The following is a 72089-nucleotide window of genomic DNA, read 5'->3' as shown; positions in this document are numbered from 1 at the left end:
CTTCCAATGGATTTTTTAGTGAAACCCAATAGATAGCTTTATTTTCTCTTTGTTTACTCAAATATTTAATGCTTATGTCTTATAATTGTAGTAGGAAAGAATTCTAATGATTTGCTTATGACACCCCATAGAATATATTATGTTTAGTACCTTGGACACTGTAGCTTATTCACTTAAATCTCTGATAAATTGTGTGTCTGGTATGCACAGTATGGTTAGCACAGTTAGTAAGGTGTTGGGTTTGCACTATCAAATTTAGACTGTCATTGGTTCGAATCACATGTTATCATGTTTTTATTTTACTAGTGTGGTTTGTGGCTCTATAATATGAATGCCTATGTCTTTTAACAACAATAGTCAAGTCTTCCAATGGACTTTTTAGTGAAACCCAATAGATAGCTTTATTTTCTCTTTGTTTACTCAAATATTGAATGCTTATGTCTTATAAATTTAGTAGGAAAGTATTCTAATGACTTGCTTATGACACCCCATAGAATATATTATGTTTAGTACCTTGGACACTGTAGCTTATTCACTTAAATCTCTGATAAATAGTTTGTCTGGTATGCACAGTATGGTTAGCACAGTTAGTAAGGTGTTGGGTTTACACTATCAAATTAAGACTGTCATTGGTTCGAATCCCATGATCTCATGTTTTTATTTTACTAGTGTGGTTTGTGGCTCTATAATATGAATGCCTATGTCTTTTAACAACAATAGTCAAGTCTTCCAATGGATTTTTTAGTGAAACCCAATAGATAGCTTTATTTTCTCTTTGTTTACTCAAATATTGAATGCTTATGTCTTATAATTGTAGTAGGAAAGAATTCTAATGATTTGCTTATGACACCCCATAGAATATATTATGTTTAGTACCTTGGACACTGTAGCTTATTCACTTAAATCTCTGATAAATTGTGTGTCTGGCATGCACAGTCTGGTTAGCACAGTTAGTAAGGTGTTGTGTTTGCACTATCAAGTTAAGACTGTCATTGGTTCGAATCCCGTGTTATCATGTTTTTATTTTACTAGTGTGGTTTGTTGCTCTATAATATGAATGCCTATGTCTTTTAACAACAATAGTCAAGTCTTCCAATGGACTTTTTTAGTGAAACCCAATAGATAGCTTAATTTTCTCTTTGTTTACTAAAATATTGAATGCTTATTTCTTATAAATTTAGTAGGAAAGTATTCTAATGACTTGCTTATGACACCCCATAGAATATATTATGTTTAGTACCTTGGACACTGTAGCTTATTCACTTAAATCTCTGATAAATTGTGTGTCTGGCATGCACAGTCTGGTTAGCACAGTTAGTAAGGTGTTGTGTTTGCACTATCAAGTTAAGACTGTCATTGGTTCGAATCCCATGTTATCATGTTTTTATTTTACTAGTGTGGTTTGTGGCTCTATAATATGAATGCCTATGTCTTTTAACAACAATAGTCAAGTCTTCCAATGGACTTTTTAGTGAAACCCAATAGATAGCTTTATTTTCTTTTTGTTTACTCAAATATTAAATGCTTATGTCTTATAATTGTAGTAGGAAAGTATTCTAATTACTTGCTTATGACACCCCATAGAATATATTATGTTTAGTATCTTGGACACTGTAGCTTATTCACTTAAATCTCTGATAAATTGTGTTTTCAGTATGCACAGTCTGGTTAGCACAGTTAGTAAGGTGTCGGGTTTGCACTATCAAATTAAGACTGTCATTGGTTCGAATCCCATGTTATCATGTTTTTATTTTACTAGTGTGGTTTGTGGCTCTATAATATGAATGCCTATGTCTTTTAACAACAATAGTAAAGTCTTCCAATGGACTTTTTTAGTAAAACCCAATAGATAGCTTTATTTTCTCTTTGTTTACTAAAATATTGAATGCTTATGTCTTATAAATTTAGTAGGAAAGTATTCTAATGACTTGCTTATGACACCCCATAGAATATATTATGTTTAGTACCTTGGACACTGTAGCTTATTCACTTAAATCTCTGATAAATTGTGTGGCTGCTATGCACAGTCTGGTTAGCACAGTTAGTAAGGTGTTGGGTTTGCACTATCAAATTAAGACTGTCATTGGTTCGAATCCCATGTTATCATGTTTTTATTTTACTAGTGTGGTTTGTGGCTCTATAATATGAATGCCTATGTCTTTTAACAACAATAGTAAAGTCTTCCAATGGACTTTTTTAGTAAAACCCAATAGATAGCTTTATTTTCTCTTTGTTTACTAAAATATTGAATGCTTATGTCTTATAAATTTAGTAGGAAAGTATTCTAATGACTTGCTTATGACACCCCATAGAATATATTATGTTTAGTACCTTGGACACTGTAGCTTATTCATTTAAATCTCTGATAAATTGTGTGTCTGGTATGCACAGTATGGTTAGAACAGTTAGTAAGGTGTTGGGTTTACACTATCAAATTAAGACTGTCATTGGTTCGAATCCCATGATCTCATGTTTTTATTTTACTAGTGTGGTTTGTGGCTCTATAATATGAATGCCTATGTCTTTTAACAACAATAGTCAAGTCTTCCAAAGGACTTTTTAGTGAAACCCAATAGATAGCTTTATTTTCTCTTTGTTTACTCAAATATTGAATGCTTATGTCTTATAATTGTAGTAGGAAAGAATTCTAATGATTTGCTTATGACACCCCATAGAATATATTATGTTTAGTACCTTGGACACTGTAGCTTATTCACTTAAATCTCTGATAAATTGTTTGTCTGGTATGCACAGTATGGTTAGCACAGTTAGTAAGGTGTTGGGTTTACACTATCAAATTAAGACTGTCATTGGTTCGAATCCCATGATCTCATGTTTTTATTTTACTAGTGTGGTTTGTGGCTCTATAATATGAATGCCTATGTCTTTTAACAACAATAGTCAAGTCTTCCAATGGATTTTTTAGTGAAACCCAATAGATAGCTTTATTTTCTCTTTGTTTACTCAAATATTGAATGCTTATGTCTTATAATTGTAGTAGGAAAGAATTCTAATGATTTGCTTATGACACCCCATAGAATATATTATGTTTAGTACCTTGGACACTGTAGCTTATTCACTTAAATCTCTGATAAATTGTTTGTCTGGTATGCACAGTATGGTTAGCACAGTTAGTAAGGTGTTCGGTTTGCACTATCAAATTTAGACTGTCATTGGTTCGAATCACATGTTATCATGTTTTTATTTTACTAGTGTGGTTTGTGGCTCTATAATATGAATGCCTATGTCTTTTAACAACAATAGTCAAGTCTTCCAATGGACTTTTTAGTGAAACCCAATAGATAGCTTTATTTTCTCTTTGTTTACTCAAATATTGAATGCTTATGTCTTATAAATTTAGTAGGAAAGTATTCTAATGACTTGCTTATGACACCCCATAGAATATATTATGTTTAGTACCTTGGACACTGTAGCTTATTCACTTAAATCTCTGATAAATTGTGTGTCTGGCATGCACAGTCTGGTTAGCACAGTTAGTAAGGTGTTGTGTTTGCACTATCAAGTTAAGACTGTCATTGGTTCGAATCCCATGTTATCATGTTTTTATTTTACTAGTGTGGTTTGTGGCTCTATAATATGAATGCCTATGTCTTTTAACAACAATAGTCAAGTCTTCCAATGGACTTTTTTAGTGAAACCCAATAGATAGCTTAATTTTCTCTTTGTTTACTAAAATATTGAATGCTTATGTCTTATAAATTTAGTAGGAAAGTATTCTAATGACTTGCTTATGACACCCCATAGAATATATTATGTTTAGTACCTTGGACACTGTAGCTTATTCACTTAAATCTCTGATAAATTGTGTGTCTGGCATGCACAGTCTGGTTAGCACAGTTAGTAAGGTGTTGTGTTTGCACTATCAAGTTAAGACTGTCATTGGTTCGAATCCCATGTTATCATTTTTTTTTTTACTAGTGTGGTTTGTGGCTCTATAATATGAATGCCTATGTCTTTTAACAACAATAGTCAAGTCTTCCAATGGACTTTTTAGTGAAACCCAATAGATAGCTTTATTTTCTTTTTGTTTACTCAAATATTAAATGCTTATGTCTTATAATTGTAGTAGGAAAGTATTCTAATTACTTGCTTATGACACCCCATAGAATATATTATGTTTAGTATCTTGGACACTGTAGCTTATTCACTTAAATCTCTGATAAATTGTGTTTTCAGTATGCACAGTCTGGTTAGCACAGTTAGTAAGGTGTCGGGTTTGCACTATCAAATTAAGACTGTCAATGGTTCGAATTCCATGTTATCATGTTTTTATTTAACTAGTGTGGTTTGTGGCTCTATAATATGAATGCCTATGTCTTTTAACAACAATAGTAAAGTCTTCCAATGGACTTTTAAGTGAAACTCAATAGATAGCTTTATTTTCTCTTTGTTTACTCAAATATTGAATGATTATGTCTTATAAATTTAGTAGGAAAGTATTCTAATGACTTGCTTATGACACCCCATAGAATATATTATGTTTAGTACCTTGGACACTGTAGCTTATTCACTTAAATCTCTGATAAATTGTGTGGCTGCTATGCACAGTCTGGTTAGCACAGTTAGTAAGGTGTTGGGTTTGCATTATCAAATTAAGACTGTCATTGGTTCGAATCCCATGTTATCATGTTTTTATTTTACTAGTGTGGTTTGTGGCTCTATAATATGAATGCCTATGTCTTTTAACAACAATAGTAAAGTCTTCCAATGGACTTTTTTAGTAAAACCCAATAGATAGCTTTATTTTCTCTTTGTTTACTAAAATATTGAATGCTTATGTCTTATAAATTTAGTAGGAAAGTATTCTAATGACTTGCTTATGACACCCCATAGAATATATTATGTTTAGTACCTTGGACACTGTAGCTTATTCATTTAAATCTCTGATAAATTGTGTGTCTGGTATGCACAGTATGGTTAGAACAGTTAGTAAGGTGTTGGGTTTACACTATCAAATTAAGACTGTCATTGGTTCGAATCCCATGATCTCATGTTTTTATTTTACTAGTGTAGTTTGTGGCTCTATAATATGAATGCCTATGTCTTTTAACAACAATAGTCAAGTCTTCCAATGGACTTTTTAGTGAAACCCAATAGATAGCTTTATTTTCTTTTTGTTTACTCAAATATTAAATGCTTATGTCTTATAATTGTAGTAGGAAAGTATTCTAATTACTTGCTTATGACACCCCATAGAATATATTATGTTTAGTATCTTGGACACTGTAGCTTATTCACTTAAATCTCTGATAAATTGTGTTTTCAGTATGCACAGTCTGGTTAGCACAGTTAGTAAGGTGTTGGGTTTGCACTATCAAATTAAGACTGTCAATGGTTCGAATCCCATGTTATCATGTTTTTATTTAACTAGTGTGGTTTGTGGCTCTATAATATGAATGCCTATGTCTTTTAACAACAATAGTCAAGTCTTCCAATGGATTTTTTAGTGAAACCCAATAGATAGCTTTATTTTCTCTTTGTTTACTCAAATATTGAATGCTTATGTCTTATAATTGTAGTAGGAAAGAATTCTAATGATTTGCTTATGACACCCCATAGAATATATTATGTTTAGTACCTTGGACACTGTAGCTTATTCACTTAAATCTCTGATAAATTGTTTGTCTGGTATGCACAGTATGGTTAGCACAGTTAGTAAGGTGTTGGGTTTACACTATCAAATTAAGACTGTCATTGGTTCGAATCCCATGATCTCATGTTTTTATTTTACTAGTGTGGTTTGTGGCTCTATAATATGAATGCCTATGTCTTTTAACAACAATAGTCAAGTCTTCCAATGGATTTTTTAGTGAAACCCAATAGATAGCTTTATTTTCTCTTTGTTTACTCAAATATTGAATGCTTATGTCTTATAATTGTAGTAGGAAAGAATTCTAATGATTTGCTTATGACACCCCATAGAATATATTATGTTTAGTACCTTGGACACTGTAGCTTATTCACTTAAATCTCTGATAAATTGTGTGTCTGGTATGCACAGTATGGTTAGCACAGTTAGTAAGGTGTTGGGTTTGCACTATCAAATTTAGACTGTCATTGGTTCGAATCACATGTTATCATGTTTTTATTTTACTAGTGTGGTTTGTGGCTCTATAATATGAATGCCTATGTCTTTTAACAACAATAGTCAAGTCTTCCAATGGACTTTTTAGTGAAACCCAATAGATAGCTTTATTTTCTCTTTGTTTACTCAAATATTGAATGCTTATGTCTTATAAATTTAGTAGGAAAGTATTCTAATGACTTGCTTATGACACCCCATAGAATATATTATGTTTAGTACCTTGGACACTGTAGCTTATTCACTTAAATCTCTGATAAATTGTGTGTCTGGCATGCACAGTCTGGTTAGCACAGTTAGTAAGGTGTTGTGTTTGCACTATCAAGTTAAGACTGTCATTGGTTCGAATCCCGTGTTATCATGTTTTTATTTTACTAGTGTGGTTTGTGGCTCTATAATATGAATGCCTATGTCTTTTAACAACAATAGTCAAGTCTTCCAATGGACTTTTTTAGTGAAACCCAATAGATAGCTTAATTTTCTCTTTGTTTACTAAAATATTGAATGCTTATGTCTTATAAATTTAGTAGGAAAGTATTCTAATGACTTGCTTATGACACCCCATAGAATATATTATGTTTAGTACCTTGGACACTGTAGCTTATTCACTTAAATCTCTGATAAATTGTGTGTCTGGCATGCACAGTCTGGTTAGCACAGTTAGTAAGGTGTTGTGTTTGCACTATCAAGTTAAGACTGTCATTGGTTCGAATCCCATGTTATCATGTTTTTATTTTACTAGTGTGGTTTGTGGCTCTATAATATGAATGCCTATGTCTTTTAACAACAATAGTCAAGTCTTCCAATGGACTTTTTAGTGAAACCCAATAGATAGCTTTATTTTCTTTTTGTTTACTCAAATATTAAATGCTTATGTCTTATAATTGTAGTAGGAAAGTATTCTAATTACTTGCTTATGACACCCCATAGAATATAATATGTTTAGTATCTTGGACACTGTAGCTTATTCACTTAAATCTCTGATAAATTGTGTTTTCAGTATGCACAGTCTGGTTAGCACAGTTAGTAAGGTGTTGGGTTTGCACTATCAAATTAAGACTGTCAATGGTTCGAATCCCATGTTATCATGTTTTTATTTAACTAGTGTGGTTTGTGGCTCTATAATATGAATGCCTATGTCTTTTAACAACAATAGTCAAGTCTTCCAATGGATTTTTTAGTGAAACCCAATAGATAGCTTTATTTTCTCTTTGTTTACTCAAATATTGAATGCTTATGTCTTATAATTGTAGTAGGAAAGAATTCTAATGATTTGCTTATGACACCCCATAGAGTATATTATGTTTAGTACCTTGGACACTGTAGCTTATTCACTTAAATCTCTGATAAATTGTTTGTCTGGTATGCACAGTATGGTTAGCACAGTTAGTAAGGTGTTGGGTTTACACTATCAAATTAAGACTGTCATTGGTTCGAATCCCATGATCTCATGTTTTTATTTTACTAGTGTGGTTTGTGGCTCTATAATATGAATGCCTATGTCTTTTAACAACAATAGTCAAGTCTTCCAATGGATTTTTTAGTGAAACCCAATAGATAGCTTTATTTTCTCTTTGTTTACTCAAATATTGAATGCTTATGTCTTATAATTGTAGTAGGAAAGAATTCTAATGATTTGCTTATGACACCCCATAGAATATATTATGTTTAGTACCTTGGACACTGTAGCTTATTCACTTAAATCTCTGATAAATTGTGTGTCTGGTATGCACAGTATGGTTAGCACAGTTAGTAAGGTGTTGGGTTTGCACTATCAAATTTAGACTGTCATTGGTTCGAATCACATGTTATCATGTTTTTATTTTACTAGTGTGGTTTGTGGCTCTATAATATGAATGCCTATGTCTTTTAACAACAATAGTCAAGTCTTCCAATGGACTTTTTAGTGAAACCCAATAGATAGCTTTATTTTCTCTTTGTTTACTCAAATATTGAATGCTTATGTCTTATAAATTTAGTAGGAAAGTATTCTAATGACTTGCTTATGACACCCCATAGAATATATTATGTTTAGTACCTTGGACACTGTAGCTTATTCACTTAAATCTCTGATAAATTGTGTGTCTGGCATGCACAGTCTGGTTAGCACAGTTAGTAAGGTGTTGTGTTTGCACTATCAAGTTAAGACTGTCATTGGTTCGAATCCCGTGTTATCATGTTTTTATTTTACTAGTGTGGTTTGTGGCTCTATAATATGAATGCCTATGTCTTTTAACAACAATAGTCAAGTCTTCCAATGGACTTTTTTAGTGAAACCCAATAGATAGCTTAATTTTCTCTTTGTTTACTAAAATATTGAATGCTTATTTCTTATAAATTTAGTAGGAAAGTATTCTAATGACTTGCTTATGACACCCCATAGAATATATTATGTTTAGTACCTTGGACACTGTAGCTTATTCACTTAAATCTCTGATAAATTGTGTGTCTGGCATGCACAGTCTGGTTAGCACAGTTAGTAAGGTGTTGTGTTTGCACTATCAAGTTAAGACTGTCATTGGTTCGAATCCCATGTTATCATGTTTTTATTTTACTAGTGTGGTTTGTGGCTCTATAATATGAATGCCTATGTCTTTTAACAACAATAGTCAAGTCTTCCAATGGACTTTTTAGTGAAACCCAATAGCTTTATTTTCTTTTTGTTTACTCAAATATTAAATGCTTATGTCTTATAATTGTAGTAGGAAAGTATTCTAATTACTTGCTTATGACACCCCATAGAATATATTATGTTTAGTATCTTGGACACTGTAGCTTATTCACTTAAATCTCTGATAAATTGTGTTTTCAGTATGCACAGTCTGGTTAGCACAGTTAGTAAGGTGTCGGGTTTGCACTATCAAATTAAGACTGTCAATGGTTCGAATCCCATGTTATCATGTTTTTATTTAACTAGTGTGGTTTGTGGCTCTATAATATGAATGCCTATGTCTTTTAACAACAATAGTAAAGTCTTCCAATGGACTTTTAAGTGAAACTCAATAGATAGCTTTATTTTCTCTTTGTTTACTCAAATATTGAATGCTTATGTCTTATAAATTTAGTAGGAAAGTATTCTAATGACTTGCTTATGACACCCCATAGAATATATTATGTTTAGTACCTTGGACACTGTAGCTTATTCACTTAAATCTCTGATAAATTGTGTGGCTGCTATGCACAGTCTGGTTAGCACAGTTAGTAAGGTGTTGGGTTTGCACTATCAAATTAAGACTGTCATTGGTTCGAATCCCATGTTATCATGTTTTTATTTTACTAGTGTGGTTTGTGGCTCTATAATATGAATGCCTATGTCTTTTAACAACAATAGTAAAGTCTTCCAATGGACTTTTTTAGTAAAACCCAATAGATAGCTTTATTTTCTCTTTGTTTACTAAAATATTGAATGCTTATGTCTTATAAATTTAGTAGGAAAGTATTCTAATGACTTGCTTATGACACCCCATAGAATATATTATGTTTAGTACCTTGGACACTGTAGCTTATTCATTTAAATCTCTGATAAATTGTGTGTCTGGTATGCACAGTATGGTTAGAACAGTTAGTAAGGTGTTGGGTTTACACTATCAAATTAAGACTGTCATTGGTTCGAATCCCATGATCTCATGTTTTTATTTTACTAGTGTGGTTTGTGGCTCTATAATATGAATGCCTATGTCTTTTAACAACAATAGTCAAGTCTTCCAATGGACTTTTTAGTGAAACCCAATAGATAGCTTTATTTTCTCTTTGTTTACTCAAATATTGAATGCTTATGTCTTATAATTGTAGTAGGAAAGAATTCTAATGATTTGCTTATGACACCCCATAGAATATATTATGTTTAGTACCTTGGACACTGTAGCTTATTCACTTAAATCTCTGATAAATTGTTTGTCTGGTATGCACAGTATGGTTAGCACAGTTAGTAAGGTGTTGGGTTTACACTATCAAATTAAGACTGTCATTGGTTCGAATCCCATGATCTCATGTTTTTATTTTACTAGTGTGGTTTGTGGCTCTATAATATGAATGCCTATGTCTTTTAACAACAATAGTCAAGTCTTCCAATGGATTTTTTAGTGAAACCCAATAGATAGCTTTATTTTCTCTTTGTTTACTCAAATATTGAATGCTTATGTCTTATAATTGTAGTAGGAAAGAATTCTAATGATTTGCTTATGACACCCCATAGAATATATTATGTTTAGTACCTTGGACACTGTAGCTTATTCACTTAAATCTCTGATAAATTGTGTGTCTGGTATGCACAGTATGGTTAGCACAGTTAGTAAGGTGTTCGGTTTGCACTATCAAATTTAGACTGTCATTGGTTCGAATCACATGTTATCATGTTTTTATTTTACTAGTGTGGTTTGTGGCTCTATAATATGAATGCCTATGTCTTTTAACAACAATAGTCAAGTCTTCCAATGGACTTTTTAGTGAAACCCAATAGATAGCTTTATTTTCTCTTTGTTTACTCAAATATTGAATGCTTATGTCTTATAAATTTAGTAGGAAAGTATTCTAATGACTTGCTTATGACACCCCATAGAATATATTATGTTTAGTACCTTGGACACTGTAGCTTATTCACTTAAATCTCTGATAAATTGTGTGTCTGGCATGCACAGTCTGGTTAGCACAGTTAGTAAGGTGTTGTGTTTGCACTATCAAGTTAAGACTGTCATTGGTTCGAATCCCGTGTTATCATGTTTTTATTTTACTAGTGTGGTTTGTGGCTCTATAATATGAATGCCTATGTCTTTTAACAACAATAGTCAAGTCTTCCAATGGACTTTTTTAGTGAAACCCAATAGATAGCTTAATTTTCTCTTTGTTTACTAAAATATTGAATGCTTATGTCTTATAAATTTAGTAGGAAAGTATTCTAATGACTTGCTTATGACACCCCATAGAATATATTATGTTTAGTACCTTGGACACTGTAGCTTATTCACTTAAATCTCTGATAAATTGTGTGTCTGGCATGCACAGTCTGGTTAGCACAGTTAGTAAGGTGTTGTGTTTGCACTATCAAGTTAAGACTGTCATTGGTTCGAATCCCATGTTATCATGTTTTTATTTTACTAGTGTGGTTTGTGGCTCTATAATATGAATGCCTATGTCTTTTAACAACAATAGTCAAGTCTTCCAATGGACTTTTTAGTGAAACCCAATAGATAGCTTTATTTTCTTTTTGTTTACTCAAATATTAAATGCTTATGTCTTATAATTGTAGTAGGAAAGTATTCTAATTACTTGCTTATGACACCCCATAGAATATAATATGTTTAGTATCTTGGACACTGTAGCTTATTCACTTAAATCTCTGATAAATTGTGTTTTCAGTATGCACAGTCTGGTTAGCACAGTTAGTAAGGTGTTGGGTTTGCACTATCAAATTAAGACTGTCAATGGTTCGAATCCCATGTTATCATGTTTTTATTTAACTAGTGTGGTTTGTGGCTCTATAATATGAATGCCTATGTCTTTTAACAACAATAGTCAAGTCTTCCAATGGATTTTTTAGTGAAACCCAATAGATAGCTTTATTTTCTCTTTGTTTACTCAAATATTGAATGCTTATGTCTTATAATTGTAGTAGGAAAGAATTCTAATGATTTGCTTATGACACCCCATAGAATATATTATGTTTAGTACCTTGGACACTGTAGCTTATTCACTTAAATCTCTGATAAATTGTTTGTCTGGTATGCACAGTATGGTTAGCACAGTTAGTAAGGTGTTGGGTTTACACTATCAAATTAAGACTGTCATTGGTTCGAATCCCATGATCTCATGTTTTTATTTTACTAGTGTGGTTTGTGGCTCTATAATATGAATGCCTATGTCTTTTAACAACAATAGTCAAGTCTTCCAATGGATTTTTTAGTGAAACCCAATAGATAGCTTTATTTTCTCTTTGTTTACTCAAATATTGAATGCTTATGTCTTATAATTGTAGTAGGAAAGAATTCTAATGATTTGCTTATGACACCCCATAGAATATATTATGTTTAGTACCTTGGACACTGTAGCTTATTCACTTAAATCTCTGATAAATTGTGTGGCTGCTATGCACAGTCTGGTTAGCACAGTTAGTAAGGTGTTGGGTTTGCACTATCAAATTAAGACTGTCATTGGTTCGAATCCCATGTTATCATGTTTTTATTTTACTAGTGTGGTTTGTGGCTCTATAATATGAATGCCTATGTCTTTTAACAACAATAGTAAAGTCTTCCAATGGACTTTTTTAGTAAAACCCAATAGATAGCTTTATTTTCTCTTTGTTTACTAAAATATTGAATGCTTATGTCTTATAAATTTAGTAGGAAAGTATTCTAATGACTTGCTTATGACACCCCATAGAATATATTATGTTTAGTACCTTGGACACTGTAGCTTATTCATTTAAATCTCTGATAAATTGTGTGTCTGGTATGCACAGTATGGTTAGAACAGTTAGTAAGGTGTTGGGTTTACACTATCAAATTAAGACTGTCATTGGTTCGAATCCCATGATCTCATGTTTTTATTTTACTAGTGTGGTTTGTGGCTCTATAATATGAATGCCTATGTCTTTTAACAACAATAGTCAAGTCTTCCAATGGACTTTTTAGTGAAACCCAATAGATAGCTTTATTTTCTCTTTGTTTACTCAAATATTGAATGCTTATGTCTTATAATTGTAGTAGGAAAGAATTCTAATGATTTGCTTATGACACCCCATAGAATATATTATGTTTAGTACCTTGGACACTGTAGCTTATTCACTTAAATCTCTGATAAATTGTTTGTCTGGTATGCACAGTATGGTTAGCACAGTTAGTAAGGTGTTGGGTTTACACTATCAAATTAAGACTGTCATTGGTTCGAATCCCATGATCTCATGTTTTTATTTTACTAGTGTGGTTTGTGGCTCTATAATATGAATGCCTATGTCTTTTAACAACAATAGTCAAGTCTTCCAATGGATTTTTTAGTGAAACCCAATAGATAGCTTTATTTTCTCTTTGTTTACTCAAATATTGAATGCTTATGTCTTATAATTGTAGTAGGAAAGAATTCTAATGATTTGCTTATGACACCCCATAGAATATATTATGTTTAGTACCTTGGACACTGTAGCTTATTCACTTAAATCTCTGATAAATTGTGTGTCTGGCATGCACAGTCTGGTTAGCACAGTTAGTAAGGTGTTGTGTTTGCACTATCAAATTTAGACTGTCATTGGTTCGAATCACATGTTATCATGTTTTTATTTTACTAGTGTGGTTTGTGGCTCTATAATATGAATGCCTATGTCTTTTAACAACAATAGTCAAGTCTTCCAATGGACTTTTTAGTGAAACCCAATAGATAGCTTTATTTTCTCTTTGTTTACTCAAATATTGAATGCTTATGTCTTATAAATTTAGTAGGAAAGTATTCTAATGACTTGCTTATGACACCCCATAGAATATATTATGTTTAGTACCTTGGACACTGTAGCTTATTCACTTAAATCTCTGATAAATTGTGTGTCTGGCATGCACAGTCTGGTTAGCACAGTTAGTAAGGTGTTGTGTTTGCACTATCAAGTTAAGACTATCATTGGTTCGAATCCCGTGTTATCATGTTTTTATTTTACTAGTGTGGTTTGTGGCTCTATAATATGAATGCCTATGTCTTTTAACAACAATAGTCAAGTCTTCCAATGGACTTTTTTAGTGAAACCCAATAGATAGCTTAATTTTCTCTTTGTTTACTAAAATATTGAATGCTTATGTCTTATAAATTTAGTAGGAAAGTATTCTAATGACTTGCTTATGACACCCCATAGAATATATTATGTTTAGTACCTTGGACACTGTAGCTTATTCACTTAAATCTCTGATAAATTGTGTGTCTGGCATGCACAGTCTGGTTAGCACAGTTAGTAAGGTGTTGTGTTTGCACTATCAAGTTAAGACTGTCATTGGTTCGAATCCCATGTTATCATGTTTTTATTTTACTAGTGTGGTTTGTGGCTCTATAATATGAATGCCTATGTCTTTTAACAACAATAGTCAAGTCTTCCAATGGACTTTTTAGTGAAACCCAATAGATAGCTTTATTTTCTTTTTGTTTACTCAAATATTAAATGCTTATGTCTTATAATTGTAGTAGGAAAGTATTCTAATTACTTGCTTATGACACCCCATAGAATATAATATGTTTAGTATCTTGGACACTGTAGCTTATTCACTTAAATCTCTGATAAATTGTGTTTTCAGTATGCACAGTCTGGTTAGCACAGTTAGTAAGGTGTTGGGTTTGCACTATCAAATTAAGACTGTCAATGGTTCGAATCCCATGTTATCATGTTTTTATTTAACTAGTGTGGTTTGTGGCTCTATAATATGAATGCCTATGTCTTTTAACAACAATAGTCAAGTCTTCCAATGGATTTTTTTAGTGAAACCCAATAGATAGCTTTATTTTCTCTTTGTTTACTCAAATATTGAATGCTTATGTCTTATAATTGTAGTAGGAAAGAATTCTAATGATTTGCTTATGACACCCCATAGAATATATTATGTTTAGTACCTTGGACACTGTAGCTTATTCACTTAAATCTCTGATAAATTGTTTGTCTGGTATGCACAGTATGGTTAGCACAGTTAGTAAGGTGTTGGGTTTACACTATCAAATTAAGACTGTCATTGGTTCGAATCCCATGATCTCATGTTTTTATTTTACTAGTGTGGTTTGTGGCTCTATAATATGAATGCCTATGTCTTTTAACAACAATAGTCAAGTCTTCCAATGGATTTTTTAGTGAAACCCAATAGATAGCTTTATTTTCTCTTTGTTTACTCAAATATTGAATGCTTATGTCTTATAATTGTAGTAGGAAAGAATTCTAATGATTTGCTTATGACACCCCATAGAATATATTATGTTTAGTACCTTGGACACTGTAGCTTATTCACTTAAATCTCTGATAAATTGTGTGTCTGGTATGCACAGTATGGTTAGCACAGTTAGTAAGGTGTTGGGTTTGCACTATCAAATTTAGACTGTCATTGGTTCGAATCACATGTTATCATGTTTTTATTTTACTAGTGTGGTTTGTGGCTCTATAATATGAATGCCTATGTCTTTTAACAACAATAGTCAAGTCTTCCAATGGACTTTTTAGTGAAACCCAATAGATAGCTTTATTTTCTCTTTGTTTACTCAAATATTGAATGCTTATGTCTTATAAATTTAGTAGGAAAGTATTCTAATGACTTGCTTATGACACCCCATAGAATATATTATGTTTAGTACCTTGGACACTGTAGCTTATTCACTTAAATCTCTGATAAATTGTGTGTCTGGCATGCACAGTCTGGTTAGCACAGTTAGTAAGGTGTTGTGTTTGCACTATCAAGTTAAGACTGTCATTGGTTCGAATCCCGTGTTATCATGTTTTTATTTTACTAGTGTGGTTTGTGGCTCTATAATATGAATGCCTATGTCTTTTAACAACAATAGTCAAGTCTTCCAATGGACTTTTTTAGTGAAACCCAATAGATAGCTTAATTTTCTCTTTGTTTACTAAAATATTGAATGCTTATTTCTTATAAATTTAGTAGGAAAGTATTCTAATGACTTGCTTATGACACCCCATAGAATATATTATGTTTAGTACCTTGGACACTGTAGCTTATTCACTTAAATCTCTGATAAATTGTGTGTCTGGCATGCACAGTCTGGTTAGCACAGTTAGTAAGGTGTTGTGTTTGCACTATCAAGTTAAGACTGTCATTGGTTCGAATCCCATGTTATCATGTTTTTATTTTACTAGTGTGGTTTGTGGCTCTATAATATGAATGCCTATGTCTTTTAACAACAATAGTCAAGTCTTCCAATGGACTTTTTAGTGAAACCCAATAGATAGCTTTATTTTCTTTTTGTTTACTCAAATATTAAATGCTTATGTCTTATAATTGTAGTAGGAAAGTATTCTAATTACTTGCTTATGACACCCCATAGAATATATTATGTTTAGTATCTTGGACACTGTAGCTTATTCACTTAAATCTCTGATAAATTGTGTTTTCAGTATGCACAGTCTGGTTAGCACAGTTAGTAAGGTGTCGGGTTTGCACTATCAAATTAAGACTGTCAATGGTTCGAATCCCATGTTATCATGTTTTTATTTAACTAGTGTGGTTTGTGGCTCTATAATATGAATGCCTATGTCTTTTAACAACAATAGTAAAGTCTTCCAATGGACTTTTAAGTGAAACTCAATAGATAGCTTTATTTTCTCTTTGTTTACTCAAATATTGAATGCTTATGTCTTATAAATTTAGTAGGAAAGTATTCTAATGACTTGCTTATGACACCCCATAGAATATATTATGTTTAGTACCTTGGACACTGTAGCTTATTCACTTAAATCTCTGATAAATTGTGTGGCTGCTATGCACAGTCTGGTTAGCACAGTTAGTAAGGTGTTGGGTTTGCACTATCAAATTAAGACTGTCATTGGTTCGAATCCCATGTTATCATGTTTTTATTTTACTAGTGTGGTTTGTGGCTCTATAATATGAATGCCTATGTCTTTTAACAACAATAGTCAAGTCTTCCAATGGACTTTTTAGTGAAACCCAATAGATAGCTTTATTTTCTCTTTGTTTACTCAAATATTGAATGCTTATGTCTTATAAATTTAGTAGGAAAGTATTCTAATGACTTGCTTATGACACCCCATAGAATATATTATGTTTAGTACCTTGGACACTGTAGCTTATTCACTTAAATCTCTGATAAATTGTGTGTCTGGCATGCACAGTCTGGTTAGCACAGTTAGTAAGGTGTTGTGTTTGCACTATCAAGTTAAGACTGTCATTGGTTCGAATCCCGTGTTATCATGTTTTTATTTTACTAGTGTGGTTTGTGGCTCTATAATATGAATGCCTATGTCTTTTAACAACAATAGTCAAGTCTTCCAATGGACTTTTTTAGTGAAACCCAATAGATAGCTTAATTTTCTCTTTGTTTACTAAAATATTGAATGCTTATGTCTTATAAATTTAGTAGGAAAGTATTCTAATGACTTGCTTATGACACCCCATAGAATATATTATGTTTAGTACCTTGGACACTGTAGCTTATTCACTTAAATCTCTGATAAATTGTGTGTCTGTCATGCACAGTCTGGTTAGCACAGTTAGTAAGGTGTTGTGTTTGCACTATCAAGTTAAGACTGTCATTGGTTCGAATCCCATGTTATCATGTTTTTATTTTACTAGTGTGGTTTGTGGCTCTATAATATGAATGCCTATGTCTTTTAACAACAATAGTCAAGTCTTCCAATGGACTTTTTAGTGAAACCCAATAGATAGCTTTATTTTCTTTTTGTTTACTCAAATATTAAATGCTTATGTCTTATAATTGTAGTAGGAAAGTATTCTAATTACTTGCTTATGACACCCCATAGAATATAATATGTTTAGTATCTTGGACACTGTAGCTTATTCACTTAAATCTCTGATAAATTGTGTTTTCAGTATGCACAGTCTGGTTAGCACAGTTAGTAAGGTGTTGGGTTTGCACTATCAAATTAAGACTGTCAATGGTTCGAATCCCATGTTATCATGTTTTTATTTAACTAGTGTGGTTTGTGGCTCTATAATATGAATGCCTATGTCTTTTAACAACAATAGTCAAGTCTTCCAATGGATTTTTTAGTGAAACCCAATAGATAGCTTTATTTTCTCTTTGTTTACTCAAATATTGAATGCTTATGTCTTATAATTGTAGTAGGAAAGAATTCTAATGATTTGCTTATGACACCCCATAGAATATATTATGTTTAGTACCTTGGACACTGTAGCTTATTCACTTAAATCTCTGATAAATTGTTTGTCTGGTATGCACAGTATGGTTAGCACAGTTAGTAAGGTGTTGGGTTTACACTATCAAATTAAGACTGTCATTGGTTCGAATCCCATGATCTCATGTTTTTATTTTACTAGTGTGGTTTGTGGCTCTATAATATGAATGCCTATGTCTTTTAACAACAATAGTCAAGTCTTCCAATGGATTTTTTAGTGAAACCCAATAGATAGCTTTATTTTCTCTTTGTTTACTCAAATATTGAATGCTTATGTCTTATAATTGTAGTAGGAAAGAATTCTAATGATTTGCTTATGACACCCCATAGAATATATTATGTTTAGTACCTTGGACACTGTAGCTTATTCACTTAAATCTCTGATAAATTGTGTGGCTGCTATGCACAGTCTGGTTAGCACAGTTAGTAAGGTGTTGGGTTTGCACTATCAAATTAAGACTGTCATTGGTTCGAATCCCATGTTATCATGTTTTTATTTTACTAGTGTGGTTTGTGGCTCTATAATATGAATGCCTATGTCTTTTAACAACAATAGTAAAGTCTTCCAATGGACTTTTTTAGTAAAACCCAATAGATAGCTTTATTTTCTCTTTGTTTACTAAAATATTGAATGCTTATGTCTTATAAATTTAGTAGGAAAGTATTCTAATGACTTGCTTATGACACCCCATAGAATATATTATGTTTAGTACCTTGGACACTGTAGCTTATTCATTTAAATCTCTGATAAATTGTGTGTCTGGTATGCACAGTATGGTTAGAACAGTTAGTAAGGTGTTGGGTTTACACTATCAAATTAAGACTGTCATTGGTTCGAATCCCATGATCTCATGTTTTTATTTTACTAGTGTGGTTTGTGGCTCTATAATATGAATGCCTATGTCTTTTAACAACAATAGTCAAGTCTTCCAATGGACTTTTTAGTGAAACCCAATAGATAGCTTTATTTTCTCTTTGTTTACTCAAATATTGAATGCTTATGTCTTATAATTGTAGTAGGAAAGAATTCTAATGATTTGCTTATGACACCCCATAGAATATATTATGTTTAGTACCTTGGACACTGTAGCTTATTCACTTAAATCTCTGATAAATTGTTTGTCTGGTATGCACAGTATGGTTAGCACAGTTAGTAAGGTGTTGGGTTTACACTATCAAATTAAGACTGTCATTGGTTCGAATCCCATGATCTCATGTTTTTATTTTACTAGTGTGGTTTGTGGCTCTATAATATGAATGCCTATGTCTTTTAACAACAATAGTCAAGTCTTCCAATGGATTTTTTAGTGAAACCCAATAGATAGCTTTATTTTCTCTTTGTTTACTCAAATATTGAATGCTTATGTCTTATAATTGTAGTAGGAAAGAATTCTAATGATTTGCTTATGACACCCCATAGAATATATTATGTTTAGTACCTTGGACACTGTAGCTTATTCACTTAAATCTCTGATAAATTGTGTGTCTGGCATGCACAGTCTGGTTAGCACAGTTAGTAAGGTGTTGTGTTTGCACTATCAAATTTAGACTGTCATTGGTTCGAATCACATGTTATCATGTTTTTATTTTACTAGTGTGGTTTGTGGCTCTATAATATGAATGCCTATGTCTTTTAACAACAATAGTCAAGTCTTCCAATGGACTTTTTAGTGAAACCCAATAGATAGCTTTATTTTCTCTTTGTTTACTCAAATATTGAATGCTTATGTCTTATAAATTTAGTAGGAAAGTATTCTAATGACTTGCTTATGACACCCCATAGAATATATTATGTTTAGTACCTTGGACACTGTAGCTTATTCACTTAAATCTCTGATAAATTGTGTGTCTGGCATGCACAGTCTGGTTAGCACAGTTAGTAAGGTGTTGTGTTTGCACTATCAAGTTAAGACTGTCATTGGTTCGAATCCCGTGTTATCATGTTTTTATTTTACTAGTGTGGTTTGTGGCTCTATAATATGAATGCCTATGTCTTTTAACAACAATAGTCAAGTCTTCCAATGGACTTTTTTAGTGAAACCCAATAGATAGCTTAATTTTCTCTTTGTTTACTAAAATATTGAATGCTTATGTCTTATAAATTTAGTAGGAAAGTATTCTAATGACTTGCTTATGACACCCCATAGAATATATTATGTTTAGTACCTTGGACACTGTAGCTTATTCACTTAAATCTCTGATAAATTGTGTTTTCAGTATGCACAGTCTGGTTAGCACAGTTAGTAAGGTGTCGGGTTTGCACTATCAAATTAAGACTGTCAATGGTTCGAATCCCATGTTATCATGTTTTTATTTAACTAGTGTGGTTTGTGGCTCTATAATATGAATGCCTATGTCTTTTAACAACAATAGTAAAGTCTTCCAATGGACTTTTTTAGTAAAACCCAATAGATAGCTTTATTTTCTCTTTGTTTACTAAAATATTGAATGCTTATGTCTTATAAATTTAGTAGGAAAGTATTCTAATGACTTGCTTATGACACCCCATAGAATATATTATGTTTAGTACCTTGGACACTGTAGCTTATTCATTTAAATCTCTGATAAATTGTGTGTCTGGTATGCACAGTATGGTTAGAACAGTTAGTAAGGTGTTGGGTTTACACTATCAAATTAAGACTGTCATTGGTTCGAATCCCATGATCTCATGTTTTTATTTTACTAGTGTGGTTTGTGGCTCTATAATATGAATGCCTATGTCTTTTAACAACAATAGTCAAGTCTTCCAATGGACTTTTTAGTGAAACCCAATAGATAGCTTTATTTTCTCTTTGTTTACTCAAATATTGAATGCTTATGTCTTATAATTGTAGTAGGAAAGAATTCTAATGATTTGCTTATGACACCCCATAGAATATATTATGTTTAGTACCTTGGACACTGTAGCTTATTCACTTAAATCTCTGATAAATTGTTTGTCTGGTATGCACAGTATGGTTAGCACAGTTAGTAAGGTGTTGGGTTTACACTATCAAATTAAGACTGTCATTGGTTCGAATCCCATGATCTCATGTTTTTATTTTACTAGTGTGGTTTGTGGCTCTATAATATGAATGCCTATGTCTTTTAACAACAATAGTCAAGTCTTCCAATGGATTTTTTAGTGAAACCCAATAGATAGCTTTATTTTCTCTTTGTTTACTCAAATATTGAATGCTTATGTCTTATAATTGTAGTAGGAAAGAATTCTAATGATTTGCTTATGACACCCCATAGAATATATTATGTTTAGTACCTTGGACACTGTAGCTTATTCACTTAAATCTCTGATAAATTGTGTGTCTGGTATGCACAGTATGGTTAGCACAGTTAGTAAGGTGTTCGGTTTGCACTATCAAATTTAGACTGTCATTGGTTCGAATCACATGTTATCATGTTTTTATTTTACTAGTGTGGTTTGTGGCTCTATAATATGAATGCCTATGTCTTTTAACAACAATAGTCAAGTCTTCCAATGGACTTTTTAGTGAAACCCAATAGATAGCTTTATTTTCTCTTTGTTTACTCAAATATTGAATGCTTATGTCTTATAAATTTAGTAGGAAAGTATTCTAATGACTTGCTTATGACACCCCATAGAATATATTATGTTTAGTACCTTGGACACTGTAGCTTATTCACTTAAATCTCTGATAAATTGTGTGTCTGGCATGCACAGTCTGGTTAGCACAGTTAGTAAGGTGTTGTGTTTGCACTATCAAGTTAAGACTGTCATTGGTTCGAATCCCGTGTTATCATGTTTTTATTTTACTAGTGTGGTTTGTGGCTCTATAATATGAATGCCTATGTCTTTTAACAACAATAGTCAAGTCTTCCAATGGACTTTTTTAGTGAAACCCAATAGATAGCTTAATTTTCTCTTTGTTTACTAAAATATTGAATGCTTATGTCTTATAAATTTAGTAGGAAAGTATTCTAATGACTTGCTTATGACACCCCATAGAATATATTATGTTTAGTACCTTGGACACTGTAGCTTATTCACTTAAATCTCTGATAAATTGTGTGTCTGGCATGCACAGTCTGGTTAGCACAGTTAGTAAGGTGTTGTGTTTGCACTATCAAGTTAAGACTGTCATTGGTTCGAATCCCATGTTATCATGTTTTTATTTTACTAGTGTGGTTTGTGGCTCTATAATATGAATGCCTATGTCTTTTAACAACAATAGTCAAGTCTTCCAATGGACTTTTTAGTGAAACCCAATAGATAGCTTTATTTTCTTTTTGTTTACTCAAATATTAAATGCTTATGTCTTATAATTGTAGTAGGAAAGTATTCTAATTACTTGCTTATGACACCCCATAGAATATAATATGTTTAGTATCTTGGACACTGTAGCTTATTCACTTAAATCTCTGATAAATTGTGTTTTCAGTATGCACAGTCTGGTTAGCACAGTTAGTAAGGTGTTGGGTTTGCACTATCAAATTAAGACTGTCAATGGTTCGAATCCCATGTTATCATGTTTTTATTTAACTAGTGTGGTTTGTGGCTCTATAATATGAATGCCTATGTCTTTTAACAACAATAGTCAAGTCTTCCAATGGATTTTTTAGTGAAACCCAATAGATAGCTTTATTTTCTCTTTGTTTACTCAAATATTGAATGCTTATGTCTTATAATTGTAGTAGGAAAGAATTCTAATGATTTGCTTATGACACCCCATAGAATATATTATGTTTAGTACCTTGGACACTGTAGCTTATTCACTTAAATCTCTGATAAATTGTTTGTCTGGTATGCACAGTATGGTTAGCACAGTTAGTAAGGTGTTGGGTTTACACTATCAAATTAAGACTGTCATTGGTTCGAATCCCATGATCTCATGTTTTTATTTTACTAGTGTGGTTTGTGGCTCTATAATATGAATGCCTATGTCTTTTAACAACAATAGTCAAGTCTTCCAATGGATTTTTTAGTGAAACCCAATAGATAGCTTTATTTTCTCTTTGTTTACTCAAATATTGAATGCTTATGTCTTATAATTGTAGTAGGAAAGAATTCTAATGATTTGCTTATGACACCCCATAGAATATATTATGTTTAGTACCTTGGACACTGTAGCTTATTCACTTAAATCTCTGATAAATTGTGTGGCTGCTATGCACAGTCTGGTTAGCACAGTTAGTAAGGTGTTGGGTTTGCACTATCAAATTAAGACTGTCATTGGTTCGAATCCCATGTTATCATGTTTTTATTTTACTAGTGTGGTTTGTGGCTCTATAATATGAATGCCTATGTCTTTTAACAACAATAGTAAAGTCTTCCAATGGACTTTTTTAGTAAAACCCAATAGATAGCTTTATTTTCTCTTTGTTTACTAAAATATTGAATGCTTATGTCTTATAAATTTAGTAGGAAAGTATTCTAATGACTTGCTTATGACACCCCATAGAATATATTATGTTTAGTACCTTGGACACTGTAGCTTATTCATTTAAATCTCTGATAAATTGTGTGTCTGGTATGCACAGTATGGTTAGAACAGTTAGTAAGGTGTTGGGTTTACACTATCAAATTAAGACTGTCATTGGTTCGAATCCCATGATCTCATGTTTTTATTTTACTAGTGTGGTTTGTGGCTCTATAATATGAATGCCTATGTCTTTTAACAACAATAGTCAAGTCTTCCAATGGACTTTTTAGTGAAACCCAATAGATAGCTTTATTTTCTCTTTGTTTACTCAAATATTGAATGCTTATGTCTTATAATTGTAGTAGGAAAGAATTCTAATGATTTGCTTATGACACCCCATAGAATATATTATGTTTAGTACCTTGGACACTGTAGCTTATTCACTTAAATCTCTGATAAATTGTTTGTCTGGTATGCACAGTATGGTTAGCACAGTTAGTAAGGTGTTGGGTTTACACTATCAAATTAAGACTGTCATTGGTTCGAATCCCATGATCTCATGTTTTTATTTTACTAGTGTGGTTTGTGGCTCTATAATATGAATGCCTATGTCTTTTAACAACAATAGTCAAGTCTTCCAATGGATTTTTTAGTGAAACCCAATAGATAGCTTTATTTTCTCTTTGTTTACTCAAATATTGAATGCTTATGTCTTATAATTGTAGTAGGAAAGAATTCTAATGATTTGCTTATGACACCCCATAGAATATATTATGTTTAGTACCTTGGACACTGTAGCTTATTCACTTAAATCTCTGATAAATTGTGTGTCTGGCATGCACAGTCTGGTTAGCACAGTTAGTAAGGTGTTGTGTTTGCACTATCAAATTTAGACTGTCATTGGTTCGAATCACATGTTATCATGTTTTTATTTTACTAGTGTGGTTTGTGGCTCTATAATATGAATGCCTATGTCTTTTAACAACAATAGTCAAGTCTTCCAATGGACTTTTTAGTGAAACCCAATAGATAGCTTTATTTTCTCTTTGTTTACTCAAATATTGAATGCTTATGTCTTATAAATTTAGTAGGAAAGTATTCTAATGACTTGCTTATGACACCCCATAGAATATATTATGTTTAGTACCTTGGACACTGTAGCTTATTCACTTAAATCTCTGATAAATTGTGTGTCTGGCATGCACAGTCTGGTTAGCACAGTTAGTAAGGTGTTGTGTTTGCACTATCAAGTTAAGACTGTCATTGGTTCGAATCCCGTGTTATCATGTTTTTATTTTACTAGTGTGGTTTGTGGCTCTATAATATGAATGCCTATGTCTTTTAACAACAATAGTCAAGTCTTCCAATGGACTTTTTTAGTGAAACCCAATAGATAGCTTAATTTTCTCTTTGTTTACTAAAATATTGAATGCTTATGTCTTATAAATTTAGTAGGAAAGTATTCTAATGACTTGCTTATGACACCCCATAGAATATATTATGTTTAGTACCTTGGACACTGTAGCTTATTCACTTAAATCTCTGATAAATTGTGTGTCTGGCATGCACAGTCTGGTTAGCACAGTTAGTAAGGTGTTGTGTTTGCACTATCAAGTTAAGACTGTCATTGGTTCGAATCCCATGTTATCATGTTTTTATTTTACTAGTGTGGTTTGTGGCTCTATAATATGAATGCCTATGTCTTTTAACAACAATAGTCAAGTCTTCCAATGGACTTTTTAGTGAAACCCAATAGATAGCTTTATTTTCTTTTTGTTTACTCAAATATTAAATGCTTATGTCTTATAATTGTAGTAGGAAAGTATTCTAATTACTTGCTTATGACACCCCATAGAATATAATATGTTTAGTATCTTGGACACTGTAGCTTATTCACTTAAATCTCTGATAAATTGTGTTTTCAGTATGCACAGTCTGGTTAGCACAGTTAGTAAGGTGTTGGGTTTGCACTATCAAATTAAGACTGTCAATGGTTCGAATCCCATGTTATCATGTTTTTATTTAACTAGTGTGGTTTGTGGCTCTATAATATGAATGCCTATGTCTTTTAACAACAATAGTCAAGTCTTCCAATGGATTTTTTAGTGAAACCCAATAGATAGCTTTATTTTCTCTTTGTTTACTCAAATATTGAATGCTTATGTCTTATAATTGTAGTAGGAAAGAATTCTAATGATTTGCTTATGACACCCCATAGAATATATTATGTTTAGTACCTTGGACACTGTAGCTTATTCACTTAAATCTCTGATAAATTGTGTGTCTGGTATGCACAGTATGGTTAGCACAGTTAGTAAGGTGTTGGGTTTACACTATCAAATTAAGACTGTCATTGGTTCGAATCCCATGATCTCATGTTTTTATTTTACTAGTGTGGTTTGTGGCTCTATAATATGAATGCCTATGTCTTTTAACAACAATAGTCAAGTCTTCCAATGGATTTTTTAGTGAAACCCAATAGATAGCTTTATTTTCTCTTTGTTTACTCAAATATTGAATGCTTATGTCTTATAATTGTAGTAGGAAAGAATTCTAATGATTTGCTTATGACACCCCATAGAATATATTATGTTTAGTACCTTGGACACTGTAGCTTATTCACTTAAATCTCTGATAAATTGTGTGTCTGGTATGCACAGTATGGTTAGCACAGTTAGTAAGGTGTTGGGTTTGCACTATCAAATTTAGACTGTCATTGGTTCGAATCACATGTTATCATGTTTTTATTTTACTAGTGTGGTTTGTGGCTCTATAATATGAATGCCTATGTCTTTTAACAACAATAGTCAAGTCTTCCAATGGACTTTTTAGTGAAACCCAATAGATAGCTTTATTTTCTCTTTGTTTACTCAAATATTGAATGCTTATGTCTTATAAATTTAGTAGGAAAGTATTCTAATGACTTGCTTATGACACCCCATAGAATATATTATGTTTAGTACCTTGGACACTGTAGCTTATTCACTTAAATCTCTGATAAATTGTGTGTCTGGCATGCACAGTCTGGTTAGCACAGTTAGTAAGGTGTTGTGTTTGCACTATCAAGTTAAGACTGTCATTGGTTCGAATCCCGTGTTATCATGTTTTTATTTTACTAGTGTGGTTTGTGGCTCTATAATATGAATGCCTATGTCTTTTAACAACAATAGTCAAGTCTTCCAATGGACTTTTTAGTGAAACCCAATAGATAGCTTTATTTTATTTTTGTTTACTCAAATATTAAATGCTTATGTCTTATAATTGTAGTAGGAAAGTATTCTAATTACTTGCTTATGACACCCCATAGAATATATTATGTTTAGTATCTTGGACACTGTAGCTTATTCACTTAAATCTCTGATAAATTGTGTTTTCAGTATGCACAGTCTGGTTAGCACAGTTAGTAAGGTGTCGGGTTTGCACTATCAAATTAAGACTGTCAATGGTTCGAATCCCATGTTATCATGTTTTTATTTAACTAGTGTGGTTTGTGGCTCTATAATATGAATGCCTATGTCTTTTAACAACAATAGTAAAGTCTTCCAATGGACTTTTAAGTGAAACTCAATAGATAGCTTTATTTTCTCTTTGTTTACTCAAATATTGAATGCTTATGTCTTATAAATTTAGTAGGAAAGTATTCTAATGACTTGCTTATGACACCCCATAGAATATATTATGTTTAGTACCTTGGACACTGTAGCTTATTCACTTAAATCTCTGATAAATTGTGTGGCTGCTATGCACAGTCTGGTTAGCACAGTTAGTAAGGTGTTGGGTTTGCACTATCAAATTAAGACTGTCATTGGTTCGAATCCCATGTTATCATGTTTTTATTTTACTAGTGTGGTTTGTGGCTCTATAATATGAATGCCTATGTCTTTTAACAACAATAGTAAAGTCTTCCAATGGACTTTTTTAGTAAAACCCAATAGATAGCTTTATTTTCTCTTTGTTTACTAAAATATTGAATGCTTATGTCTTATAAATTTAGTAGGAAAGTATTCTAATGACTTGCTTATGACACCCCATAGAATATATTATGTTTAGTACCTTGGACACTGTAGCTTATTCATTTAAATCTCTGATAAATTGTGTGTCTGGTATGCACAGTATGGTTAGAACAGTTAGTAAGGTGTTGGGTTTACACTATCAAATTAAGACTGTCATTGGTTCGAATCCCATGATCTCATGTTTTTATTTTACTAGTGTGGTTTGTGGCTCTATAATATGAATGCCTATGTCTTTTAACAACAATAGTCAAGTCTTCCAATGGACTTTTTAGTGAAACCCAATAGATAGCTTTATTTTCTCTTTGTTTACTCAAATATTGAATGCTTATGTCTTATAATTGTAGTAGGAAAGAATTCTAATGATTTGCTTATGACACCCCATAGAATATATTATGTTTAGTACCTTGGACACTGTAGCTTATTCACTTAAATCTCTGATAAATTGTTTGTCTGGTATGCACAGTATGGTTAGCACAGTTAGTAAGGTGTTGGGTTTACACTATCAAATTAAGACTGTCATTGGTTCGAATCCCATGATCTCATGTTTTTATTTTACTAGTGTGGTTTGTGGCTCTATAATATGAATGCCTATGTCTTTTAACAACAATAGTCAAGTCTTCCAATGGATTTTTTAGTGAAACCCAATAGATAGCTTTATTTTCTCTTTGTTTACTCAAATATTGAATGCTTATGTCTTATAATTGTAGTAGGAAAGAATTCTAATGATTTGCTTATGACACCCCATAGAATATATTATGTTTAGTACCTTGGACACTGTAGCTTATTCACTTAAATCTCTGATAAATTGTGTGTCTGGTATGCACAGTATGGTTAGCACAGTTAGTAAGGTGTTCGGTTTGCACTATCAAATTTAGACTGTCATTGGTTCGAATCACATGTTATCATGTTTTTATTTTACTAGTGTGGTTTGTGGCTCTATAATATGAATGCCTATGTCTTTTAACAACAATAGTCAAGTCTTCCAATGGACTTTTTAGTGAAACCCAATAGATAGCTTTATTTTCTCTTTGTTTACTCAAATATTGAATGCTTATGTCTTATAAATTTAGTAGGAAAGTATTCTAATGACTTGCTTATGACACCCCATAGAATATATTATGTTTAGTACCTTGGACACTGTAGCTTATTCACTTAAATCTCTGATAAATTGTGTGTCTGGCATGCACAGTCTGGTTAGCACAGTTAGTAAGGTGTTGTGTTTGCACTATCAAGTTAAGACTGTCATTGGTTCGAATCCCATGTTATCATGTTTTTATTTTACTAGTGTGGTTTGTGGCTCTATAATATGAATGCCTATGTCTTTTAACAACAATAGTCAAGTCTTCCAATGGACTTTTTTAGTGAAACCCAATAGATAGCTTAATTTTCTCTTTGTTTACTAAAATATTGAATGCTTATGTCTTATAAATTTAGTAGGAAAGTATTCTAATGACTTGCTTATGACACCCCATAGAATATATTATGTTTAGTACCTTGGACACTGTAGCTTATTCACTTAAATCTCTGATAAATTGTGCGTCTGGCATGCACAGTCTGGTTAGCACAGTTAGTAAGGTGTTGTGTTTGCACTATCAAGTTAAGACTGTCATTGGTTCGAATCCCATGTTATCATGTTTTTATTTTACTAGTGTGGTTTGTGGCTCTATAATATGAATGCCTATGTCTTTTAACAACAATAGTCAAGTCTTCCAATGGACTTTTTAGTGAAACCCAATAGATAGCTTTATTTTCTTTTTGTTTACTCAAATATTAAATGCTTATGTCTTATAATTGTAGTAGGAAAGTATTCTAATTACTTGCTTATGACACCCCATAGAATATATTATGTTTAGTATCTTGGACACTGTAGCTTATTCACTTAAATCTCTGATAAATTGTGTTTTCAGTATGCACAGTCTGGTTAGCACAGTTAGTAAGGTGTTGGGTTTGCACTATCAAATTAAGACTGTCAATGGTTCGAATCCCATGTTATCATGTTTTTATTTAACTAGTGTGGTTTGTGGCTCTATAATATGAATGCCTATGTCTTTTAACAACAATAGTAAAGTCTTCCAATGGACTTTTAAGTGAAACTCAATAGATAGCTTTATTTTCTCTTTGTTTACTCAAATATTGAATGCTTATGTCTTATAAATTTAGTAGGAAAGTATTCTAATGACTTGCTTATGACACCCCATAGAATATATTATGTTTAGTACCTTGGACACTGTAGCTTATTCACTTAAATCTCTGATAAATTGTTTGGCTGCTATGCACAGTCTGGTTAGCACAGTTAGTAAGGTGTTGGGTTTGCACTATCAAATTAAGACTGTCATTGGTTCGAATCCCATGTTATCATGTTTTTATTTTACTAGTGTGGTTTGTGGCTCTATAATATGAATGCCTATGTCTTTTAACAACAATAGTAAAGTCTTCCAATTGACTTTTTTAGTAAAACCCAATAGATAGCTTTATTTTCTCTTTGTTTACTAAAATATTGAATGCTTATGTCTTATAAATTTAGTAGGAAAGTATTCTAATGACTTGCTTATGACACCCCATAGAATATATTATGTTTAGTACCTTGGACACTGTAGCTTATTCATTTAAATCTCTGATAAATTGTGTGTCTGGTATGCACAGTATGGTTAGAACAGTTAGTAAGGTGTTGGGTTTACACTATCAAATTAAGACTGTCATTGGTTCGAATCCCATGATCTCATGTTTTTATTTTACTAGTGTGGTTTGTGGCTCTATAATATGAATGCCTATGTCTTTTAACAACAATAGTCAAGTCTTCCAATGGACTTTTTAGTGAAACCCAATAGATAGCTTTATTTTCTCTTTGTTTACTCAAATATTGAATGCTTATGTCTTATAATTGTAGTAGGAAAGAATTCTAATGATTTGCTTATGACACCCCATAGAATATATTATGTTTAGTACCTTGGACACTGTAGCTTATTCACTTAAATCTCTGATAAATTGTGTGTCTGGTATGCACAGTATGGTTAGCACAGTTAGTAAGGTGTTGGGTTTGCACTATCAAATTAAGACTGTCATTGGTTCGAATCCCATGATCTCATGTTTTTATTTTACTAGTGTGGTTTGTGGCTCTATAATATGAATGCCTATGTCTTTTAACAACAATAGTCAAGTCTTCCAATGGATTTTTTAGTGAAACCCAATAGATAGCTTTATTTTCTCTTTGTTTACTCAAATATTGAATGCTTATGTCTTATAATTGTAGTAGGAAAGAATTCTAATGATTTGCTTATGACACCCCATAGAATATATTATGTTTAGTACCTTGGACACTGTAGCTTATTCACTTAAATCTCTGATAAATTGTTTGTCTGGTATGCACAGTATGGTTAGCACAGTTAGTAAGGTGTTGGGTTTACACTATCAAATTAAGACTGTCATTGGTTCGAATCCCATGATCTCATGTTTTTATTTTACTAGTGTGGTTTGTGGCTCTATAATATGAATGCCTATGTCTTTTAACAACAATAGTCAAGTCTTCCAATGGATTTTTTAGTGAAACCCAATAGATAGCTTTATTTTCTCTTTGTTTACTCAAATATTGAATGCTTATGTCTTATAATTGTAGTAGGAAAGAATTCTAATGATTTGCTTATGACACCCCATAGAATATATTATGTTTAGTACCTTGGACACTGTAGCTTATTCACTTAAATCTCTGATAAATTGTGTGTCTGGTATGCACAGTATGGTTAGCACAGTTAGTAAGGTGTTGGGTTTGCACTATCAAATTTAGACTGTCATTGGTTCGAATCACATGTTATCATGTTTTTATTTTACTAGTGTGGTTTGTGGCTCTATAATATGAATGCCTATGTCTTTTAACAACAATAGTCAAGTCTTCCAATGGACTTTTTAGTGAAACCCAATAGATAGCTTTATTTTCTCTTTGTTTACTCAAATATTGAATGCTTATGTCTTATAAATTTAGTAGGAAAGTATTCTAATGACTTGCTTATGACACCCCATAGAATATATTATGTTTAGTACCTTGGACACTGTAGCTTATTCACTTAAATCTCTGATAAATTGTGTGTCTGGCATGCACAGTCTGGTTAGCACAGTTAGTAAGGTGTTGTGTTTGCACTATCAAGTTAAGACTGTCATTGGTTCGAATCCCGTGTTATCATGTTTTTATTTTACTAGTGTGGTTTGTGGCTCTATAATATGAATGCCTATGTCTTTTAACAACAATAGTCAAGTCTTCCAATGGACTTTTTTAGTGAAACCCAATAGATAGCTTAATTTTCTCTTTGTTTACTAAAATATTGAATGCTTATGTCTTATAAATTTAGTAGGAAAGTATTCTAATGACTTGCTTATGACACCCCATAGAATATATTATGTTTAGTACCTTGGACACTGTAGCTTATTCACTTAAATCTCTGATAAATTGTGTGTCTGGCATGCACAGTCTGGTTAGCACAGTTAGTAAGGTGTTGTGTTTGCACTATCAAGTTAAGACTGTCATTGGTTCGAATCCCATGTTATCATGTTTTTATTTTACTAGTGTGGTTTGTGGCTCTATAATATGAATGCCTATGTCTTTTAACAACAATAGTCAAGTCTTCCAATGGACTTTTTAGTGAAACCCAATAGATAGCTTTATTTTCTTTTTGTTTACTCAAATATTAAATGCTTATGTCTTATAATTGTAGTAGGAAAGTATTCTAATTACTTGCTTATGACACCCCATAGAATATATTATGTTTAGTATCTTGGACACTGTAGCTTATTCACTTAAATCTCTGATAAATTGTGTTTTCAGTATGCACAGTCTGGTTAGCACAGTTAGTAAGGTGTCGGGTTTGCACTATCAAATTAAGACTGTCAATGGTTCGAATCCCATGTTATCATGTTTTTATTTAACTAGTGTGGTTTGTGGCTCTATAATATGAATGCCTATGTCTTTTAACAACAATAGTAAAGTCTTCCAATGGATTTTTAAGTGAAACTCAATAGATAGCTTTATTTTCTCTTTGTTTACTCAAATATTGAATGCTTATGTCTTATAAATTTAGTAGGAAAGTATTCTAATGACTTGCTTATGACACCCCATAGAATATATTATGTTTAGTACCTTGGACACTGTAGCTTATTCACTTAAATCTCTGATAAATTGTGTGGCTGCTATGCACAGTCTGGTTAGCACAGTTAGTAAGGTGTTGGGTTTGCACTATCAAATTAAGACTGTCATTGGTTCGAATCCCATGTTATCATGTTTTTATTTTACTAGTGTGGTTTGTGGCTCTATAATATGAATGCCTATGTCTTTTAACAACAATAGTAAAGTCTTCCAATGGACTTTTTTAGTAAAACCCAATAGATAGCTTTATTTTCTCTTTGTTTACTAAAATATTGAATGCTTATGTCTTATAAATTTAGTAGGAAAGTATTCTAATGACTTGCTTATGACACCCCATAGAATATATTATGTTTAGTACCTTGGACACTGTAGCTTATTCATTTAAATCTCTGATAAATTGTGTGTCTGGTATGCACAGTATGGTTAGAACAGTTAGTAAGGTGTTGGGTTTACACTATCAAATTAAGACTGTCATTGGTTCGAATCCCATGATCTCATGTTTTTATTTTACTAGTGTGGTTTGTGGCTCTATAATATGAATGCCTATGTCTTTTAACAACAATAGTCAAGTCTTCCAATGGACTTTTTAGTGAAACCCAATAGATAGCTTTATTTTCTCTTTGTTTACTCAAATATTGAATGCTTATGTCTTATAATTGTAGTAGGAAAGAATTCTAATGATTTGCTTATGACACCCCATAGAATATATTATGTTTAGTACCTTGGACACTGTAGCTTATTCACTTAAATCTCTGATAAATTGTTTGTCTGGTATGCACAGTATGGTTAGCACAGTTAGTAAGGTGTTGGGTTTACACTATCAAATTAAGACTGTCATTGGTTCGAATCCCATGATCTCATGTTTTTATTTTACTAGTGTGGTTTGTGGCTCTATAATATGAATGCCTATGTCTTTTAACAACAATAGTCAAGTCTTCCAATGGATTTTTTAGTGAAACCCAATAGATAGCTTTATTTTCTCTTTGTTTACTCAAATATTGAATGCTTATGTCTTATAATTGTAGTAGGAAAGAATTCTAATGATTTGCTTATGACACCCCATAGAATATATTATGTTTAGTACCTTGGACACTGTAGCTTATTCACTGAAATCTCTGATAAATTGTGTGTCTGGTATGCACAGTATGGTTAGCACAGTTAGTAAGGTGTTCGGTTTGCACTATCAAATTTAGACTGTCATTGGTTCGAATCACATGTTATCATGTTTTTATTTTACTAGTGTGGTTTGTGGCTCTATAATATGAATGCCTATGTCTTTTAACAACAATAGTCAAGTCTTCCAATGGACTTTTTAGTGAAACCCAATAGATAGCTTTATTTTCTCTTTGTTTACTCAAATATTGAATGCTTATGTCTTATAAATTTAGTAGGAAAGTATTCTAATGACTTGCTTATGACACCCCATAGAATATATTATGTTTAGTACCTTGGACACTGTAGCTTATTCACTTAAATCTCTGATAAATTGTGTGTCTGGCATGCACAGTCTGGTTAGCACAGTTAGTAAGGTGTTGTGTTTGCACTATCAAGTTAAGACTGTCATTGGTTCGAATCCCATGTTATCATGTTTTTATTTTACTAGTGTGGTTTGTGGCTCTATAATATGAATGCCTATGTCTTTTAACAACAATAGTCAAGTCTTCCAATGGACTTTTTTAGTGAAACCCAATAGATAGCTTAATTTTCTCTTTGTTTACTAAAATATTGAATGCTTATGTCTTATAAATTTAGTAGGAAAGTATTCTAATGACTTGCTTATGACACCCCATAGAATATATTATGTTTAGTACCTTGGACACTGTAGCTTATTCACTTAAATCTCTGATAAATTGTGTGTCTGGCATGCACAGGCTGGTTAGCACAGTTAGTAAGGTGTTGTGTTTGCACTATCAAGTTAAGACTGTCATTGGTTCGAATCCCATGTTATCATGTTTTTATTTTACTAGTGTGGTTTGTGGCTCTATAATATGAATGCCTATGTCTTTTAACAACAATAGTCAAGTCTTCCAATGGACTTTTTAGTGAAACCCAATAGATAGCTTTATTTTCTTTTTGTTTACTCAAATATTAAATGCTTATGTCTTATAATTGTAGTAGGAAAGTATTCTAATTACTTGCTTATGACACCCCATAGAATATATTATGTTTAGTATCTTGGACACTGTAGCTTATTCACTTAAATCTCTGATAAATTGTGTTTTCAGTATGCACAGTCTGGTTAGCACAGTTAGTAAGGTGTTGGGTTTGCACTATCAAATTAAGACTGTCAATGGTTCGAATCCCATGTTATCATGTTTTTATTTAACTAGTGTGGTTTGTGGCTCTATAATATGAATGCCTATGTCTTTTAACAACAACAGTAAAGTCTTCCAATGGACTTTTAAGTGAAACTCAATAGATAGCTTTATTTTCTCTTTGTTTACTCAAATATTGAATGCTTATGTCTTATAAATTTAGTAGGAAAGTATTCTAATGACTTGCTTATGACACCCCATAGAATATATTATGTTTAGTACCTTGGACACTGTAGCTTATTCACTTAAATCTCTGATAAATTGTTTGGCTGCTATGCACAGTCTGGTTAGCACAGTTAGTAAGGTGTTGGGTTTGCACTATCAAATTAAGACTGTCATTGGTTCGAATCCCATGTTATCATGTTTTTATTTTACTAGTGTGGTTTGTGGCTCTATAATATGAATGCCTATGTCTTTTAACAACAATAGTAAAGTCTTCCAATGGACTTTTTTAGTAAAACCCAATAGATAGCTTTATTTTCTCTTTGTTTACTAAAATATTGAATGCTTATGTCTTATAAATTTAGTAGGAAAGTATTCTAATGACTTGCTTATGACACCCCATAGAATATATTATGTTTAGTACCTTGGACACTGTAGCTTATTCATTTAAATCTCTGATAAATTGTGTGTCTGGTATGCACAGTATGGTTAGAACAGTTAGTAAGGTGTTGGGTTTACACTATCAAATTAAGACTGTCATTGGTTCGAATCCCATGATCTCATGTTTTTATTTTACTAGTGTGGTTTGTGGCTCTATAATATGAATGCCTATGTCTTTTAACAACAATAGTCAAGTCTTCCAATGGACTTTTTAGTGAAACCCAATAGATAGCTTTATTTTCTCTTTGTTTACTCAAATATTGAATGCTTATGTCTTATAATTGTAGTAGGAAAGAATTCTAATGATTTGCTTATGACACCCCATAGAATATATTATGTTTAGTACCTTGGACACTGTAGCTTATTCACTTAAATCTCTGATAAATTGTGTGTCTGGTATGCACAGTATGGTTAGCACAGTTAGTAAGGTGTTGGGTTTGCACTATCAAATTAAGACTGTCATTGGTTCGAATCCCATGATCTCATGTTTTTATTTTACTAGTGTGGTTTGTGGCTCTATAATATGAATGCCTATGTCTTTTAACAACAATAGTCAAGTCTTCCAATGGATTTTTTAGTGAAACCCAATAGATAGCTTTATTTTCTCTTTGTTTACTCAAATATTGAATGCTTATGTCTTATAATTGTAGTAGGAAAGAATTCTAATGATTTGCTTATGACACCCCATAGAATATATTATGTTTAGTACCTTGGACACTGTAGCTTATTCACTTAAATCTCTGATAAATTGTTTGTCTGGTATGCACAGTATGGTTAGCACAGTTAGTAAGGTGTTGGGTTTACACTATCAAATTAAGACTGTCATTGGTTCGAATCCCATGATCTCATGTTTTTATTTTACTAGTGTGGTTTGTGGCTCTATAATATGAATGCCTATGTCTTTTAACAACAATAGTCAAGTCTTCCAATGGATTTTTTAGTGAAACCCAATAGATAGCTTTATTTTCTCTTTGTTTACTCAAATATTGAATGCTTATGTCTTATAATTGTAGTAGGAAAGAATTCTAATGATTTGCTTATGACACCCCATAGAATATATTATGTTTAGTACCTTGGACACTGTAGCTTATTCACTTAAATCTCTGATAAATTGTGTGTCTGGTATGCACAGTATGGTTAGCACAGTTAGTAAGGTGTTGGGTTTGCACTATCAAATTTAGACTGTCATTGGTTCGAATCACATGTTATCATGTTTTTATTTTACTAGTGTGGTTTGTGGCTCTATAATATGAATGCCTATGTCTTTTAACAACAATAGTCAAGTCTTCCAATGGACTTTTTAGTGAAACCCAATAGATAGCTTTATTTTCTCTTTGTTTACTCAAATATTGAATGCTTATGTCTTATAAATTTAGTAGGAAAGTATTCTAATGACTTGCTTATGACACCCCATAGAATATATTATGTTTAGTACCTTGGACACTGTAGCTTATTCACTTAAATCTCTGATAAATTGTGTGTCTGGCATGCACAGTCTGGTTAGCACAGTTAGTAAGGTGTTGTGTTTGCACTATCAAGTTAAGACTGTCATTGGTTCGAATCCCGTGTTATCATGTTTTTATTTTACTAGTGTGGTTTGTGGCTCTATAATATGAATGCCTATGTCTTTTAACAACAATAGTCAAGTCTTCCAATGGACTTTTTTAGTGAAACCCAATAGATAGCTTAATTTTCTCTTTGTTTACTAAAATATTGAATGCTTATGTCTTATAAATTTAGTAGGAAAGTATTCTAATGACTTGCTTATGACACCCCATAGAATATATTATGTTTAGTACCTTGGACACTGTAGCTTATTCACTTAAATCTCTGATAAATTGTGTGTCTGGCATGCACAGTCTGGTTAGCACAGTTAGTAAGGTGTTGTGTTTGCACTATCAAGTTAAGACTGTCATTGGTTCGAATCCCATGTTATCATGTTTTTATTTTACTAGTGTGGTTTGTGGCTCTATAATATGAATGCCTATGTCTTTTAACAACAATAGTCAAGTCTTCCAATGGACTTTTTAGTGAAACCCAATAGATAGCTTTATTTTCTTTTTGTTTACTCAAATATTAAATGCTTATGTCTTATAATTGTAGTAGGAAAGTATTCTAATTACTTGCTTATGACACCCCATAGAATATATTATGTTTAGTATCTTGGACACTGTAGCTTATTCACTTAAATCTCTGATAAATTGTGTTTTCAGTATGCACAGTCTGGTTAGCACAGTTAGTAAGGTGTCGGGTTTGCACTATCAAATTAAGACTGTCAATGGTTCGAATCCCATGTTATCATGTTTTTATTTAACTAGTGTGGTTTGTGGCTCTATAATATGAATGCCTATGTCTTTTAACAACAATAGTAAAGTCTTCCAATGGATTTTTAAGTGAAACTCAATAGATAGCTTTATTTTCTCTTTGTTTACTCAAATATTGAATGCTTATGTCTTATAAATTTAGTAGGAAAGTATTCTAATGACTTGCTTATGACACCCCATAGAATATATTATGTTTAGTACCTTGGACACTGTAGCTTATTCACTTAAATCTCTGATAAATTGTGTGGCTGCTATGCACAGTCTGGTTAGCACAGTTAGTAAGGTGTTGGGTTTGCACTATCAAATTAAGACTGTCATTGGTTCGAATCCCATGTTATCATGTTTTTATTTTACTAGTGTGGTTTGTGGCTCTATAATATGAATGCCTATGTCTTTTAACAACAATAGTAAAGTCTTCCAATGGACTTTTTTAGTAAAACCCAATAGATAGCTTTATTTTCTCTTTGTTTACTAAAATATTGAATGCTTATGTCTTATAAATTTAGTAGGAAAGTATTCTAATGACTTGCTTATGACACCCCATAGAATATATTATGTTTAGTACCTTGGACACTGTAGCTTATTCATTTAAATCTCTGATAAATTGTGTGTCTGGTATGCACAGTATGGTTAGAACAGTTAGTAAGGTGTTGGGTTTACACTATCAAATTAAGACTGTCATTGGTTCGAATCCCATGATCTCATGTTTTTATTTTACTAGTGTGGTTTGTGGCTCTATAATATGAATGCCTATGTCTTTTAACAACAATAGTCAAGTCTTCCAATGGACTTTTTAGTGAAACCCAATAGATAGCTTTATTTTCTCTTTGTTTACTCAAATATTGAATGCTTATGTCTTATAATTGTAGTAGGAAAGAATTCTAATGATTTGCTTATGACACCCCATAGAATATATTATGTTTAGTACCTTGGACACTGTAGCTTATTCACTTAAATCTCTGATAAATTGTTTGTCTGGTATGCACAGTATGGTTAGCACAGTTAGTAAGGTGTTGGGTTTACACTATCAAATTAAGACTGTCATTGGTTCGAATCCCATGATCTCATGTTTTTATTTTACTAGTGTGGTTTGTGGCTCTATAATATGAATGCCTATGTCTTTTAACAACAATAGTCAAGTCTTCCAATGGATTTTTTAGTGAAACCCAATAGATAGCTTTATTTTCTCTTTGTTTACTCAAATATTGAATGCTTATGTCTTATAATTGTAGTAGGAAAGAATTCTAATGATTTGCTTATGACACCCCATAGAATATATTATGTTTAGTACCTTGGACACTGTAGCTTATTCACTGAAATCTCTGATAAATTGTGTGTCTGGTATGCACAGTATGGTTAGCACAGTTAGTAAGGTGTTCGGTTTGCACTATCAAATTTAGACTGTCATTGGTTCGAATCACATGTTATCATGTTTTTATTTTACTAGTGTGGTTTGTGGCTCTATAATATGAATGCCTATGTCTTTTAACAACAATAGTCAAGTCTTCCAATGGACTTTTTAGTGAAACCCAATAGATAGCTTTATTTTCTCTTTGTTTACTCAAATATTGAATGCTTATGTCTTATAAATTTAGTAGGAAAGTATTCTAATGACTTGCTTATGACACCCCATAGAATATATTATGTTTAGTACCTTGGACACTGTAGCTTATTCACTTAAATCTCTGATAAATTGTGTGTCTGGCATGCACAGTCTGGTTAGCACAGTTAGTAAGGTGTTGTGTTTGCACTATCAAGTTAAGACTGTCATTGGTTCGAATCCCATGTTATCATGTTTTTATTTTACTAGTGTGGTTTGTGGCTCTATAATATGAATGCCTATGTCTTTTAACAACAATAGTCAAGTCTTCCAATGGACTTTTTTAGTGAAACCCAATAGATAGCTTAATTTTCTCTTTGTTTACTAAAATATTGAATGCTTATGTCTTATAAATTTAGTAGGAAAGTATTCTAATGACTTGCTTATGACACCCCATAGAATATATTATGTTTAGTACCTTGGACACTGTAGCTTATTCACTTAAATCTCTGATAAATTGTGTGTCTGGCATGCACAGGCTGGTTAGCACAGTTAGTAAGGTGTTGTGTTTGCACTATCAAGTTAAGACTGTCATTGGTTCGAATCCCATGTTATCATGTTTTTATTTTACTAGTGTGGTTTGTGGCTCTATAATATGAATGCCTATGTCTTTTAACAACAATAGTCAAGTCTTCCAATGGACTTTTTAGTGAAACCCAATAGATAGCTTTATTTTCTTTTTGTTTACTCAAATATTAAATGCTTATGTCTTATAATTGTAGTAGGAAAGTATTCTAATTACTTGCTTATGACACCCCATAGAATATATTATGTTTAGTATCTTGGACACTGTAGCTTATTCACTTAAATCTCTGATAAATTGTGTTTTCAGTATGCACAGTCTGGTTAGCACAGTTAGTAAGGTGTTGGGTTTGCACTATCAAATTAAGACTGTCAATGGTTCGAATCCCATGTTATCATGTTTTTATTTAACTAGTGTGGTTTGTGGCTCTATAATATGAATGCCTATGTCTTTTAACAACAACAGTAAAGTCTTCCAATGGACTTTTAAGTGAAACTCAATAGATAGCTTTATTTTCTCTTTGTTTACTCAAATATTGAATGCTTATGTCTTATAAATTTAGTAGGAAAGTATTCTAATGACTTGCTTATGACACCCCATAGAATATATTATGTTTAGTACCTTGGACACTGTAGCTTATTCACTTAAATCTCTGATAAATTGTTTGGCTGCTATGCACAGTCTGGTTAGCACAGTTAGTAAGGTGTTGGGTTTGCACTATCAAATTAAGACTGTCATTGGTTCGAATCCCATGTTATCATGTTTTTATTTTACTAGTGTGGTTTGTGGCTCTATAATATGAATGCCTATGTCTTTTAACAACAATAGTAAAGTCTTCCAATGGACTTTTTTAGTAAAACCCAATAGATAGCTTTATTTTCTCTTTGTTTACTAAAATATTGAATGCTTATGTCTTATAAATTTAGTAGGAAAGTATTCTAATGACTTGCTTATGACACCCCATAGAATATATTATGTTTAGTACCTTGGACACTGTAGCTTATTCATTTAAATCTCTGATAAATTGTGTGTCTGGTATGCACAGTATGGTTAGAACAGTTAGTAAGGTGTTGGGTTTACACTATCAAATTAAGACTGTCATTGGTTCGAATCCCATGATCTCATGTTTTTATTTTACTAGTGTGGTTTGTGGCTCTATAATATGAATGCCTATGTCTTTTAACAACAATAGTCAAGTCTTCCAATGGACTTTTTAGTGAAACCCAATAGATAGCTTTATTTTCTCTTTGTTTACTCAAATATTGAATGCTTATGTCTTATAATTGTAGTAGGAAAGAATTCTAATGATTTGCTTATGACACCCCATAGAATATATTATGTTTAGTACCTTGGACACTGTAGCTTATTCACTTAAATCTCTGATAAATTGTGTGTCTGGTATGCACAGTATGGTTAGCACAGTTAGTAAGGTGTTGGGTTTGCACTATCAAATTAAGACTGTCATTGGTTCGAATCCCATGATCTCATGTTTTTATTTTACTAGTGTGGTTTGTGGCTCTATAATATGAATGCCTATGTCTTTTAACAACAATAGTCAAGTCTTCCAATGGACTTTTTAGTGAAACCCAATAGATAGCTTTATTTTCTCTTTGTTTACTCAAATATTGAATGCTTATGTCTTATAAATTTAGTAGGAAAGTATTCTAATGACTTGCTTATGACACCCCATAGAATATATTATGTTTAGTACCTTGGACACTGTAGCTTATTCACTTAAATCTCTGATAAATTGTATGTCTGGCATGCACAGTCTGGTTAGCACAGTTAGTAAGGTGTTGTGTTTGCACTATCAAGTTAAGACTGTCATTGGTTCGAATCCCATGTTATCATGTTTTTATTTTACTAGTGTGGTTTGTGGCTCTATAATATGAATGCCTATGTCTTTTAACAACAATAGTCAAGTCTTCCAATGGACTTTTTAGTGAAACCCAATAGATAGCTTTATTTTCTTTTTGTTTACTCAAATATTAAATGCTTATGTCTTATAATTGTAGTAGGAAAGTATTCTAATTACTTGCTTACGACACCCCATAGAATATATTATGTTTAGTATCTTGGACACTGTAGCTTATTCACTTAAATCTCTGATAAATTGTGTTTTCAGTATGCACAGTCTGGTTAGCACAGTTAGTAAGGTGTCGGGTTTGCACTATCAAATTAAGACTGTCAATGGTTCGAATCCCATGTTATCATGTTTTTATTTAACTAGTGTGGTTTGTGGCTCTATAATATGAATGCCTATGTCTTTTAACAACAATAGTCAAGTCTTCCAATGGACTTTTAAGTGAAACTCAATAGATAGCTTTATTTTCTCTTTGTTTACTCAAATATTGAATGCTTATGTCTTATAAATTTAGTAGGAAAGTATTCTAATGACTTGCTTATGACACCCCATAGAATATATTATGTTTAGTACCTTGGACACTGTAGCTTATTCACTTAAATCTCTGATAAATTGTGTGGCTGCTATGCACAGTCTGGTTAGCACAGTTAGTAAGGTGTTGGGTTTGCACTATCAAATTAAGACTGTCATTGGTTCGAATCCCATGTTATCATGTTTTTATTTTACTAGTGTGGTTTGTGGCTCTATAATATGAATGCCTATGTCTTTTAACAACAATAGTAAAGTCTTCCAATGGACTTTTTTAGTAAAACCCAATAGATAGCTTTATTTTCTCTTTGTTTACTAAAATATTGAATGCTTATGTCTTATAAATTTAGTAGGAAAGTATTCTAATGACTTGCTTATGACACCCCATAGAATATATTATGTTTAGTACCTTGGACACTGTAGCTTATTCATTTAAATCTCTGATAAATTGTGTGTCTGGTATGCACAGTATGGTTAGAACAGTTAGTAAGGTGTTGGGTTTACACTATCAAATTAAGACTGTCATTGGTTCGAATCCCATGATCTCATGTTTTTATTTTACTAGTGTGGTTTGTGGCTCTATAATATGAATGCCTATGTCTTTTAACAACAATAGTCAAGTCTTCCAATGGACTTTTTAGTGAAACCCAATAGATAGCTTTATTTTCTCTTTGTTTACTCAAATATTGAATGCTTATGTCTTATAATTGTAGTAGGAAAGAATTCTAATGATTTGCTTATGACACCCCATAGAATATATTATGTTTAGTACCTTGGACACTGTAGCTTATTCACTTAAATCTCTGATAAATTGTTTGTCTGGTATGCACAGTATGGTTAGCACAGTTAGTAAGGTGTTGGGTTTACACTATCAAATTAAGACTGTCATTGGTTCGAATCCCATGATCTCATGTTTTTATTTTACTAGTGTGGTTTGTGGCTCTATAATATGAATGCCTATGTCTTTTAACAACAATAGTCAAGTCTTCCAATGGATTTTTTAGTGAAACCCAATAGATAGCTTTATTTTCTCTTTGTTTACTCAAATATTGAATGCTTATGTCTTATAATTGTAGTAGGAAAGAATTCTAATGATTTGCTTATGACACCCCATAGAATATATTATGTTTAGTACCTTGGACACTGTAGCTTATTCACTTAAATCTCTGATAAATTGTGTGTCTGGTATGCACAGTATGGTTAGCACAGTTAGTAAGGTGTTCGGTTTGCACTATCAAATTTAGACTGTCATTGGTTCGAATCACATGTTATCATGTTTTTATTTTACTAGTGTGGTTTGTGGCTCTATAATATGAATGCCTATGTCTTTTAACAACAATAGTCAAGTCTTCCAATGGACTTTTTAGTGAAACCCAATAGATAGCTTTATTTTCTCTTTGTTTACTCAAATATTGAATGCTTATGTCTTATAAATTTAGTAGGAAAGTATTCTAATGACTTGCTTATGACACCCCATAGAATATATTATGTTTAGTACCTTGGACACTGTAGCTTATTCACTTAAATCTCTGATAAATTGTGTGTCTGGCATGCACAGTCTGGTTAGCACAGTTAGTAAGGTGTTGTGTTTGCACTATCAAGTTAAGACTGTCATTGGTTCGAATCCCATGTTATCATGTTTTTATTTTACTAGTGTGGTTTGTGGCTCTATAATATGAATGCCTATGTCTTTTAACAACAATAGTCAAGTCTTCCAATGGACTTTTTTAGTGAAACCCAATAGATAGCTTAATTTTCTCTTTGTTTACTAAAATATTGAATGCTTATGTCTTATAAATTTAGTAGGAAAGTATTCTAATGACTTGCTTATGACACCCCATAGAATATATTATGTTTAGTACCTTGGACACTGTAGCTTATTCACTTAAATCTCTGATAAATTGTGTGTCTGGCATGCACAGGCTGGTTAGCACAGTTAGTAAGGTGTTGTGTTTGCACTATCAAGTTAAGACTGTCATTGGTTCGAATCCCATGTTATCATGTTTTTATTTTACTAGTGTGGTTTGTGGCTCTATAATATGAATGCCTATGTCTTTTAACAACAATAGTCAAGTCTTCCAATGGACTTTTTAGTGAAACCCAATAGATAGCTTTATTTTCTCTTTGTTTACTCAAATATTGAATGCTTATGTCTTATAAATTTAGTAGGAAAGTATTCTAATGACTTGCTTATGACACCCCATAGAATATATTATGTTTAGTACCTTGGACACTGTAGCTTATTCACTTAAATCTCTGATAAATTGTATGTCTGGCATGCACAGTCTGGTTAGCACAGTTAGTAAGGTGTTGTGTTTGCACTATCAAGTTAAGACTGTCATTGGTTCGAATCCCATGTTATCATGTTTTTATTTTACTAGTGTGGTTTGTGGCTCTATAATATGAATGCCTATGTCTTTTAACAACAATAGTCAAGTCTTCCAATGGACTTTTTAGTGAAACCCAATAGATAGCTTTATTTTCTTTTTGTTTACTCAAATATTAAATGCTTATGTCTTATAATTGTAGTAGGAAAGTATTCTAATTACTTGCTTACGACACCCCATAGAATATATTATGTTTAGTATCTTGGACACTGTAGCTTATTCACTTAAATCTCTGATAAATTGTGTTTTCAGTATGCACAGTCTGGTTAGCACAGTTAGTAAGGTGTCGGGTTTGCACTATCAAATTAAGACTGTCAATGGTTCGAATCCCATGTTATCATGTTTTTATTTAACTAGTGTGGTTTGTGGCTCTATAATATGAATGCCTATGTCTTTTAACAACAATAGTCAAGTCTTCCAATGGACTTTTAAGTGAAACTCAATAGATAGCTTTATTTTCTCTTTGTTTACTCAAATATTGAATGCTTATGTCTTATAAATTTAGTAGGAAAGTATTCTAATGACTTGCTTATGACACCCCATAGAATATATTATGTTTAGTACCTTGGACACTGTAGCTTATTCACTTAAATCTCTGATAAATTGTGTGGCTGCTATGCACAGTCTGGTTAGCACAGTTAGTAAGGTGTTGGGTTTGCACTATCAAATTAAGACTGTCATTGGTTCGAATCCCATGTTATCATGTTTTTATTTTACTAGTGTGGTTTGTGGCTCTATAATATGAATGCCTATGTCTTTTAACAACAATAGTAAAGTCTTCCAATGGACTTTTTTAGTAAAACCCAATAGATAGCTTTATTTTCTCTTTGTTTACTAAAATATTGAATGCTTATGTCTTATAAATTTAGTAGGAAAGTATTCTAATGACTTGCTTATGACACCCCATAGAATATATTATGTTTAGTACCTTGGACACTGTAGCTTATTCATTTAAATCTCTGATAAATTGTGTGTCTGGTATGCACAGTATGGTTAGAACAGTTAGTAAGGTGTTGGGTTTACACTATCAAATTAAGACTGTCATTGGTTCGAATCCCATGATCTCATGTTTTTATTTTACTAGTGTGGTTTGTGGCTCTATAATATGAATGCCTATGTCTTTTAACAACAATAGTCAAGTCTTCCAATGGACTTTTTAGTGAAACCCAATAGATAGCTTTATTTTCTCTTTGTTTACTCAAATATTGAATGCTTATGTCTTATAATTGTAGTAGGAAAGAATTCTAATGATTTGCTTATGACACCCCATAGAATATATTATGTTTAGTACCTTGGACACTGTAGCTTATTCACTTAAATCTCTGATAAATTGTTTGTCTGGTATGCACAGTATGGTTAGCACAGTTAGTAAGGTGTTGGGTTTACACTATCAAATTAAGACTGTCATTGGTTCGAATCCCATGATCTCATGTTTTTATTTTACTAGTGTGGTTTGTGGCTCTATAATATGAATGCCTATGTCTTTTAACAACAATAGTCAAGTCTTCCAATGGATTTTTTAGTGAAACCCAATAGATAGCTTTATTTTCTCTTTGTTTACTCAAATATTGAATGCTTATGTCTTATAATTGTAGTAGGAAAGAATTCTAATGATTTGCTTATGACACCCCATAGAATATATTATGTTTAGTACCTTGGACACTGTAGCTTATTCACTTAAATCTCTGATAAATTGTGTGTCTGGTATGCACAGTATGGTTAGCACAGTTAGTAAGGTGTTCGGTTTGCACTATCAAATTTAGACTGTCATTGGTTCGAATCACATGTTATCATGTTTTTATTTTACTAGTGTGGTTTGTGGCTCTATAATATGAATGCCTATGTCTTTTAACAACAATAGTCAAGTCTTCCAATGGACTTTTTAGTGAAACCCAATAGATAGCTTTATTTTCTCTTTGTTTACTCAAATATTGAATGCTTATGTCTTATAAATTTAGTAGGAAAGTATTCTAATGACTTGCTTATGACACCCCATAGAATATATTATGTTTAGTACCTTGGACACTGTAGCTTATTCACTTAAATCTCTGATAAATTGTGTGTCTGGCATGCACAGTCTGGTTAGCACAGTTAGTAAGGTGTTGTGTTTGCACTATCAAGTTAAGACTGTCATTGGTTCGAATCCCATGTTATCATGTTTTTATTTTACTAGTGTGGTTTGTGGCTCTATAATATGAATGCCTATGTCTTTTAACAACAATAGTCAAGTCTTCCAATGGACTTTTTTAGTGAAACCCAATAGATAGCTTAATTTTCTCTTTGTTTACTAAAATATTGAATGCTTATGTCTTATAAATTTAGTAGGAAAGTATTCTAATGACTTGCTTATGACACCCCATAGAATATATTATGTTTAGTACCTTGGACACTGTAGCTTATTCACTTAAATCTCTGATAAATTGTGTGTCTGGCATGCACAGGCTGGTTAGCACAGTTAGTAAGGTGTTGTGTTTGCACTATCAAGTTAAGACTGTCATTGGTTCGAATCCCATGTTATCATGTTTTTATTTTACTAGTGTGGTTTGTGGCTCTATAATATGAATGCCTATGTCTTTTAACAACAATAGTCAAGTCTTCCAATGGACTTTTTAGTGAAACCCAATAGATAGCTTTATTTTCTTTTTGTTTACTCAAATATTAAATGCTTATGTCTTATAATTGTAGTAGGAAAGTATTCTAATTACTTGCTTATGACACCCCATAGAATATATTATGTTTAGTATCTTGGACACTGTAGCTTATTCACTTAAATCTCTGATAAATTGTGTTTTCAGTATGCACAGTCTGGTTAGCACAGTTAGTAAGGTGTTGGGTTTGCACTATCAAATTAAGACTGTCAATGGTTCGAATCCCATGTTATCATGTTTTTATTTAACTAGTGTGGTTTGTGGCTCTATAATATGAATGCCTATGTCTTTTAACAACAACAGTAAAGTCTTCCAATGGACTTTTAAGTGAAACTCAATAGATAGCTTTATTTTCTCTTTGTTTACTCAAATATTGAATGCTTATGTCTTATAAATTTAGTAGGAAAGTATTCTAATGACTTGCTTATGACACCCCATAGAATATATTATGTTTAGTACCTTGGACACTGTAGCTTATTCACTTAAATCTCTGATAAATTGTTTGGCTGCTATGCACAGTCTGGTTAGCACAGTTAGTAAGGTGTTGGGTTTGCACTATCAAATTAAGACTGTCATTGGTTCGAATCCCATGTTATCATGTTTTTATTTTACTAGTGTGGTTTGTGGCTCTATAATATGAATGCCTATGTCTTTTAACAACAATAGTAAAGTCTTCCAATGGACTTTTTTAGTAAAACCCAATAGATAGCTTTATTTTCTCTTTGTTTACTAAAATATTGAATGCTTATGTCTTATAAATTTAGTAGGAAAGTATTCTAATGACTTGCTTATGACACCCCATAGAATATATTATGTTTAGTACCTTGGACACTGTAGCTTATTCATTTAAATCTCTGATAAATTGTGTGTCTGGTATGCACAGTATGGTTAGAACAGTTAGTAAGGTGTTGGGTTTACACTATCAAATTAAGACTGTCATTGGTTCGAATCCCATGATCTCATGTTTTTATTTTACTAGTGTGGTTTGTGGCTCTATAATATGAATGCCTATGTCTTTTAACAACAATAGTCAAGTCTTCCAATGGACTTTTTAGTGAAACCCAATAGATAGCTTTATTTTCTCTTTGTTTACTCAAATATTGAATGCTTATGTCTTATAATTGTAGTAGGAAAGAATTCTAATGATTTGCTTATGACACCCCATAGAATATATTATGTTTAGTACCTTGGACACTGTAGCTTATTCACTTAAATCTCTGATAAATTGTGTGTCTGGTATGCACAGTATGGTTAGCACAGTTAGTAAGGTGTTGGGTTTGCACTATCAAATTAAGACTGTCATTGGTTCGAATCCCATGATCTCATGTTTTTATTTTACTAGTGTGGTTTGTGGCTCTATAATATGAATGCCTATGTCTTTTAACAACAATAGTCAAGTCTTCCAATGGACTTTTTAGTGAAACCCAATAGATAGCTTTATTTTCTCTTTGTTTACTCAAATATTGAATGCTTATGTCTTATAAATTTAGTAGGAAAGTATTCTAATGACTTGCTTATGACACCCCATAGAATATATTATGTTTAGTACCTTGGACACTGTAGCTTATTCACTTAAATCTCTGATAAATTGTATGTCTGGCATGCACAGTCTGGTTAGCACAGTTAGTAAGGTGTTGTGTTTGCACTATCAAGTTAAGACTGTCATTGGTTCGAATCCCATGTTATCATGTTTTTATTTTACTAGTGTGGTTTGTGGCTCAATAATATGAATGCCTATGTCTTTTAACAACAATAGTCAAGTCTTCCAATGGACTTTTTAGTGAAACCCAATAGATAGCTTTATTTTCTTTTTGTTTACTCAAATATTAAATGCTTATGTCTTATAATTGTAGTAGGAAAGTATTCTAATTACTTGCTTACGACACCCCATAGAATATATTATGTTTAGTATCTTGGACACTGTAGCTTATTCACTTAAATCTCTGATAAATTGTGTTTTCAGTATGCACAGTCTGGTTAGCACAGTTAGTAAGGTGTCGGGTTTGCACTATCAAATTAAGACTGTCAATGGTTCGAATCCCATGTTATCATGTTTTTATTTAACTAGTGTGGTTTGTGGCTCTATAATATGAATGCCTATGTCTTTTAACAACAATAGTCAAGTCTTCCAATGGACTTTTAAGTGAAACTCAATAGATAGCTTTATTTTCTCTTTGTTTACTCAAATATTGAATGCTTATGTCTTATAAATTTAGTAGGAAAGTATTCTAATGACTTGCTTATGACACCCCATAGAATATATTATGTTTAGTACCTTGGACACTGTAGCTTATTCACTTAAATCTCTGATAAATTGTGTGGCTGCTATGCACAGTCTGGTTAGCACAGTTAGTAAGGTGTTGGGTTTGCACTATCAAATTAAGACTGTCATTGGTTCGAATCCCATGTTATCATGTTTTTATTTTACTAGTGTGGTTAGTGGCTCTATAATATGAATGCCTATGTCTTTTAACAACAATAGTAAAGTCTTCCAATGGACTTTTTTAGTAAAACCCAATAGATAGCTTTATTTTCTCTTTGTTTACTAAAATATTGAATGCTTATGTCTTATAAATGTAGTAGGAAAGTATTCTAATGACTTGCTTATGACACCCCATAGAATATATTATGTTTAGTACCTTGGACACTGTAGCTTATTCATTTAAATCTCTGATAAATTGTGTGTCTGGTATGCACAGTATGGTTAGAACAGTTAGTAAGGTGTTGGGTTTACACTATCAAATTAAGACTGTCATTGGTTCGAATCCCATGATCTCATGTTTTTATTTTACTAGTGTGGTTTGTGGCTCTATAATGTGAATGCCTATGTCTTTTAACAACAATAGTCAAGTCTTCCAATGGACTTTTTAGTGAAACCCAATAGATAGCTTTATTTTCTCTTTGTTTACTCAAATATTGAATGCTTATGTCTTATAATTGTAGTAGGAAAGAATTCTAATGATTTGCTTATGACACCCCATAGAATATATTATGTTTAGTACCTTGGACACTGTAGCTTATTCACTTAAATCTCTGATAAATTGTGTGTCTGGTATGCACAGTATGGTTAGCACAGTTAGTAAGGTGTTGGGTTTGCACTATCAAATTAAGACTGTCATTGGTTCGAATCCCATGATCTCATGTTTTTATTTTACTAGTGTGGTTTGTGGCTCTATAATATGAATGCCTATGTCTTTTAACAACAATAGTCAAGTCTTCCAATGGACTTTTTAGTGAAACCCAATAGATAGCTTTATTTTCTCTTTGTTTACTCAAATATTGAATGCTTATGTCTTATAAATTTAGTAGGAAAGTATTCTAATGACTTGCTTATGACACCCCATAGAATATATTATGTTTAGTACCTTGGACACTGTAGCTTATTCACTTAAATCTCTGATAAATTGTATGTCTGGCATGCACAGTCTGGTTAGCACAGTTAGTAAGGTGTTGTGTTTGCACTATCAAGTTAAGACTGTCATTGGTTCGAATCCCATGTTATCATGTTTTTATTTTACTAGTGTGGTTTGTTGCTCTATAATATGAATGCCTATGTCTTTTAACAACAATAGTCAAGTCTTCCAATGGACTTTTTAGTGAAACCCAATAGATAGCTTTATTTTCTTTTTGTTTACTCAAATATTAAATGCTTATGTCTTATAATTGTAGTAGGAAAGTATTCTAATTACTTGCTTACGACACCCCATAGAATATATTATGTTTAGTATCTTGGACACTGTAGCTTATTCACTTAAATCTCTGATAAATTGTGTTTTCAGTATGCACAGTCTGGTTAGCACAGTTAGTAAGGTGTCGGGTTTGCGCTATCAAATTAAGACTGTCAATGGTTCGAATCCCATGTTATCATGTTTTTATTTAACTAGTGTGGTTTGTGGCTCTATAATATGAATGCCTATGTCTTTTAACAACAATAGTCAAGTCTTCCAATGGACTTTTAAGTGAAACTCAATAGATAGCTTTATTTTCTCTTTGTTTACTCAAATATTGAATGCTTATGTCTTATAAATTTAGTAGGAAAGTATTCTAATGACTTGCTTATGACACCCCATAGAATATATTATGTTTAGTACCTTGGACACTGTAGCTTATTCACTTAAATCTCTGATAAATTGTGTGGCTGCTATGCACAGTCTGGTTAGCACAGTTAGTAAGGTGTTGGGTTTGCACTATCAAATTAAGACTGTCATTGGTTCGAATCCCATGTTATCATGTTTTTATTTTACTAGTGTGGTTAGTGGCTCTATAATATGAATGCCTATGTCTTTTAACAACAATAGTAAAGTCTTCCAATGGACTTTTTTAGTAAAACCCAATAGATAGCTTTATTTTCTCTTTGTTTACTAAAATATTGAATGCTTATGTCTTATAAATGTAGTAGGAAAGTATTCTAATGACTTGCTTATGACACCCCATAGAATATATTATGTTTAGTACCTTGGACACTGTAGCTTATTCATTTAAATCTCTGATAAATTGTGTGTCTGGTATGCACAGTATGGTTAGAACAGTTAGTAAGGTGTTTGGTTTACACTATCAAATTAAGACTGTCATTGGTTCGAATCCCATGATCTCATGTTTTTATTTTACTAGTGTGGTTTGTGGCTCTATAATATGAATGCCTATGTCTTTTAACAACAATAGTCAAGTCTTCCAATGGACTTTTTAGTGAAACCCAATAGATAGCTTTATTTTCTCTTTGTTTACTCAAATATTGAATGCTTATGTCTTATAATTGTAGTAGGAAAGAATTCTAATGATTTGCTTATGACACCCCATAGAATATATTATGTTTAGTACCTTGGACACTGTAGCTTATTCACTTAAATCTCTGATAAATTGTGTGTCTGGTATGCACAGTCTGGTTAGCACAGTTAGTAAAGTGTTGGGTTTGCACTATCAAATTAAGACTGTCATTGGTTCAAATATTATGTTATCATGTTTTTATTTTACTAGTGTGGTTTGTGGCTCTATAATATGAATGCCTATGTCTTTTAACAACAATAGTCAAGTCTTACAATGGACTTTTTAGTGAAACCCAATAGATAGCTTTATTTTCTCTTTGTTTACTCAAATATTGAATGCTTATGTCTTATAAATTTAGTAGGAAAGTATTCTAATGACTTGCTTATGACACCCCATAGAATATATTATGTTTAGTACCTTGGACACTGTAGCTTATTCACTTAAATCTCTGATAAATTGTGTGTCTGGGATGCACAGTCTGGTTAGCACAGTTAGTAAGGTGTTGTGTTTGCACTATCAAATTAAGACTGTCATTGGTTCGAATCCCATGTTATCATGTTTTTATTTTACTAGTGTGGTTTGTGGCTCTATAATATGAATGCCTATGTCTTTTAACAACAATAGTCAAGTCTTCCAATGGACTTTTTTAGTGGAACCCAATAGATAGCTTAATTTTCTCTTTGTTTACTAAAATATTGAATGCTTATGTCTTATAAATTTAGTAGGAAAGTATTCTAATGACTTGCTTATGACACCCCATAGAATATGTTATGTTTAGTACCTTGGACACTGTAGCTTATTCACTTAAATCTCTGATAAATTGTGTGTATGGTATGCACAGTTTGGTTAGCACAGTTAGTAAGGTGTTGGGTTTGCACTATCAAATTAAGACTGTCATTGGTTCAAATACTATGTTATCATGTTTTTATTTTACTAGTGTGGTTTGTGGCTCTATAATATGAATGCCTATGTCTTTTAACAACAATAGTCAAGTCTTCCAATGGACTTTTTAGTGAAACCCAATAGATAGCTTTATTTTCTTTTTGTTTACTCAAATATTGAATGCTTATGTCGTATAATTGTAGTAGGAAAGTATTCTAATTACTTGCTTATGACACCCCATAGAATATATTATGTTTAGTATCTTGGACACTGTAGCTTATTCACTTAAATCTCTGATAAATTGTGTGTATGGTATGCACAGTCTGGTTAGCACAGTTAGTAAGGTGTTGGGTTTGCACTATCAAATTAAGACTGTCATTGGTTCAAATCCCATGTTATCATGTTTTTATTTTACTAGTGTGGTTTGTGGCTCTATAATATGAATGCCTATGTCTTTTAACAACAATAGTCAAGTCTTCCAATGGACTTTTTAGTGAAACTCAATAGATAGCTTTATTTTCTCTTTGTTTACTTAAATATTGAATGCTTATGTCTTATAAATTTAGTAGGAAAGTATTCTAATGACTTGCTTATGACACCCCATAGAATATATTATGTTTAGTACCTTGGACACTGTAGCTTATTCACTTAAATCTCTGATAAATTGTGTGTCTGATATGCACAGTATGGTTAGCACAGTTAGTAAGGTGTTGGGTTTGCACTATCAAATTAAGACTGTCATTGGTTTGAATCCCATGATCTCATGTTTTTATTTTACTAGTGTGGTTTGTGGCTCTATAATATGAATGCCTATGTCTTTTAACAACAATAGTCAAGTCTTCCAATGGACTTTTTAGTGAAACCCAATAGATAGCTTTATTTTCTTTTTGTTTACTCAAATATTGAATGCTTATGTCGTATAATTGTAGTAGGAAAGTATTCTAATTACTTGCTTATGACACCCCATAGAATATATTATGTTTAGTATCTTGGACACTGTAGCTTATTCACTTAAATCTCTGATAAATTGTGTGTATGGTATGCACAGTCTGGTTAGCACAGTTAGTAAGGTGTTGGGTTTGCACTATCAAATTAAGACTGTCATTGGTTCAAATCCCATGTTATCATGTTTTTATTTTACTAGTGTGGTTTGTGGCTCTATAATATGAATGCCTATGTCTTTTAACAACAATAGTCAAGTCTTCCAATGGACTTTTTAGTGAAACTCAATAGATAGCTTTATTTTCTCTTTGTTTACTTAAATATTGAATGCTTATGTCTTATAAATTTAGTAGGAAAGTATTCTAGTGACTTGCTTATGACACCCCATAGAATATATTATGTTTAGTACCTTGGACACTGTAGCTTATTCACTTAAATCTCTGATAAATTGTGTGTCTGCTATGCACAGTCTGGTTAGCACAGTTAGTAAGGTGTTGGGTTTGCACTATCAAATTAAGACTGTCATTGGTTTGAATCCCATGTTATCATGTTTTTATTTTACTAGTGTGGTTTGTGGCTCTATAATATGAATGCCTATGGCTTTTAACAACAATAGTCAAGTCTTCCAATGGACTTTTTTAGTGAAACCCAATAGATAGCTTTATTTTCTCTTTGTTTACCAAAATATTGAATGCTTATGTCTTATAAATTTAGTAGGAAAGTATTCTAATGACTTGCTTATGACACCCCATAGAATATATTATGTTTAGTACCTAGGACACTGTAGCTTATTCACTTAAATCTCTGATAAATTGTGTGTCTGATATGCACAGTATGGTTAGCACAGTTAGTAAGGTGTTGGGTTTGCACTATCAAATTAAGACTGTCATTGGTTTGAATCCCATGATCTCATGTTTTTATTTTACTAGTGTGGTTTGTGGCTCTATAATATGAATGCCTATGTCTTTTAACAACAATAGTCAAGTCTTCCAATGGACTTTTTAGTGAAACCCAATAGATAGCTTTATTTTCTCTTTGTTTACTCAAATATTGAATGCTTATGTCTTATAATTGTAGTAGGAAAGTATTCTAATAATTTGCTTATGACACCCCATAGAATATATTATGTTTAGTACCTTGGACACTGTAGCTTATTCACTTAAATCTCTGATAAATTGTGTGTCTGGTATGCACAGTCTGGTTAGCACAGTTAGTAAGGTGTTGGGTTTGCTGTATCAAATTAAGACTGTCATTGGTTCAAATCCCATGTTATCATGTTTTTATTTTACTAGTGTGGTTTGTGGCTCTATAATATGAATGCCTATGTCTTTTAACAACAATAGTCAAGTCTTCTAATGGACTTTTTTAGTGAAACCCAATAGATAGCTTTATTTTCTCTTTGTTTACTAAAATATTGAATGCTTATGTCTTATAAATTTTGTAGGAAAGTATTCTAATGACTTGCTTATGACACCCCATAGACTATATTATGTTTAGTACCTTGGACGCTGTAGCTTATTCACTTAAATCTCTGATAAATTGTGTGTATGGTATGCACAGTCTGGTTAGCACAGTTAGTAAGGTGTTGGGTTTGCACTATCGAATTAAGACTGTCATTGGTTCGAATCCCATGTTATCATGTTTTTATTTTACTAGTGTGGTTTGTGGCTCTATAATATGAATGCCTATGTCTTTTAACAACAATAGTCAAGTCTTCCAATGGACTTTTTAGTGAAACCCAATAGATAGCTTTATTTTCTCTTTGTTTACTCAAATATTGAATGCTTATGTCTTATAATTGTAGTAGGAAAGAATTCTAATGATTTGCTTATGACACCCCATAGAATATATTATGTTTAGTACCTTGGACACTGTAGCTTATTCACTTAAATCTCTGATAAATTGTGTCTGGTATGCACAGTATGGTTAGCACAGTTAGTAAGGTGTTGGGTTTGCACTATCAAATTTAGACTGTCATTGGTTCGAATCCCATGTTATCATGTTTTTATTTTACTAGTGTGGTTTGTGGCTCTATAATATGAATGCCTATGTCTTTTAACAACAATAGTCAAGTCTTCCAATGGACTTTTTTAGTGAAACCCAATAGATAGCTTTATTTTCTCTTTGTTTACTAAAATATTGAATGCTTATGTCTTATAAATTTAGTAGGAAAGTATTCTAATGACTTGCTTATGACACCCCATAGAATATATTATGTTTAGTACCTTGGACACTGTAGCTTATTCACTTAAATCTCTGATAAATTGTGTGTATGGTATGCACAGTATGGTTAGCACAGTTAGTAAGGTGTTAGGTTTGCACTATCAAATTAAGACTGTCATTGGTTCGAATCCCATGTTATCATGTTTTTATTTTACTAGTGTGGTTTGTGGCTCTATAATATGAATGCCTATGTCTTTTAACAATAGTCAAGTCTTCCAATGGACTTTTTAGTGAAACCCAATAGATAGCTTTATTTTCTCTTTGTTTACTCAAATATTGAATGCTTATGTCTTATAATTGTAGTAGGAAAGTATTCTAATGATTTGCTTATGACACCCCATAGAATATATTATGTTTAGTACCTTGGACACTGTAGCTTATTCACTTAAATCTCTGATAAATTGTGTGTCTGGTATGCACAGTCTGGTTAGCACAGTTAGTAAGGTGTTGGGTTTGCTGTATCAAATTAAGACTGTCATTGGTTCAAATCCCATGTTATCATGTTTTTATTTTACTAGTGTGGTTTGTGGCTCTATAATATGAATGCCTATGTCTTTTAACAACAATAGTCAAGTCTTCTAATGGACTTTTTTTAGTGAAACCCAATAGATAGCTTTATTTTCTCTTTGTTTACTAAAATATTGAATGCTTATGTCTTATAAATTTAGTAGGAAAGTATTCTAATGACTTGCTTATGACACCCCATAGACTATATTATGTTTAGTACCTTGGACGCTGTAGCTTATTCACTTAAATCTCTGATAAATTGTGTGTATGGTATGCACAGTCTGGTTAGCACAGTTAGTAAGGTGTTGGGTTTGCACTATCAAATTAAGACTGTCATTGGTTCGAATCCCATGTTATCATGTTTTTATTTTACTAGTGTGGTTTGTGGCTCTATAATATGAATGCCTATGTCTTTTAACAACAATAGTCAAGTCTTCCAATGGACTTTTTAGTGAAACCCAATAGATAGCTTTATTTTCTCTTTGTTTACTCAAATATTGAATGCTTATGTCTTATAATTGTAGTAGGAAAGAATTCTAATGATTTGCTTATGACACCCCATAGAATATATTATGTTTAGTACCTTGGACACTGTAGCTTATTCACTTAAATCTCTGATAAATTGTGTCTGGTATGCACAGTATGGTTAGCACAGTTAGTAAGGTGTTGGGTTTGCACTATCAAATTTAGACTGTCATTGGTTCGAATCCCATGTTATCATGTTTTTATTTTACTAGTGTGGTTTGTGGCTCTATAATATGAATGCCTATGTCTTTTAACAACAATAGTCAAGTCTTCCAATGGACTTTTTTAGTGAAACCCAATAGATAGCTTTATTTTCTCTTTGTTTACTAAAATATTGAATGCTTATGTCTTATAAATTTAGTAGGAAAGTATTCTAATGACTTGCTTATGACACCCCATAGACTATATTATGTTTAGTACCTTGGACGCTGTAGCTTATTCACTTAAATCTCTGATAAATTGTGTGTATGGTATGCACAGTCTGGTTAGCACAGTTAGTAAGGTGTTGGGTTTGCACTATCAAATTAAGACTGTCATTGGTTTGAATCCCATGTTATCATGTTTTTATTTTACTAGTGTGGTTTGTGGCTCTATAATATGAATGCCTATGTCTTTTAACAACAATAGTCAAGTCTTCCAATGGACTTTTTAGTGAAACCCAATAGATAGCTTTATTTTCTCTTTGTTTACTCAAATATTGAATCCTTATGTCTTATAATTGTAGTAGGAAAGAATTCTAATGATTTGCTTATGACACCCCATAGAATATATTATGTTTAGTACCTTGGACACTGTAGCTTATTCACTTAAATCTCTGATAAATTGTGTCTGGTATGCACAGTATGGTTAGCACAGTTAGTAAGGTGTTGGGTTTGCACTATCAAATTTAGACTGTCATTGGTTCGAATCCCATGTTATCATGTTTTTATTTTACTAGTGTGGTTTGTGGCTCTATAATATGAATGCCTATGTCTTTTAACAACAATAGTCAAGTCTTCCAATGGACTTTTTAGTGAAACCCAATAGATAGCTTTATTTTCTTTTTGTTTACTCAAATATTGAATGCTTATGTCGTATAATTGTAGTAGGAAAGTATTCTAATTACTTGCTTATGACACCCCATAGAATATATTATGTTTAGTATCTTGGACACTGTAGCTTATTCACTTAAATCTCTGATAAATTGTGTGTATGGTATGCACAGTCTGGTTAGCACAGTTAGTAAGGTGTTGGGTTTGCACTATCAAATTAAGACTGTCATTGGTTCAAATCCCATGTTATCATGTTTTTATTTTACTAGTGTGGTTTGTGGCTCTATAATATGAATGCCTATGTCTTTTAACAACAATAGTCAAGTCTTCCAATGGACTTTTTAGTGAAACTCAATAGATAGCTTTATTTTCTCTTTGTTTACTTAAATATTGAATGCTTATGTCTTATAAATTTAGTAGGAAAGTATTCTAATGACTTGCTTATGACACCCCATAGAATATATTATGTTTAGTACCTTGGACACTGTAGCTTATTCACTTAAATCTCTGATAAATTGTGTGTCTGCTATGCACAGTCTGGTTAGCACAGTTAGTAAGGTGTTGGGTTTGCACTATCAAATTAAGACTGTCATTGGTTCGAATCCCATGTTATCATGTTTTTATTTTACTAGTGTGGTTTGTGGCTCTATAATATGAATGCCTATGTCTTTTAACAACAATAGTCAAGTCTTCCAATGGACTTTTTAGTGAAACCCAATAGATAGCTTTATTTTCTCTTTGTTTACTCAAATATTGAATGCTTATGTCTTATAATTGTAGTAGGAAAGATTTCTAATGATTTGCTTATGACACCCCATAGAATATATTATGTTTAGTACCTTGGACACTGTAGCTTATTCACTTAAATCTCTGATAAATTGTGTCTGGTATGCACAGTATGGTTAGCACAGTTAGTAAGGTGTTGGGTTTGCACTATCAAATTTAGACTGTCATTGGTTCGAATCCCATGTTATCATGTTTTTATTTTACTAGTGTGGTTTGTGGCTCTATAATATGAATGCCTATGTCTTTTAACAACAATAGTCAAGTCTTCCAATGGACTTTTTTAGTGAAACCCAATAGATAGCTTTATTTTCTCTTTGTTTACTAAAATATTGAATGCTTATGTCTTATAAATTTAGTAGGAAAGTATTCTAATGACTTGCTTATGACACCCCATAGAATATATTATGTTTAGTACCTTGGACGCTGTAGCTTATTCACTTAAATCTCTGATAAATTGTGTGTATGGTATGCACAGTCTGGTTAGCACAGTTAGTAAGGTGTTAGGATTGCACTATCAAATTAAGACTGTCATTGGTTCGAATCCCATGTTATCATGTTTTTATTTTACTAGTGTGGTTTGTGGCTCTATAATATGAATGCCTATGTCTTTTAACAACAATAGTCTAGTCTTCCAATGGACTTTTTAGTGAAACCCAATAGATAGCTTTATTTTCTCTTTGTTTACTCAAATATTGAATGCTTATGTCTTATAATTGTAGTAGGAAAGTATTCTAATGATTTGCTTATGACACCCCATAGAATATATTATGTTTAGTACCTTGGACACTGTAGCTTATTCACTTAAATCTCTGATAAATTGTGTGTCTGCTATGCACAGTCTGGTTAGCACAGTTAGTAAGGTGTTGGGTTTGCACTATCAAATTAAGACTGTCATTGGTTTGAATCCCATGTTATCATGTTTTTATTTTACTAGTGTGGTTTGTGGCTCTATAATATGAATGCCTATGGCTTTTAACAACAATAGTCAAGTCTTCCAATGGACTTTTTTAGTGAAACCCAATAGATAGCTTTATTTTCTCTTTGTTTACCAAAATATTGAGTGCTTATGTCTTATAAATTTAGTAGGAAAGTATTCTAATGACTTGCTTATGAAACCCCATAGAATATATTATGTTTAGTATCTTGGACACTGTAGCTTATTCACTTAAATCTCTGATAAATTGTGTGTCTGATATGCACAGTATGGTTAGCACAGTTAGTAAGGTGTTGGGTTTGCACTATCAAATTAAGACTGTCATTGGTTTGAATCCCATGATCTCATGTTTTTATTTTACTAGTGTGGTTTGTGGCTCTATAATATGAATGCCTATGTCTTTTAACAACAATAGTCAAGTCTTCCAATGGACTTTTTAGTGAAACCCAATAGATAGCTTTATTTTCTCTTTGTTTACTCAAATATTGAATGCTTATGTCTTATAATTGTAGTAGGAAAGTATTCTAATGATTTGCTTATGACACCCCATAGAATATATTATGTTTAGTACCTTGGGCACTGTAGCTTATTCACTTAAATCTCTGATAAATTGTGTGTCTGGTATGCACAGTCTGGTTAGCACAGTTAGTAAGGTGTTGGGTTTGCTGTATCAAATTAAGACTGTCATTGGTTCAAATCCCATGTTATCATGTTTTTATTTTACTAGTGTGGTTTGTGGCTCTATAATATGAATGCCTATGTCTTTTAACAACAATAGTCAAGTCTTCTAATGGACTTTTTTAGTGAAACCCAATAGATAGCTTTATTTTCTCTTTGTTTACTAAAATATTGAATGCTTATGTCTTATAAATTTAGTAGGAAAGTATTCTAATGACTTGCTTATGACACCCCATAGACTATATTATGTTTAGTACCTTGGACGCTGTAGCTTATTCACTTAAATCTCTGATAAATTGTGTGTATGGTATGCACAGTCTGGTTAGCACAGTTAGTAAGGTGTTGGGTTTGCACTATCAAATTAAGACTGTCATTGGTTCGAATCCCATGTTATCATGTTTTTATTTTACTAGTGTGGTTTGTGGCTCTATAATATGAATGCCTATGTCTTTTAACAACAATAGTCAAGTCTTCCAATGGACTTTTTAGTGAAACCCAATAGATAGCTTTATTTTCTCTTTGTTTACTCAAATATTGAATGCTTATGTCTTATAATTGTAGTAGGAAAGATTTCTAATGATTTGCTTATGACACCCCATAGAATATATTATGTTTAGTACCTTGGACACTGTAGCTTATTCACTTAAATCTCTGATAAATTGTGTCTGGTATGCACAGTATGGTTAGCACAGTTAGTAAGGTGTTGGGTTTGCACTATCAAATTTAGACTGTCATTGGTTCGAATCCCATGTTATCATGTTTTTATTTTACTAGTGTGGTTTGTGGCTCTATAATATGAATGCCTATGTCTTTTAACAACAATAGTCAAGTCTTCCAATGGACTTTTTTAGTGAAACCCAATAGATAGCTTTATTTTCTCTTTGTTTACTAAAATATTGAATGCTTATGTCTTATAAATTTAGTAGGAAAGTATTCTAATGACTTGCTTATGACACCCCATAGAATATATTATGTTTAGTACCTTGGACGCTGTAGCTTATTCACTTAAATCTCTGATAAATTGTGTGTATGGTATGCACAGTCTGGTTAGCACAGTTAGTAAGGTGTTAGGTTTGCACTATCAAATTAAGACTGTCATTGGTTCGAATCCCATGTTGTCATGTTTTTATTTTACTAGTGTGGTTTGTGGCTCTATAATATGAATGCCTATGTCTTTTAACAACAATAGTCAAGTCTTCCAATGGACTTTTGTAGTGAAACCCAATAGATAGCTTAATTTTCTCTTTGTTTACTAAAATATTGAATGCTTATGTCTTATAAATTTAGTAGGAAAGTATTCTAATGACTTGCTTATGACACCCCATAGACTATATTATGTTTAGTACCTTGGACGCTGTAGCTTATTCACTTAAATCTCTGATAAATTGTGTGTATGGTATGCACAGTCTGGTTAGCACAGTTAGTAAGGTGTTGGGTTTGCACTATCAAATTAAGACTGTCATTGGTTCGAATCCCATGTTATCATGTTTTTATTTTACTAGTGTGGTTTGTGGCTCTATAATATGAATGCCTATGTCTTTTAACAACAATAGTCAAGTCTTCCAATGGACTTTTTAGTGAAACCCAATAGATAGCTTTATTTTCTCTTTGTTTACTCAAATATTGAATGCTTATGTCTTATAATTGTAGTAGGAAAGATTTCTAATGATTTGCTTATGACACCCCATAGAATATATTATGTTTAGTACCTTGGACACTGTAGCTTATTCACTTAAATCTCTGATAAATTGTGTCTGGTATGCACAGTATGGTTAGCACAGTTAGTAAGGTGTTGGGTTTGCACTATCAAATTTAGACTGTCATTGGTTCGAATCCCATGTTATCATGTTTTTATTTTACTAGTGTGGTTTGTGGCTCTATAATATGAATGCCTATGTCTTTTAACAACAATAGTCAAGTCTTCCAATGGACTTTTTTAGTGAAACCCAATAGATAGCTTTATTTTCTCTTTGTTTACTAAAATATTGAATGCTTATGTCTTATAAATTTAGTAGGAAAGTATTCTAATGACTTGCTTATGACACCCCATAGAATATATTATGTTTAGTACCTTGGACGCTGTAGCTTATTCACTTAAATCTCTGATAAATTGTGTGTATGGTATGCACAGTCTGGTTAGCACAGTTAGTAAGGTGTTAGGATTGCACTATCAAATTAAGACTGTCATTGGTTTGAATCCCATGTTATCATGTTTTTATTTTACTAGTGTGGTTTGTGGCTCTATAATATGAATGCCTATGTCTTTTAACAACAATAGTCAAGTCTTCCAATGGACTTTTTAGTGAAACCCAATAGATAGCTTTATTTTCTCTTTGTTTACTCAAATATTGAATGCTTATGTCTTATAATTGTAGTAGGAAAGTATTCTAATGATTTGCTTATGACACCCCATAGAATATATTATGTTTAGTACCTTGGACACTGTAGCTTATTCACTTAAATCTCTGATAAATTGTGTGTCTGCTATGCACAGTCTGGTTAGCACAGTTAGTAAGGTGTTGGGTTTGCACTATCAAATTAAGACTGTCATTGGTTTGAATCCCATGTTATCATGTTTTTATTTTACTAGTGTGGTTTGTGGCTCTATAATATGAATGCCTATGGCTTTTAACAACAATAGTCAAGTCTTCCAATGGACTTTTTTAGTGAAACCCAATAGATAGCTTTATTTTCTCTTTGTTTACCAAAATATTGAATGCTTATGTCTTATAAATTTAGTAGGAAAGTATTCTAATGACTTGCTTATGACACCCCATAGAATATATTATGTTTAGTATCTTGGACACTGTAGCTTATTCACTTAAATCTCTGATAAATTGTGTGTCTGATATGCACAGTATGGTTAGCACAGTTAGTAAGGTGTTGGGTTTGCACTATCAAATTAAGACTGTCATTGGTTTGAATCCCATGATCTCATGTTTTTATTTTACTAGTGTGGTTTGTGGCTCTATAATATGAATGCCTATGTCTTTTAACAACAATAGTCAAGTCTTCCAATGGACTTTTTAGTGAAACCCAATAGATAGCTTTATTTTCTCTTTGTTTACTCAAATATTGAATGCTTATGTCTTATAATTGTAGTAGGAAAGTATTCTAATGATTTGCTTATGACACCCCATAGAATATATTATGTTTAGTACCTTGGGCACTGTAGCTTATTCACTTAAATCTCTGATAAATTGTGTGTCTGGTATGCACAGTCTGGTTAGCACAGTTAGTAAGGTGTTGGGTTTGCTGTATCAAATTAAGACTGTCATTGGTTCAAATCCCATGTTATCATGTTTTTATTTTACTAGTGTGGTTTGTGGCTCTATAATATGAATGCCTATGTCTTTTAACAACAATAGTCAAGTCTTCTAATGGACTTTTTTAGTGAAACCCAATAGATAGCTTTATTTTCTCTTTGTTTACTAAAATATTGAATGCTTATGTCTTATAAATTTAGTAGGAAAGTATTCTAATGACTTGCTTATGACACCCCATAGACTATATTATGTTTAGTACCTTGGACGCTGTAGCTTATTCACTTAAATCTCTGATAAATTGTGTGTATGGTATGCACAGTCTGGTTAGCACAGTTAGTAAGGTGTTGGGTTTGCACTATCAAATTAAGACTGTCATTGGTTCGAATCCCATGTTATCATGTTTTTATTTTACTAGTGTGGTTTGTGGCTCTATAATATGAATGCCTATGTCTTTTAACAACAATAGTCAAGTCTTCCAATGGACTTTTTAGTGAAACCCAATAGATAGCTTTATTTTCTCTTTGTTTACTCAAATATTGAATGCTTATGTCTTATAATTGTAGTAGGAAAGTATTCTAATGATTTGCTTATGACACCCCATAGAATATATTATGTTTAGTACCTTGGACACTGTAGCTTATTCACTTAAATCTCTGATAAATTGTGTGTCTGGTATGTACAGTCTGGTTAGCACAGTTAGTAAGGTGTTGGGTTTGCTGTATCAAATTAAGACTGTCATTGGTTCAAATCCCATGTTATCATGTTTTTATTTTACTAGTGTGGTTTGTGGCTCTATAATATGAATGCCTATGTCTTTTAACAACAATAGTCAAGTCTTCTAATGGACTTTTTTAGTGAAACCCAATAGATAGCTTTATTTTCTCTTTGTTTACTAAAATATTGAATGCTTATGTCTTATAAATTTAGTAGGAAAGTATTCTAATGACTTGCTTATGACACCCCATAGACTATATTATGTTTAGTACCTTGGACGCTGTAGCTTATTCACTTAAATCTCTGATAAATTGTGTCTGGTATGCACAGTATGGTTAGCACAGTTAGTAAGGTGTTGGGTTTGCACTATCAAATTTAGACTGTCATTGGTTCGAATCCCATGTTATCATGTTTTTATTTTACTAGTGTGGTTTGTGGCTCTATAATATGAATGCCTATGTCTTTTAACAACAATAGTCAAGTCTTCCAATGGACTTTTTTAGTGAAACCCAATAGATAGCTTTATTTTCTCTTTGTTTACTAAAATATTGAATGCTTATGTCTTATAAATTTAGTAGGAAAGTATTCTAATGACTTGCTTATGACACCCCATAGAATATATTATGTTTAGTACCTTGGACACTGTAGCTTATTCACTTAAATCTCTGATAAATTGTGTGTATGGTATGCACAGTCTGGTTAGCACAGTTAGTAAGGTGTTAGGTTTGCACTATCAAATTAAGACTGTCATTGGTTCGAATCCCATGTTGTCATGTTTTTATTTTACTAGTGTGGTTTGTGGCTCTATAATATGAATGCCTATGTCTTTTAACAACAATAGTCAAGTCTTCCAATGGACTTTTTAGTGAAACCCAATAGATAGCTTTATTTTCTCTTTGTTTACTCAAATATTGAATCCTTATGTCTTATAATTGTAGTAGGAAAGAATTCTAATGATTTGCTTATGACACCCCATAGAATATATTATGTTTAGTACCTTGGACACTGTAGCTTATTCACTTAAATCTCTGATAAATTGTGTCTGGTATGCACAGTATGGTTAGCACAGTTAGTAAGGTGTTGGGTTTGCACTATCAAATTTAGACTGTCATTGGTTCGAATCCCATGTTATCATGTTTTTATTTTACTAGTGTGGTTTGTGGCTCTATAATATGAATGCCTATGTCTTTTAACAACAATAGTCAAGTCTTCCAATGGACTTTTTAGTGAAACCCAATAGATAGCTTTATTTTCTTTTTGTTTACTCAAATATTGAATGCTTATGTCGTATAATTGTAGTAGGAAAGTATTCTAATTACTTGCTTATGACACCCCATAGAATATATTATGTTTAGTATCTTGGACACTGTAGCTTATTCACTTAAATCTCTGATAAATTGTGTGTATGGTATGCACAGTCTGGTTAGCACAGTTAGTAAGGTGTTGGGTTTGCACTCTCAAATTAAGACTGTCATTGGTTCAAATCCCATGTTATCATGTTTTTATTTTACTAGTGTGGTTTGTGGCTCTATAATATGAATGCCTATGTCTTTTAACAACAATAGTCAAGTCTTCCAATGGACTTTTTAGTGAAACTCAATAGATAGCTTTATTTTCTCTTTGTTTACTTAAATATTGAATGCTTATGTCTTATAAATTTAGTAGGAAAGTATTCTAATGACTTGCTTATGACACCCCATAGAATATATTATGTTTAGTACCTTGGACACTGTAGCTTATTCACTTAAATCTCTGATAAATTGTGTGTCTGCTATGCACAGTCTGGTTAGCACAGTTAGTAAGGTGTTGGGTTTGCACTATCAAATTAAGACTGTCATTGGTTTGAATCCCATGATCTCATGTTTTTATTTTACTAGTGTGGTTTGTGGCTCTATAATATGAATGCCTATGTCTTTTAACAACAATAGTCAAGTCTTCCAATGGACTTTTTAGTGAAACCCAATAGATAGCTTTATTTTCTCTTTGTTTACTCAAATATTGAATGCTTATGTCTTATAATTGTAGTAGGAAAGTATTCTAATGATTTGCTTATGACACCCCATAGAATATATTATGTTTAGTACCTTGGACACTGTAGCTTATTCACTTAAATCTCTGATAAATTGTGTGTCTGGTATGCACAGTCTGGTTAGCACAGTTAGTAAGGTGTTGGGTTTGCTGTATCAAATTAAGACTGTCATTGGTTCAAATCCCATGTTATCATGTTTTTATTTTACTAGTGTGGTTTGTGGCTCTATAATATGAATGCCTATGTCTTTTAACAACAATAGTCAAGTCTTCTAATGGACTTTTTTAGTGAAACCCAATAGATAGCTTTATTTTCTCTTTGTTTACTAAAATATTGAATGCTTATGTCTTATAAATTTAGTAGGAAAGTATTCTAATGACTTGCTTATGACACCCCATAGACTATATTATGTTTAGTACCTTGGACGCTGTAGCTTATTCACTTAAATCTCTGATAAATTGTGTGTATGGTATGCACAGTCTGGTTAGCACAGTTAGTAAGGTGTTGGGTTTGCACTATCAAATTAAGACTGTCATTGGTTCGAATCCCATGTTATCATGTTTTTATTTTACTAGTGTGGTTTGTGGCTCTATAATATGAATGCCTATGTCTTTTAACAACAATAGTCAAGTCTTCCAATGGACTTTTTAGTGAAACCCAATAGATAGCTTTATTTTCTCTTTGTTTACTCAAATATTGAATGCTTATGTCTTATAATTGTAGTAGGAAAGATTTCTAATGATTTGCTTATGACACCCCATAGAATATATTATGTTTAGTACCTTGGACACTGTAGCTTATTCACTTAAATCTCTGATAAATTGTGTCTGGTATGCACAGTATGGTTAGCACAGTTAGTAAGGTGTTGGGTTTGCACTATCAAATTTAGACTGTCATTGGTTCGAATCCCATGTTATCATGTTTTTATTTTACTAGTGTGGTTTGTGGCTCTATAATATGAATGCCTATGTCTTTTAACAACAATAGTCAAGTCTTCCAATGGACTTTTTTAGTGAAACCCAATAGATAGCTTTATTTTCTCTTTGTTTACTAAAATATTGAATGCTTATGTCTTATAAATTTAGTAGGAAAGTATTCTAATGACTTGCTTATGACACCCCATAGAATATATTATGTTTAGTACCTTGGACGCTGTAGCTTATTCACTTAAATCTCTGATAAATTGTGTGTATGGTATGCACAGTCTGGTTAGCACAGTTAGTAAGGTGTTAGGATTGCACTATCAAATTAAGACTGTCATTGGTTCGAATCCCATGATCTCATGTTTTTATTTTACTAGTGTGGTTTGTGGCTCTATAATATGAATGCCTATGTCTTTTAACAACAATAGTCAAGTCTTCCAATGGACTTTTTAGTGAAACCCAATAGATAGCTTTATTTTCTCTTTGTTTACTCAAATATTGAATGCTTATGTCTTATAATTGTAGTAGGAAAGTATTCTAATGATTTGCTTATGACACCCCATAGAATATATTATGTTTAGTACCTTGGACACTGTAGCTTATTCACTTAAATCTCTGATAAATTGTGTGTCTGCTATGCACAGTCTGGTTAGCACAGTTAGTAAGGTGTTGGGTTTGCACTATCAAATTAAGACTGTCATTGGTTCGAATCCCATGTTATCATGTTTTTATTTTACTAGTGTGGTTTGTGGCTCTATAATATGAATGCCTATGGCTTTTAACAACAATAGTCAAGTCTTCCAATGGACTTTTTTAGTGAAACCCAATAGATAGCTTTATTTTCTCTTTGTTTACCAAAATATTGAATGCTTATGTCTTATAAATTTAGTAGGAAAGTATTCTAATGACTTGCTTATGACACCCCATAGAATATATTATGTTTAGTACCTTGGACACTGTAGCTTATTCACTTAAATCTCTGATAAATTGTGTGTCTGATATGCACAGTATGGTTAGCACAGTTAGTAAGGTGTTGGGTTTGCACTATCAAATTAAGACTGTCATTGGTTTGAATCCCATGATCTCATGTTTTTATTTTACTAGTGTGGTTTGTGGCTCTATAATATGAATGCCTATGTCTTTTAACAACAATAGTCAAGTCTTCCAATGGACTTTTTAGTGAAACCCAATAGATAGCTTTATTTTCTCTTTGTTTACTCAAATATTGAATGCTTATGTCTTATAATTGTAGTAGGAAAGTATTCTAATGATTTGCTTATGACACCCCATAGAATATATTATGTTTAGTACCTTGGGCACTGTAGCTTATTCACTTAAATCTCTGATAAATTGTGTGTCTGGTATGCACAGTCTGGTTAGCACAGTTAGTAAGGTGTTGGGTTTGCTGTATCAAATTAAGACTGTCATTGGTTCAAATCCCATGTTATCATGTTTTTATTTTACTAGTGTGGTTTGTGGCTCTATAATATGAATGCCTATGTCTTTTAACAACAATAGTCAAGTCTTCTAATGGACTTTTTTAGTGAAACCCAATAGATAGCTTTATTTTCTCTTTGTTTACTAAAATATTGAATGCTTATGTCTTATAAATTTAGTAGGAAAGTATTCTAATGACTTGCTTATGACACCCCATAGACTATATTATGTTTAGTACCTTGGACGCTGTAGCTTATTCACTTAAATCTCTGATAAATTGTGTGTATGGTATGCACAGTCTGGTTAGCACAGTTAGTAAGGTGTTGGGTTTGCACTATCAAATTAAGACTGTCATTGGTTCGAATCCCATGTTATCATGTTTTTATTTTACTAGTGTGGTTTGTGGCTCTATAATATGAATGCCTATGTCTTTTAACAACAATAGTCAAGTCTTCCAATGGACTTTTTAGTGAAACCCAATAGATAGCTTTATTTTCTCTTTGTTTACTCAAATATTGAATGCTTATGTCTTATAATTGTAGTAGGAAAGATTTCTAATGATTTGCTTATGACACCCCATAGAATATATTATGTTTAGTACCTTGGACACTGTAGCTTATTCACTTAAATCTCTGATAAATTGTGTCTGGTATGCACAGTATGGTTAGCACAGTTAGTAAGGTGTTGGGTTTGCACTATCAAATTTAGACTGTCATTGGTTCGAATCCCATGTTATCATGTTTTTATTTTACTAGTGTGGTTTGTGGCTCTATAATATGAATGCCTATGTCTTTTAACAACAATAGTCAAGTCTTCCAATGGACTTTTTTAGTGAAACCCAATAGATAGCTTTATTTTCTCTTTGTTTACTAAAATATTGAATGCTTATGTCTTATAAATTTAGTAAGAAAGTATTCTAATGACTTGCTTATGACACCCCATAGAATATATTATGTTTAGTACCTTGGACGCTGTAGCTTATTCACTTAAATCTCTGATAAATTGTGTGTATGGTATGCACAGTCTGGTTAGCACAGTTAGTAAGGTGTTAGGTTTGCACTATCAAATTAAGACTGTCATTGGTTCGAATCCCATGTTATCATGTTTTTATTTTACTAGTGTGGTTTGTGGCTCTATAATATGAATGCCTATGTCTTTTAACAACAATAGTCAAGTCTTCCAATGGACTTTTTAGTGAAACCCAATAGATAGCTTTATTTTCTCTTTGTTTACTCAAATATTGAATGCTTATGTCTTATAATTGTAGTAGGAAAGTATTCTAATGATTTGCTTATGACACCCCATAGAATATATTATGTTTAGTACCTTGGACACTGTAGCTTATTCACTTAAATCTCTGATAAATTGTGTGTCTGGTATGTACAGTCTGGTTAGCACAGTTAGTAAGGTGTTGGGTTTGCTGTATCAAATTAAGACTGTCATTGGTTCAAATCCCATGTTATCATGTTTTTATTTTACTAGTGTGGTTTGTGGCTCTATAATATGAATGCCTATGTCTTTTAACAACAATAGTCAAGTCTTCTAATGGACTTTTTTAGTGAAACCCAATAGATAGCTTTATTTTCTCTTTGTTTACTAAAATATTGAATGCTTATGTCTTATAAATTTAGTAGGAAAGTATTCTAATGACTTGCTTATGACACCCCATAGACTATATTATGTTTAGTACCTTGGACGCTGTAGCTTATTCACTTAAATCTCTGATAAATTGTGTGTATGGTATGCACAGTCTGGTTAGCACAGTTAGTAAGGTGTTGGGTTTGCACTATCAAATTAAGACTGTCATTGGTTCGAATCCCATGTTATCATGTTTTTATTTTACTAGTGTGGTTTGTGGCTCTATAATATGAATGCCTATGTCTTTTAACAACAATAGTCAAGTCTTCCAATGGACTTTTTAGTGAAACCCAATAGATAGCTTTATTTTCTCTTTGTTTACTCAAATATTGAATGCTTATGTCTTATAATTGTAGTAGGAAAGAATTCTAATGATTTGCTTATGACACCCCATAGAATATATTATGTTTAGTACCTTGGACACTGTAGCTTATTCACTTAAATCTCTGATAAATTGTGTCTGGTATGCACAGTATGGTTAGCACAGTTAGTAAGGTGTTGGGTTTGCACTATCAAATGTAGACTGTCATTGGTTCGAATCCCATGTTATCATGTTTTTATTTTACTAGTGTGGTTTGTGGCTCTATAATATGAATGCCTATGTCTTTTAACAACAATAGTCAAGTCTTCCAATGGACTTTTTTAGTGAAACCCAATAGATAGCTTTATTTTCTCTTTGTTTACTAAAATATTGAATGCTTATGTCTTATAAATTTAGTAGGAAAGTATTCTAATGACTTGCTTATGACACCCCATAGAATATATTATGTTTAGTACCTTGGACACTGTAGCTTATTCACTTAAATCTCTGAAAATTGTGTGTATGGTATGCACAGTCTGGTTAGCACAGTTAGTAAGGTGTTAGGTTTGCACTATCAAATTAAGACTGTCATTGGTTCGAATCCCATGTTGTCATGTTTTTATTTTACTAGTGTGGTTTGTGGCTCTATAATATGAATGCCTATGTCTTTTAACAACAATAGTCAAGTCTTCCAATGGACTTTTGTAGTGAAACCCAATAAATAGCTTTATTTTCTCTTTGTTTACTAAAATATTGAATGCTTATGTCTTATAAATTTAGTAGGAAAGTATTCTAATGACTTGCTTATGACACCCCATAGACTATATTATGTTTAGTACCTTGGACGCTGTAGCTTATTCACTTAAATCTCTGATAAATTGTGTGTATGGTATGCACAGTCTGGTTAGCACAGTTAGTAAGGTGTTGGGTTTGCACTATCAAATTAAGACTGTCATTGGTTCGAATCCCAAGTTATCATGTTTTTATTTTACTAGTGTGGTTTGTGGCTCTATAATATGAATGCCTATGTCTTTTAACAACAATAGTCAAGTCTTCCAATGGACTTTTTAGTGAAACCCAATAGATAGCTTTATTTTCTCTCTGTTTACTCAAATATTGAATCCTTTTGTCTTATAATTGTAGTAGGAAAGAATTCTAATGATTTGCTTATGACACCCCATAGAATATATTATGTTTAGTACCTTGGACACTGTAGCTTATTCACTTAAATCTCT

Source organism: Pseudophryne corroboree, chromosome 5 (genome assembly GCF_028390025.1).
Source record: "Pseudophryne corroboree isolate aPseCor3 chromosome 5, aPseCor3.hap2, whole genome shotgun sequence".
In the NCBI taxonomy this organism is placed as follows: domain Eukaryota; kingdom Metazoa; phylum Chordata; class Amphibia; order Anura; family Myobatrachidae; genus Pseudophryne; species Pseudophryne corroboree.
The sequence above is the reverse complement of the archived record's forward strand: the minus strand, read 5'-3'. Positions refer to the sequence as shown.